The 72,089-nt window shown below is 38.4% G+C and overlaps 1 protein-coding gene across 1 annotated transcript; it reads left to right on the top strand.

The window, feature by feature from the left end:
* The first annotated feature begins 18,309 nt into the window (after nt 1-18,309).
* Nucleotides 18,310-60,050, top strand: LOC100759779 (histamine N-methyltransferase). The gene is made up of 8 exons (XM_027422777.2): nt 18,310-18,424; nt 19,719-19,828; nt 27,939-28,085; nt 31,870-31,922; nt 46,412-46,519; nt 47,542-47,669; nt 54,709-54,802; nt 59,007-60,050. Exons 2-8 carry the CDS (start codon nt 19,743-19,745, stop codon nt 59,360-59,362), a joined length of 972 nt encoding a protein of 323 aa, XP_027278578.1. The 5' UTR covers nt 18,310-18,424; nt 19,719-19,742; the 3' UTR covers nt 59,363-60,050.
* Nucleotides 60,051-72,089: the final 12,039 nt, after the last annotated feature.

The raw sequence follows: 72,089 nt of genomic DNA, 5'->3' as shown, positions 1-72,089 counted from the left end.
GTGTGAGTAAAAGCTAAATCTGCCATGCATCATGCTGTGCAGCTTGGCGATGTGGTCACTGCTGCCACCAGTTGGTCACACACACCATTTAGTTGTTTGTAGCAGGGCTTCTTAAAACAGCAACACAGTTTTTGCCACTAATGATGAGTCAGAAAGCCTCCCTTAAAGGAGAAGCAAGCCTCTGCTTATCTCTAGCAAACAAAGTCCACCTGAGGAAATGCTGCTACTAAGAAGCTGTGCTTGTCTCTGGTCTTTTGTTTAGAATCCCTTTTAAAGCTTTTGTCAGGTTTTCTGTGGAAAATCTTGCCCAGTATGTGGGTTCCATTTTTGTTGCTGGAATTTTCTCCCCCCACCCAGGTCCCACCTATCTACAGCCCCAAATAAGTACAAGGATGCTATATTAGTAATAAAACTGTTGGCCGATGGCTAGGGCCTCTTATTGTCTAGCTCTCAATTATTAGCCCATTTCTATAAATCTATGTATTCCCACATGCTCTTGGCTTACCGGAAAATACACAGACCTGTTACTCCTTTGGCAGCTACATGGTGTCTCTTCATGATCTCTCTCTACCTATCTTTCCCAGAATTCTCCTCATCTCCTATTCCTGCCTCTATTGGGTAAGCAGTGTTTTATTCATCAACCAACCAGAGAAACACATAGACAGAAGGAATCCCCCATCAGACATCTGTTCAACTATGTTCATACCAGCATTATTTGCAATAGTCAGAAGCTGGAAGCAAGCTAGATGCCCCTCAACATTGGCACAATAGAGTACTACTCAGCAGGAAAAAAAATGACATTTTGAAATTCTCAGACAAATGGATAGAACTAGAAGAAACCATTCTGAGTGAGGTAACCCAGTCAAGGAAAGACAAACATGGTAGGTACTCTCTCATATATGGATATTAGACATAGAGCAATGGATTCCCCCCCCTACAATCCACACCTCCAGAGAAGCTAAGAAACAAGATGGACTCTAAGACAGCTATACATGGTCCCCCAGAGAAGGGGAAAGGGACAGGAACTCCTGAGCAATTGGGAACACAGAGGAGGGGGATGAGGGAGGGAAGCAGGAGAAAGAGGAGGGGAGAAGAGGAGGGGGAGGAGGACATGAGGGAGCAGGAAGATTGAGTGGGGGATGAATAGAAGAGAGCAAGAAAGTAGATACCTTAATAGAGGGAGCCATTATAGGATTAAAGAGAAATCTGGCACTAGGGAATTGTAAAGACATCCACAAGGATGACCACAACTAAGAATCTAAGCAATAGTGGAGAGGGTACCTTAAATGCCCTTCCCCTATAATGAGACTGATGACTACCTTAATTGCCATCCTAGAGCCTTCATCCAGTAGCTGATGGAAGCAGAAGCAGAGATCCACAGCTAAGCACTGAGCCAAACTCCTGGAATCCAGTTGTAGAGAGGGAGAATTGATGAACAAAGGAGTCAAGACCTTGCTGGGGAAACCCACAGAAACAACTGACCTGAGCAAGTGGGAGCTCATGGACCCCAGTCAGACAGCTGGGGAACCAGCATAGGACCGAGCCAGGCCCCCTGAATGTGGGTGACAGTTAGGAGGCCTGGGCAGTCTATGGCTTAGGAGGCCTGGGCAGTCTATGGCGCCTCTGGCAGTGGAACCAGTATTTACCCCTAATGCATGAATGGAATTTGGGAGCCCACTCCTCCATGGAGGAAAACTATCTCAGCCTAGATACACAGGGGAGGGCCTGGGCCCTGCGGCAAATGATGTGACAGACTTGTATGATCTCCCTTGGAAGGCCTCACCCTCCCAGGAGAGTGCATAGGGGGTGGGATGGGGGATTGATGGGGAGTATGTGAGGATGGGAGGGAACTGGGATTGGCATGTAAAATAAGATTGTTTTTTTATTTAAATAAAAATTTATATTAAAAAAGGATACCACCCTAACAAAATATCCAGGAAATATGGGACACCGTGAAACGACCAAACCTAAGAATAATAGGTATAGAAGAAGGTGAAGAAACACTGCTCAAAGGTACAGAAAACATATTCAACAAAATCATAGAAGAAAACTTCCCCAACCTACAGAAGGATATGCCTATGAAAGTACAAGCAGCTTACAGGACACCAAACAGACTGGACCACAAAAAGAAGTCCCCCCCGACACATAATAACCAAACACCAAATCTACAGAATAAAGAGAAAATATTAAATGCAGCAAAGGAAAAAGGCCAAGTAACACATAAAGGCAAACTAATAAGAATCACACCTGACTTCTCAGTGGAAACTCTGAAAGCCAAAGGTCTTGGATAGATACCCTACAAGCACTAAGGGAGCATGGATGTCAACCCAGACAACTGTACCCAGCAAAACTTTCAATCACTATAGATGGAGAAAACAAGATATTCCATGACAAAAACAGATTTAAACAATACATATCCATAAATCCAGCACTATAGAAGGTTCTGGAAGGAAAACTCCAACCCAACGAACATAACTACACTCACAAAAAAACAGGCAATAGATAATCTAATTTTACCAAACACAAAAAGAAACAGGAGGGTGAAATCCACACCACCAACAATAAATCCAAAACAAACAAGAACCAACGAACAATGGACATTAATATCCCTAAATATCAATGGTCTTAACTTACCCATAAAAAGATATAGGCTAACAGAATGGATATGAAGACACAATCCATCCTTCTGCTGTTTACAAGAAACACACCTCAACTTCAAAGACAGAGTAAAAGGATGGAAAAAATTTTCCAATCAAATGGGCTCAAGAAACAAGCTGGTGTAACAATCCTAATATCTAACAAATTAGACTTTAAACTAAAATCAATCAAAAGAGACGAAGAAGGGCATTTCATACTCATCACAGGAAAAGTCCATCAAGATGAAGTCTCAATCCTGAACATCTATGCCCCAAATACGAAGGCACCCACATTTGTAAAAGAAACATTACTAAAGCTCAAACCACACATAAAACCACACACACTTATAGTAGGAGACTTCAACACCCCCCTTACGCCACTAGACAGGACCACCAGACAGAAACTTAACAAAGAAACAAAGGATCTGAAAGAAGTTATGACCCAACTGGGGTTAACGGATATCTATAGAGCATTCCATCCAAACTCAAAAGAATATACCTTTTTCTCAGTGCCACATGGCACCTTCTCTAAAACTGACCACATAGTAGGCAGCAAAGCAAACCTCCATAGTTACAAAAGAATTGAAATAACCCCCTGTATCTTATCAGATCACCATGCATTAAAGCTAGAATTCAACAGCAATACCAATGGCAGAAAACCTACATACTCTTGGAAAATGAATAACACCCAATTGCACCATTCCTGGGTTGAGGAAGAAATAAAAAAAGAAATTAAAGACTTCCTAGAATTTAATGAGAATGTAGACACAACATACCCAAACTTATGGGACACTCTGAAAGCAGTGCTAAGAGGGAAGTTCATAGCACTAAGTGCCCACATGAAGAAACTGGAGGAAAGTCACATTAGAGAATTGACAGAACAACTGAAAGTTTTAGAGCAAAAAGAAGCAAACTCATCAAGGAGGAATAGATGCCAGGAAATAATCAACCTGAGAGCCGAAATCAATAAAGTAGAAACTAGGAAAACATTACATAGAATCAATGAAACAAAGAGTTAGTTCTTTGAGAAGATCAACAAGATAGACAAACCTCTAGCCAAACTAACCAAAAGGCAGAGAGAGAGCATGCTAATTAACAGAATCAGAAATGAAAAGTGGGATATAACAACGGACACTGAGGAAATCCAGAGAATCTTCAGGTCATACTTTGAAAACCTGTACTCCACAAAATTCAAAAATCTAAAGGAAATGGACAGTTTTCTAGATACATATCACTTACCAAAATTAAAACAAGATCAGATAAACAGATTAAATCCACCCATAACCCCTAACGAAATAGAAGCAGTCATCAAAAGCCTCCCAACCAAAAAAAGGCCAGGGCCAGATGGCTTCACTGCAGAATTCTACCAGAAATTCAAACAAGAGCTGATACCAGTACTCCTCAACTCTTCCGCACAATAGAAACAGATGGGATATTGCCAAACACTTTCTACGAGGCTACAATCACTTTGATATCCAAGCCACACAAAGATATGACTAAGAAAGAGAATTACAGACCGATATCCCTCATGAACATCAATAATAAAAACTCAATAAAATATTGTGAACTGAATCCAAGAACATATCAGAAAAATCATCCACCATGATCAAGTAGGCTTCATCCCAGGGATGCAAGGATGTTCAACATATGAAAATCCATCAATGTAATCCACCATATAAACAAACTGAAAAAGAAAAACCACATGATCATCTCACTAGATGCTGAAAAAGCCTTTGACAAAATCCAACATCCCTTCATGATAAAGATCTTGGAGAGAACAGGAATAACAGGAACATATCTAAACATGATAAACGCAATATACACCAAACCAATAGCCAACATCAAACTAAATGGAGAGAAACTCAAAGTTTTCCTCTAAAATCAGGAACAAGACAAGGCTGTCCACTCTCTCCATACCTCTTCAATATTGTACTTGAAGTTCTAGCTAGAGCAATAAGACAAGAAAAGGGGATCAAAGGGATACAAATTGGAAAGGACGAAGTCAAACTTTCACTATTTGCAGATGACATGATAGTCTACATTAGTGACCCGAAAAACTCTACCAGGAAACTCCTACAGCTGATAAACACCTTCAGCAAGGTAGCAGGATACAAAATTAACTAAAAAAAATCTGTAGCCCTACTGTATATAGATGATAAACCCAATGAGAAAGAAATCATGGAAACATCACCTTTCACAATATCCACAAGCAACATAAAATATCTGGGGATAACACTAACCAAAAAAGTGAAAGACCTGTACAATAAGAACTTTGAGACTTTAAAGAAAGAAATTAAAGAAGATACCAGAAAATGGAATGATCTCCCATGCTCTTGGATAGGTTGAATTAACATAGTAAAAATGGCAATCCTACCAAAAGCAATCTACAGATTCAACGCAATCCCATCAAAATCCCAACACAGTTTTTCACAGACATTGAAAGAACAATACTCAACTTTATATGGAAAAATAAAAAACCCAGGATAGCCAAAACAACTCTTTACAATAAAGGATCTTCTGGAGGCATCACCATCCCTGACTTCAAGCTCTACTATAGAGCCATAGTTCTGAAAACAGCTTCTTATTGGCACAAGAACAGACAGATAGACCAATGGAATCGAATTGAAGACCCAGATATTAACCCACACACCTACGAATACCTTATTTTTGACAAAGGTGCTAAATCCATACAATGGAAAAAATAGCATCTTCAACAAATGGTGCTGGTACAATTGGATTCGGACATGCAGAAGATTGTAGATAGATCCATACCTGTCACCATGCAGGAAACTTAAGTGCAAATGCATCAAAGATCTCAGCATAAATCCAGCCACACTAAATCTTCTAGAAGAGAAAGTGGGAATTACCCTTGAACAAATTGGCACATGAGACCGATTTCTGAACATCATGCCAGTAGCACAGACACTGAGGTCTGCAATTAATAAATGGGACCTCCTGAAACTGAGAAGCTTCTGCAAGGCAAAGGACACAGTCAGTAAGACAAAACAACTGTCCACAGAATGGGAAAAGCTCTTCACCGACCCCACATCTGACAGAGGGCTGATTTCCAAAATATACAAGGAGCTCAAGAAGCTACTCACCAAAACACCAAACAATGAAATTAAAAAGTGGGGTGCAGAACTAAACAGAGAATTTTCAACAGAAGAATCTGAAATGGCTGAAAGACACTTAAGAAAGTGCTCAAAATCCTTGGCCATCAAAGAAATGCAACTCAAAACAACTCTGAGATACTACCTCACACCTGTCAGAATGGCTAAAATCAAAAATACCAATGACAATCTATGCTGGAGAGGATGTGGAGAAGAAGGAAAACTCCTCCATTGCTGGTGGGAGTGTGAACTTGTAAGACCACTCTGGAAATCAATATGGCAGTTGCTCAGAAAAATGGGAATCAGTCTACCTCAAGATCCAGCCATTCCTCTCTTGGGTATATACCCAAATAGTTCATGTTCATACAACAAGGACATATGTTCAACCATGTTCATAGTAGCATTGTTTGTAATAGCCGGAACCTGGAAGCAACCTAGATGCCCCTCACCTGAAGAATGATTAGAAAAAAATGTGGTACATTTATACAATGGAGTACTACTCAGCAGAAAAAAGCAATGGAATCTTGAAATTCGCAGGCAAATGGATGGAACTAGAAGAAACCATCCTGAGTGAGATAACCCAGTCACAAAAAGACAAACATGGTATGTACTCACTCATATATGAATTTTAGACATAGAGCAAAGGATTACAAGCCTATAATCCTCTTCACCAAAGAAACTAGGAAACATGAAGGACTCTAAGGGATAAATAGACTCCAGGAATGGGAAGTGGCATGAACTCCTGAGCTAATTGAGAGCATGAGGGTAGGGGAAAGGGTGCTGCCACAATAAGAGCATGAGAAGAGGAGTAGAGGAGAGGAAATGGAGGAGCAGAGATATTGAGTTGGGGGAAGAATAGAGGAGAGAGAGCAGGATGAGAGATACCATATCAGAGGGAGCCAATATAGGTCCGAGAAGAGATCTGGAACTAGGGAGATCTTCAGAGACCTACAAGGATGACAGGATCTGACAATCCAGGCAATGGAGGAGAGGATTACCTAAAAGCTCTGCCCCTAAAATGAGATTCATGGCTACTCTTTATGCCATCCTAGAGCCCTCATCCAGTGGCTGATGGAAGCAGAGACAGATATCCACACTGAGCTGAAATCTGGAATTTATTTGAAGAGAGGGAGGAATGAAGATCGAAGGGGTCTGTACCAGGTTGGAGAAACCCACAGAAACAGTTGGCCTGAACAAGGGAGAGCACATCGACCCCAGATGCTGTCTGGGAGGCCAGTACAAGACTGATCCAGCCCCCTGAACATGGATGTCAATAAGGAGGCCTCTGCACTCCAGGGAGCCTCTGGAAGTAGATTAGCATTTTTCCCTTTTGTAAGAAGGGACTTTGAGAGCCCATCCCACGTGAAGGGACACACTCTGGCCCTGGACACATGGGGAAGGTCCCAGGCCCAGCACAGGAAGATTTGGTGGACTTTGCAGAGCCCCTGTTGAGGGCCCTACCCTGCTGGGGGGGTGTGGTGGTGGATGGGTGGGGGGGGGGTAAGTTGGGGATGGGGAGGAGGGATGGGGGTGAGGGGAGGGAGAGGGAGAAGTGACTTACATGTGAACCAAGCTTGTTCCCTAACTTGAATTAATAATAATAAAAAAAAGGATACCAAACATTCAAATATTCTTAGTTGGTGGATTGATATATCTTGTTAATTCCAATAACAAAGGAAATTCTGGCATGATAAGTAGTTATCTGATCATTGAGCTGCTGACATCACACAGACAGAATTGACAGATCGATAGCTCTTTCTCAATTTCATGGGTGGTGTTTTTAAGTCCATTCTTAGTTGGTATGAGAGAGTGGCATATTGCTTTGACAGGAATTACCATGCTGCTTTAGAGATTCGGGGGATTTTGTTTTAGGAAATCAGTCAAATGATGTATGTAGGGCTTAATAGGAATTTAGAAGACTGTAGTACTAAAAGCAACATGGATTCTATGGAGGTATAACTCAAGAGGTTTCAGAGGGGAAGAATATTTGTAAGTGACCTACTGTCCGTTCTTGTGAAATTTAGGCAAAGAATCTGGCTGTTTTATTTTCCTTGTCCTAAGAATCTGCCTGAGACTAAATTGAAGAGTTTTGGACTAATTCATTGGCAGAGGAGATTTCAAGACAGCCTAGTATTGACTGTGTCATATGTTTATTGGTAATCAGTCTCATGAAAATCTACAATCAAAAAGAAGAAGCAGGGCTGGAAGAAATATGATATGTAATGATTTATGCTGAAAGATATAAGAAGCCTAGAGCAAAATGGAGTAATGGGAGTGGTGCACTCAGTATGAGACTCAACCTAGTTAGTCCTTCAGCTTGTGATAAATAAAGACCCAAGGAATCATCTCTTCCTAAAGAGTAACAACAAAGGAAAACTTATAGAAATTTAACTCATCAGAGAAACAAAAAGTTCTGATCAATAGAGTTTACAATTTTCATCATGTAAATATCCTTAAAATAATTCAGCTACATTTTATCATTAGTTCAATATATAATAAGCTATTAATTTGTTTTTTTTCATTTTTGAGATTACAATGTAATTATATCATTTATCTCTTCTATTAATTTTCTAGTAACTAAAATATAAATTCTATTTTGTATCCATAGAAAGGGATGCACAAAAGTGATGGGCAGTACAACTTGTGAGGACATGGAACAAATGCCACTCTTAAACCTTGGTGCTTGTAGAAATTGGAAGTTGTTTCTATTTCTCAAAGGTAAACACTTGCTTTTTCTTTTATGAGAGCAGAATGTTTGAATACACATCAAGACAAGAGCAATACTGTTTATATGAGCTTAATTTATGAGTCAAAACAGCTCAAATGACAACTGAGAAATGTTTTTTTTTAAATTATGCCACGGTAGAATAATGTAAATTTATAAGATGAACTAAATTGCTAATATACCAATGGGAATCATTTAAAAAATATCAGGTTTAGCAAAGGAAGGTAGACAATGAAATGTAGATCCCATACATCTTTTCCTATGAAATTCAAAATTAGAGGGGATAAATTGATGCTAATTAACTGAGGAAGTGGAGGAAGTGTTTGGTCTGTGAACATGAATTAATCTTTTGGGAGACTGGATATATTTAGAATTTATCTTTGTAGCATGGATAATGCATATACAAAACTCTCTATACCTGTATGTTTGATATTTATGTCTATTGAAGGTACACAGTACTTTGACTTAAAAAAAAGTGATCATGGTGCTTTACAGGAATGTATCTATAACATGGTCTTAGTTCATGTACAGACAAGGCTTCCTGATTGGGAAAATGTTCTAGCTCAACATGTACTTGAGATATGTTTTTCTTTCAAATTCCATAGAAGTTTGTTTACATTTCCCATGTATTTCAAAAATTCATTGTACATTTACTTTCAGATACTCAATTCACTATAAAATCTGGCACTATTTATATTGTATTTTAAAATTTTTCATAAAATATATTTTGATTGTATTCTTTCCCCTACCCTGACTCTTCCCAGATACTCCCCAATCCCACCTAACTTCATGTTTATTTTTTCAAAATGGACAGACAAACAAACAATCCAATCAGCCAAATAACCAAAGAAGCAAACAAAAAAACATACAAAAACATGGAGTACATTTTGTGTTGGCCATCTGCTACTGAGCATGAGAACTGTGCAGAGCGTGGTTGACAACCTCCTTGTCAGTCCACTGGAAAAAGCACTTCCATTTTCCAAGCAGCTATCAATTACAAATAGGTTAGTTAGTGCTGGGACTTTGGGTCCAATTCTGCTCCTTCATGCTGGAATTTCATCTGGTTTGAACTTGGTGCAGGTCTTGTTCATGCTTTCAAAGTCTCTGTGTACACTGGCCCTATTGATTATGGCTGGAAAATGCTATTTCCTTGAAGTTGTGCACTCATTCCAGCTTAAAATCTTTCTGCTTTCTCTTTAGTGTAGATCTCGAGCCTTGAGCAGAGGAGTTTGATAAAGTCATATCATTTAGGGCTGAGTGCACAAATTCACTCTCTACATAGTAACCAGTTGTGGGTCTCCGTGTTAATTACTGTCCCTGGCAAGAAGAAACTTCCTGGATAAGGGTTGTGCTGATCTATGGTTAAAGCAGTGTCATTAGGAGTCATTTAATTGCTAGGTTCATTTAACATCATAATAGTAGGATTTCCCTTAGGGCCCACGAACTATCTAATATCAGGTTCTTGGCCTCATTAACAGTATCCATTTTGTGTTCTATCTTATGAAGTGGGCTTTATATCTAACCAAAAAGCACTTGGTTAGTGTCATAGCATTTGTGCCTCTGTTGCTTCAGAATATTTTATAGGCCGCTCTCTATTGTAGGTCACAAAATTTGTAGCACTGTGAGATTTAAAACCTTTTTATATATGTATATATTTCAGGAAGCTTTTGCAGTAGTAGGTTTTCATAGTTTTTTTTCAAAATGCCTTGGTTTTACTTATTCCTCCCCACATTCCCTGTATTATCTTGCTTTCCCAAACATCTCTCCATTTAACACTCCTAATTTATTTTAACCTTAAAACAAGATCATAGCCAAATCTATTAAACTATATACTCACTGCCTCAGATGAAAGTAGAATATTGAAGATTCAGATTGGGCTTCATTGCTCTCCCCATTTTATCCATGTATCTCAACTCTGGGAGGTGTCACCAAACACCTTATATTCTGAGTCCCTGGGGACACCAGAGCAATTAGTGTAAATATTATACAAACATAGATCTGCCTTTCCTTTCAGGTATCAGTCCTTGACAAGGATGACTAATTAACTGGCTATACCTTCTCGTGGAAAATTTATAATCATGTCAATTTCTGCAGGCCTCTGAGATCCTGTTCCAAGAAGCTGAAAAGGTCAATACAATTCTGCATCCAGTTGTGTGGTGTATTGAATAAAAATGATCCCCCAAAGGCTCATATATTTCAATACTTAGTCACCAGGGAGTGGCCCTACTTGAGAAGGAATAGAAGTGTTTAAAGTTGTGGCCTTGTTGGAGGAAGTATGTCACTGGGGATGGGCTTTGAGGTGTCTTAATACCCACACCAGGCTTAGCATCTTTCTACAGTGCCATTCTTACTGCCATGCTCCCTGACGTGATGATAATGTAAGCAAGACCCCAACTAAATTTTTTATTCTGCACATTTGGTATTTATTTAGTATGTGGCGTGGGGACTTTCTTTTGTGGTCCACTGTATTTGGTGTTCTGTAGGCTTCTTGTATTTTTATTGGCATGTCTTTCTTTAGGTTGGGAAAGTTTTCTTCTGTGATTTTGTTGAATATGTTTTCTGCACCTTTGAGTTGAGTTTCTTCACCTTCTTCTATACCTCTTATCCTTAGGTTTGGTCTTTTCACAGTGTCCCATATTTTCTGGATATTTTGTGTTAAGGATTTGTTGGACTTAAGATTTTCTTTGCTTGATGAATTTATTTCCTCTAGTTTATCTTCAGAGTCTGAGACTCTGTCTTCCATCTCTTGTATTCTGTTGGTTATGCTTGCATCTGTGGTTCCTGATTATTTACTAAGCTTTTCCTCTTCCAGCATTCCCTCGGTTTGTGTTTTCTTTAATGTCTCTATTTCAGTTTTCAGGTCGTGACCTGTTTCCTCCAGCTGTTTAATTATATTTCCTTGGCTTTCCTCGATTTCTTGCATCATTTGGTTTGTCTTTTCTTCCATTTCTCTGAATTATTTTCTCATTTCCTTTCTTAGGGTCTCTATCATCTGCATGAAGTTGTTTTAAGGTTGCTCTCTTCTGTTTCATCTGTGTTGGGTTGTTCAGGTCTTGCTGGTGTAGAGTCCCTAGCCTGTGGTGGTATGATACTGGTTTTCCTGTTGTTGGGTGTGTTATTATATTATTGTCTTCCCATCTTTTCTTCCAGTGGGTGCAATTGGTGTCTCTTCCTTTCCTGGTTTGTATGGGTCCAAGGTTCTCTTCAGGGGGGGTGCAATTGGCTCTGATACTCTGATGGGTCTCAAAGTGGGTGCAGGGGGGTCTGAGGCACTTGCTCTCCAGGTGGGTGAGAACAGGATTAGAGCAGAAATGTCAGCAGTCTCTGGGTTGCTTGGACCTCAGGGTCCAATTCAATCTGCCTGCAGACCCTGGGGCGGGAGTTCCCAGAGTGGACAGGCGGAAGATGGGCCCAAGGCAGGACAGAGCAGCTCACCTCTGCACTCAGCACTTCCTGGGGGCAGGAGTAGCCCAGTGATCTCAGCAGAGTCAAGGTTTCTTGGTCCTCAGTGGCCAATTTAATCTGCATGCAGACCCCAGGGCAGGAGTTCCCAGAGTGGGCAGGCAGAAGATGGGCCCAAGGCAGGGGCCGGAGCCTCTCACCTCTGCACTCTGCACTCCAGAACTGGCATCTTATGACATTTTAGATAAAAATTATAGTCTCTTAACTTAGACCACAAGCTTCCATCAACCCTAAAGCTAAGAATGGAATATCATCAGATAAAATGTTGGACCTACAGAAAGGGTTCTCCCATCTCACTATACCCTCTTTTCATATGAACCCACCAATGCATTTTAAACTTGCTGTGATTTATGAATTTCTTTATTCTATAAAACTCTAAAAACTTCATAAAACTGCTTCCACATTGGTACATGGAATTTGAGGTAATTTCAATCTGTATTCCTGGGAAACACAAAATGGCTCACTCAAAATAGCTCCAGAACTAAATATCTCTTATTCCCTTTAATTTGAGATCTGTAGTCCTTGTGTGGACAAGTGAGATGCAAGTGATATTAAATATCAGTGGCTTCTGGTGAGCTGTGGCTGAAGTATCACGTTTGATAAACTAGAGACAAGTACTACTGAAGCGAAATGTTTGCTTTACTGGGATAATTGATGCTTGTTAGCTGGAACTCAGACATCAGTTGTGATGAAGATAAGATAAGCATCCTTGAGGTGTAGTTTTCTGGAGATGTTTCCTCTGGTTTACCACACAGAGTTGTGTTTCAGAGGAAACCAAGGCTGCATCTCAAGCTGGCAACTAACTAGGTAACGTGTTAGAATCTCCTGAGTGCCACAGAAACTACAAGATTTAAAGGGTCATGGAGAGCAACTGAACTGTAGCAGTGTGAGGCCTGGAGCCATCGCTCTGGGTGCAGCTTCAGCTGCAGTGGAAACTCCAGGAATAAAGGAGTCATTGAGAGAATCGAAGCCTCAGTACCATGCGACTAGCTTGGAGTACCAGAAGAGATGCCAGGAGAGGTTATCAGTGAAGGTTCAGTTTCTGTCATAGTGGAGAACCTAGACTACTGGAGATGCCAGTATGGTGGGATGACTGCCAAGGAAAACAGGTGCTGCGGTGTGGCTGATGGAGCCACATTCTGTATGTGTCAGATGGCAGAATCAGAGAAGTACAGCTGCCCAGACAGTTTTCTGTCTAGAGGATCGTGAGCTTCAGATGTTGGTGCTGAGCTAAAGCATTCAATTGATATGTCTGGATGTTGCTTTTGCTTTGTATTTGATTATCATGTGTCCTTTCTTTTTTCCCCTTGGAAGAAGTGTTTAACTTGTTTTTAAACTTAACAGTTGTGAGTTTGTAGACTTTTAAAGAGATGTTGGATATTTTAAAGATATTTAACTTTCAAAATGTTTGAAATTTTAAAGGACTGGGACTTTATTTTTTTCCTTTTTAGTTTTTTATTTTTTATATATTTGAATTACAAACAAGATGGAATTACATGACAATCCCAGTTCCCTTCTCCCTCCCTTCCTCCCCTACCACCCCCCCAACTAAAATCCTACCTATTATATATCCTTTCTTCTAATCTCCACTTGACTCAACCTTTCTGCTTCCTCATGACCTCTGCATCCTTCCTTTTCTTCCCTTCTCACTCTCGTAGCTTCCTCCTCCCTCTTCCCATGCTCTCAATTTGCTCAGGGGATGGTGACCCTTTCCCCTTCTCCAGAGGACAAGGTTTGTCTCTTTTAGGGTCCTCCTTGTTTACTAGTTTCTCTGGCAATGTGGATTGTGGACTGGGACTTTTAAAGTCATACTGTGGCACATCTTCTTGATATTAATGAGTGATGAGAGGTCACAGTCCACATGGGCAGTGTCATTCTTTGGGTAGGTGTTCTTGGGATATATATCTCTATCTCTATCTCTAGATCTATATCTACGTATCTCAGTAAGCCAGTGGGAGTAACCAGCATACTTCCAGTAAGCAGCATACTTCCATGGCTCTGCTACTCCTGTCTCCAGGTTCCTGACTTGAGATCCTGTCCTTATTCCCTTCAGTGATGTGTTATGATCAGGATGTGTAAGTCAAATAAATCCTTTTATCCTCAAGTTGCTTTTGGGTCAAATTTTGCTATAAAGTATCCCATTCCTTCCCATGCGATACTTTGTGTGCTGTTCATTAAAAAGGAGCACAGAGCTCTGCCTTATGGAGGTATTTATCACTCACAGATAAACACACAGATAGCTACACACAGACAAAGGGACAGATCCACAAAACAGCCTTCATCAGGCAGTCACAGATTGAGACTCATACAACAGACAGAGCAAGGAAGATACAGGCAGCATGAGAGAGAGAACTTGGATCTGGATTTGTGGTGTTGAAATGACTCTAAAGGGATGTTCTTTTGTTTCTTTCCTTAATACAACACTGATACAATATTGGTGACTTAGAGTTAATCAGGAATGCATTTAATCCATGAAAAAGAGGAAGATTTTACCTATTGATCTAATTCTTGGTTCCAGTTACAAAACATTGAATTATTTTTAGGAAAAGTTTACTTAAAGTCAGTGAGTTAGCATTGATTAATTGATGTGGTCAGTTCCAATTGCTTCTCGGTACATAGATCCAATCTTTGGCTCCAAGTACCAGAGCTGTGAAGAAAGCTGCCTATGATACTTTATCTAGACTTTTGTAATAAAGCTAGTGTTAACAACTGGCCAACAAGTTAGGGCTATGCCTGAGTATTTGCCTTTACAATTTGGAGTAAAGTATAGGAAAGAAAGTTGCTATCTGTTCTACTCTGACCCCTCCCTGCTCACATGTAGATATCCATAAAATGTCTTCTCAGGGGCAGAAAATATCATAGGAAAATCCAGTCCTACAGAACGTTCTAGAAAGAAATTTTAACACAATGAGGTTAACTACACCCATGAAAGCACAGGAAATAAATAATCTCACACTAGCAAATACAAAAGAAGGGAAACACATGCACACACACACACACACACACACACACACACACACACACACAGACACACAGATACAGACACAGACACAGACACAGACACAGACACAGACACACACACACACACACACACACACACACACACACACACACACAAACTCCTCCACCACAACCACCATCACCACCACCACCAACAACAATGGCAACAACTCAATAAAATTCTTGCAAACCAAATCCAAGAACACATCAAAAAGATCAGTCACCATGATGAAGTAAGCTCCATCCAAGAGATGCACAGATGGTTTAATATACATATTAATGCAATCCACCACATAAACAAGCTGAAAGAAAATAAAACACGTGATCATCCTTTTAGAAGCAGAAAAAGGCTTTTGCAAAATCCATCACCCCTTCATGATAAAAGTCCTAGAAAGACTAGGGATACAAGGGACATACCTATACATAATAAAGGCAATATACAGCATGCCCAAATTTCACATCAAATTAAATGGAGAGAAACTCAAAGCAATTCCACTAAAATCAGGACTAAGATAAGGTTGTTCACTCTCTTCAAATCTATTCAATATAGTACTTGCAATTTTGGCTAGAACAATAAGATAATTCAAGGAGATAAATGTGATAAACATTAGAAAAGAAGAAATCAAAATAGCATTATTAACAGATTATATATAGTATATATAAGTGACCCCCAAAATTCTACTAGGGAACTCATACTGCTGAAAAACACCTTCAGCAAAGTAGCTGGATACAAGTTTAACTCAAGAAAATCAGTAACCATTCTATATACAAATGACAAACAGACTGAGAAAGAAATCTGAAACCAGGGAAGCAACAAATTTCCAAATAGCCTCAAATAATATAAAATATATTTGGGTAGCTCTAACCAAGCAAGTAAAGACTTGTATAATGAATCTTCAAGTCTCTGCAGAAAGACATTAGAGAAGATATCAGAAGATGGAAAGATCTCCTATGTTCATAGGTTGGGAGGTTTAACAGTAAAAACGGCCATCCTATGAAAAGTAATCTACAGATTCAAAGCAATCCCATCAAATTCCAACACAGGTCTTTACAGTAATTGAAAGGACAATTCCAAATTCATATGGAAAAACAAAAAGCCCAGGATAGCTAAAACAATCCTGTACAATAAAAGATCTTCTGGGCATAATCACCACCCCTGATTCCAAGCTGTACTACAAAACTATAGTTACAGAAAACCTTATGAGGTGTTGGCATAAAAACTGAGTTGTTGATCAATGGAATAAAATCAAAGACCCAGACACAAATCCACACATCTATAGACACCTGAATTTGATAAAGAAGTCAGAAATACACACTGGAAAAAAAAGAGCATCTTCAACAAATGGTGCTAATCAAACTGGATGTCTGCATGTAGAAGAATGCAAATAGATCCATACTTATCATCCTGCATAGAACTCAAGTCCAAATGTAATACAGTAATACAGGCACACTGAAACTGATGGGTGAGTAAGTGGGAAATAGCCTTGAATGCATTGGCATAGAAGATGACATTCTGAACAGAACACCAACAGCACAGGCCCTAAGATAGATAATAAATATACTGGACTTCAAGAAACTCAAATGCTTTTATAAGTCAAAGGACATCATCAATAGGACAAAAGCAGCAGCCACAGAAATGGGAAAAGATTTTTACCAACTCCACATTCAATAGAGGACTAATATCCAAAATATATAAGGAATTCAAGAAACTAGTTATTAAAATAATTAAACTTTAAAAATTGATACATATCTAAACAGAGAATTCTCAGTGGTGGACTCTGAAATGGCCAAAAACACTTAAAGGAATGTTTAACATCCTTAGCCATCAGGGATGTGCAATTCAAAACCTCTTTGATGTTCCATCTTACTCCTGTCAGAATGGCTAAGATTAAAAACCACAAGTGATAAATTATATTGGAGAGGATGTGGAGCAAGGCTACACTCCTCCATTACTGTTGGGAATGAAATCTTGTATAGACACTATTGAAATCAATATGGCAGTTACTCAGAAAGTTGGAAATCAATTTACCTCAAGATCCACCCATGCCAATCTTGGGCATATACCCAAAGGACTCTTCATCCTACCACAAGGACACATGCTCAACTATGTTCATAGCAGCTTTGTTCATATTAGCTAGAAACTAGAAATAACCTAGATGTCTCTCAACAGAAGAAGGATAAACAAAATGTGGTACATTTACATTATGGAGTATTACTCAGATGTTAAAAACAATGACATCATGAAATTTTGCAGGCAAATGAGTGGAACTTGGAAAAAATCACCCTGAGTGAGATAACCCAGACCCAGAAAAACAGATATGGTATGTATTCACTTATATACAGATATTAATTGTTAAGTAAATAATAGCAAAGCTACAGTCCTCGGACCCAGAGAGGTTAAGTAAAGAGCAGGTGTCTAGGGGTGATGTACGGATCTTCCTGGGAAGAGGAAATGGTATAGATTTTACAGATGGACTGGGACGGAGTTTGAGAGGAGCTGGAGAGATTAGGTGTGTGTGTGGGGAGATTGGATGGAGGGAGAGAATGGCTGGAATTGGGAGGCATTTAAGGGGTGGCATGGAAATCTAGTGCAGTGGAAACTTCCTGGAATCTATGAGAGTGATCTTAGTGAAGATTTTTAGTAATTGGGGATATGGAATCTCAACTGGCCATCTCTTATAGCCAGGCATGGCTTCCTATTGCGTTCAGTTGAGTTGTAGACTGAGGGGGTCCCATGGAGAACCCCAAACAACCCAGGCTGGTGTAAAGATAGAAGGTTGCTCTCTGCAAACTGGTAGTAGAGCCCCATTGCTGAGGACAACATCTACATAGCTCACTGAATGTGGAGAGGTGGAGCTTGTGCTTGCATTGGAGTACCCAACCCCACGTTCTAGTCTCTTTGCTTAGGGAAAGTACTTTGTCAGCTACAAAAGAGAAAAGTGGACATCCACATTGTCACAAAACCTTTGACCAACAATCTATCCTGCCTGCAAGATGAACTAGGGCAATGGTGGTGCAGAACTTGTAGGAGTGGTCAGCCAATGGCTGGTTTAACTTGAGACTCATGCCACAAGAGGGAGCCCATGCTCTACACTGCCTAGATCTCCAAGAACTGGAGACTAGCTCTGAGACCTAGGGTAGACCTAAACACAACTGGCAGGGGGAAAGAAATCCAATGATTCCTAATGATATTCTGCTTTACTCGTAGACTCATAGATCAGTGCCTTATCCAGTAGTTGTCAGAGAGACTTACTCTGGCAGCAGATGGGAGCAGATACAGAGACCCACAGCCAGACATTATGAGGAGAGAAAGTATAAATTGGAGGTCTCCTCCCCTCAGAACTTGGGATAACCCTTGGAAGAGGGCGAAGAAAGATTGTAGGAGTCAGGGGAGATGGAAGACACCAGGAAAATAGGACCCACGGATTCAGCTAAGCTGGGTGCATACAGAGCTCACAGAGGCTAAAGTGGCAACAGGAGGGGCGGCATGAGTATGCACCAGGTTTTCTGTGTGTATGTTGTGATGGTTAGCTTGGTGTTTTTGTGTGACTCCTAACTGTAGGAGAGGGGGTGTCTCCGACTCTTTTGCCAACTCTTGGGACCCTTTTCCACCTGTTGGGTTGCCTTATCCCAGCTTCTTTGAGAGGGCTTTTGCCTTGTCATATTGTATTTTGTTTGTTGTGTTTGTTGTTGGAGGCCTGCTCTTTTCTAATGGGAGGCAGAGGAGGCGTGGATTAGGGGAGATGAGGGGTGGGTGTGAGCTGCGAGGAGTGGGAGGGAAGGGAAATCATGTTCAGGATGTATTGTATGAGAGAAGAATCTATTTTCAATTAAGAATAAAAATAAAAAATGAGATTCTTTAAACTATTTCATTAAAAATAATTTCATAGTGTTGGAATTATTTAGAAATTGGGTATATAGTTAAGGATAAGAAGCCATAGGATTAAGAACATTGCTCTCATATTGAAAGTCAGACTTAATATTGCTAAAATGAAGAACATTGTTTACAACAAACAGATGTTTTAGATTTTCCTATTGTTTTTTTCTGTTTTTCACTTGCTTGCTTTTTAGGTACAGCATACATTGGAAGAAGGGATTTGTGTGTGTTTGTGTGTGTGTGTGTGTGTGTGTGTGTGTGTGTGTGTGTGTGTTTTAATTTTTTTATGTGTAACACAGATGGTGTCCTAGCAATATACATAGGAGGAATACAGGACTACTCTGTTAATTAATGCTCTAATTGTCTTTAGGAAAGTAATAATATAAAATAATCTTTATATTGAAATGGTGCAGAATAGTAAGTGTAAGGATTCAGGTATTATGCTGGTCTGCCCCTGTCACCTTGCAAAATGCACTCAGGCAGTACCCTGGTCAGCTCAGGGTTCCATGACTATTAGTTTGCACGTAGGTGCAAAGGACCCCTTTAAAAGAGAGACCCCTCTCTCTACTCTCTGTTTCTTCTTGGCTGTCTCTCAGCCTCTCTCTATGGCGACCGGCCATGGTGGTCAGCCATTACCCCTGTTCCTCTTCTCTCTCAGTCTCCCTACTCTGCTGGCCTGGATAATAAACTAATCAACATGTCTCATCTTAAAGCTTTCTCTTTTCCCTTTTTTAAAAATAAAAACATAACATTGGCACCTGACTTGGTTTAGGCTCTCTCTGTAAACTCTTGAAGCTTGCTGGCGGGATAGGCTTTCTCTGTAACTTCTCCTGCCAGGGACATGGGAAATTTCAGGGATCCTAAAATCTGAACTCATAACCCACTTCCATCTCGGCTTTTTCTGACAGTTCCTCCTGCCTTCAGAGCCTGAGATGCCAGAACTCTGTACACTTCAACTCGCTGCTTTTCCAATTAAGGATCTCTGGAACGCACTCATCTGCCTGTTTGCTGCAATCCAGTAAGATACCCATAACTTATCCCATGGGGCAGACCCAGCACTACATTTTGGAGTTAGCTCTGGGTACATTTTTTCGGTTTCGGACTGCTGAGCCTCTTTCGGGCTTTCTGCTGGGTGCTCTCAGACAGAGCAATCTGTGCCATTTTTGGCCTTGCCCACGGGAAATACATTTTACAGGATCTTAGCGAGTAGGTAAATGAGCGGACTTCTGCCTCCCAGTGGGAAATTTCTTTCACCTGGGAATGTCCCTCATCTTTTTGTCTATCTCTGCCTGTGTTTCTTCTTGGCAGTGTCTGCTTGAGACGCTCTGAGAGTTTTGTTTGTTTGTTTCTTACTGCCTCACTCATGGAGAAAAACTTCTCGCAATTGAGAATGTACTTACGAGGGCCCCCGCCATCTCGGCCATGTGGGCTAACCTGGGGGCCACCATCTTGGTCATGTGCCATCCTAAGGCCTGCCCACTCAGTTCATTGACTTGCACGGACAAGCACTGCCACTAGACATCTTGCCTTTTATTTCTTCTTTCACTTGTTGGGTTCATTTCCTGAGGGTCAGGCATGGGATCCCGCTCCAGGAGCGGTGCTTTTTGCTTTTTCAGTTCGGACCGCTGGGTCCTTTTTTGGTTTCGGGACAGCTGTGTCCCCTTTGGGGCCAGGCCCCTAGCAACTCCCACGGGCAGATGTGCATCCAGAGAGGAGTTTTTGCCGGTTTTCCACTTGCCTCACTGATGGGAAATGCATAGAGGAACCTTTCTGGTTTCATCCAACAAGCAGGTAAACAGACAAAAACAGCTTATGGTCGACGCCATCTTGGCCATATGGACTGACCTGGGGGCCGCCATCTTGGTCATATGACCTACCTGTAGGCACGCCCAGCTCCAGCAGCCTGTGCCAGCAAACCTGTCTACCGGATTTTTTGATTTCTGCCAGATCTTTTTGCTTTTTATTTTATTTTTTTGTGTGTGATTTCTTCTTTAACTGGCTCTGTTGTTCATGGCTTGTTTACTAAATACTATGCCTTTCCAGGGCCCTCTGTTTAAGTTTACTCTGTCCCTTTAAATCTCCTGTCTGTTTGCTACAATGTACGGATCAGAAATTATATTCTGGTTCCCCCTTTTACTGTTATCCAGTCCTGCTTGTCTCTGTACCTGTAATTTAACTTTATACTTATCTAGCTCTATATGCAACTTAAATTAAACTGTGCTAAGTCTCATATTTCTAAATTGCTATGAATGTTTAAATGATGGTAAACATTTAAAGTCATAAAGGTCTAATTTAACTATACTTAAAATATAAGCTAAGTCTATACAACTTAAATTTAACTCATGTATCTTTAAATGATGATCAAAATTTAAAATCACAAAGGTCTATTTCAAACTAACAAAATATTTATACCACTCGGTCCATCCTGTAAACCGTTTACAAAGGTACAGCTTTTATCACAAAAGGGGAGTTTTCTCTAACTAAAGGCAAACTTAACTGCTGAGATACTAAACAGACAGCCCTCAAATGCTCAGAGATCTAGAGAATATGGCATTTAAAATGTTTTGTTAAAAAGCTTTTTATAACAGAGAGATAGGCCAGCTTCTGGCTCCACCCTATTTCCTCCAAGAAGACTGATGGGCACTAAAGAAACTTCATCTCGAGTCAGTGACAACGCTAGTCACTGAGCAAACCTGCCCTTCACCTCAACTGCTACAAGGTACTCCAGACTGTGGATAAGATGACAATGGAATCAACTTTCCCGGAGTTGCTTGGGTCAACAGTAGGCGACTCTTCCTATAGTCTGTAATCCACAAGTCACATGCTATCAGCAAGAAAGCAGGTGTCCTGCAGTCCACTACTATGGATGGAGGACCTTGGGGGTGGCTGTCTATGCAGCCTGCTGGCAAGTCTCTGTTATTCTTTAATCATTGATTCAGGTAAAATCTTATCCTTCTCAAGAACTCTGATGCTTTTGATGACTGGTAGTCTTGACAGCTTAAAGCAAAACAGATTCCAGGAACAGGTATTTTAGGGTTTATCTATGTGAAGATAGGAAAGTGTAAGATGTATGAAGGTCTGAGAATGTAGTTACGAAGGTCTGAGGATGGAAAGGTCTAACATGGTGGATAAATGCAAGTTGTGAAGGTCTGAGAATGGAAGGTCTAAGATGGTAATATAAAGTGTATGAATTAAAGTTATAAAGGTCTGAGGATAAAAAGGCTTAAGTGATGATAAAGTGAGTTGTGACATTAAAAAGCATGAAATATGTTCCCGATTTCTCTATTTTTCATGCTACTGTTCATAGTCAGTTCTACAATACTATTGTACGATCATAACTACCAGGTCAAGATTAAGATGATTTTCATTATCCTAAAAAAAAACTGTCAATTTTAAAATGATAATGCTTTCAGCCAAGTTGCTTCTAACATAAATATGCTGCTAATGTGTCTAATACTTACGTTTCCACAAACTCTAAGGATTCTTGTAAGTTCCAGGGAGCTGAATTGGATCCAAACAAACAGGTCTAAGGGGCGTCAGGGAGTTCTTTACAGCCTGGACTGCAATGAAACAACCAGCTACCCCAAGACGTGACAGCACCCCAACCTTCTCGGGTCCTCTAAAGATGGTCAACGCCCCCCACGTCAGCAGGAAGCAGTCTTGAGAATTCGACGCCCTTATTCCTTAACCTGCCATGTCTAACACCCCACCTTTTTAAAAATAATACGTAGAGGTGGGAATGAAAGGTTCAGGCCCTGCCTCCTGACAATGGTCAGGGCATGCATAAGAAAACGTGCTACCTGAGGTCTGCAATTAATAAATGGGACCTCCTGAAATTGAGAAGCTTCTGTAAGGCAAAGGACACAAAACAACTGCCAACAGAATGGGAAAAGCTCTTCACCGACCCCACATCTGACAGAGGGCTGATTTCCAAAATATACAAGGAGCTCAAGAAGCTACTCACCAAAACACCAAACAATGAAATTAAAAAGTGGGGTGCAGAACTAAACAGAGATTTTTCAACAGAGGAATCTGAAATGGCTGAAAGACACTTAAGAAAGTGCTCAAAATCCTTGGCCATCAAAGAAATGCAACTCAAAACAACTCTGAGATACCACCTCACACCTGTCAGAATGGCTAAAATCAAAAATACCAATGACAATCTATGCTGGAGAGGATGTGGAGAAGAAGGACACTCCTCCATTGCTGGTGAAAGTGTGAACTTGTAAGACCACTCTGGAAATCAGTATGGTGGTTGCTCAGAAAAATGGGAATCAGTCTACCTCAAGATACAGCCATTCCTCTCTTGGGTATAGACCCAAATAGTGCATGTTCATACAACAAGGACATATGTTCAACCATGTTCATAGCAGTATTGTTTGTAATAGCCAGAACCTAGAAGCAACCTAGATGCCCCTCAACTGAAGAATGGATAGAGAAAATGTGGTGCATTTATACAATGGAGTACTACTCAGCAGAAAAAAGCAATGGAATCTTGAAATTCGCAGGCAAATGGATGGAACTAGAAGAAACCATCCTGAGTGAGGTAACCCAGTCACAAAAAGACAAACATGGTATGTACTCACTCATATATGAATTTTAGACATAGAGCAAAGGATTACCAGCCTATAATCCTCTTCACCAAAGAAACTAGGAAACATGAAGGTCTCTAAGGGATAAATAGACTCCAGGAATGGGAAGTGGCATGAACTCCTGAGCTAATTGGGAGCATGAGGGTAGGGGAAAGGGTGCTGCCACAATAAGAGCACAAGAAGAGGAGTAGAGGAGAAGAAATGGAGGGGCAGAGATATTGAGTTGGGGGAAGAATAGAGGAGAGAGAGCAGGATGAGAGATACCATATCAGAGGGAGCCACTATAGGTCCGAGAAGAGATCTGGAACCAGGGAGATCTCCAGAGACCTACAAGGATGACAGGATCTGACAATCCAGGCAGTGGTGGAGAGGATAACCTAAAAGCCCTTCCCCTAAAATGAGATTGATGGCTACTCTTTATGCCATCCTAGAGCCCTCATCCAGTGGCTGATGGAAGCAGAGAAAGACATCCACAGATATACACTGAGCTGAAATCTGGAATTTATTTGAAGAGAGGGAGGAATGAAGAACGAAGGGGTCTGTATCAGGTTGGAGAAACTCACAGAAACAGTTGGCCTGAACAAGGGAGAGCACATCGACCCCAGATGCTGTCCAGGAGGCCAGTACAAGACTGATCCAGCCCCCTGAACATGGATGTCAATAAGGAGGCCTCTGCACTCCAGGGAGCCTCTGGAAGTGGATTAGTATTTTTCCCTGGTGCAAGAAGGGACTTTGAGAGCCCATCCCACGTGAAGGGTCACACTCTGGCCCTGGACACATGGGAAGGTCCCAGGCCCAGCACAGGAAGTTTTGGTGGACTTTGCAGAGCCCCTGTTGAGGGCCCTACCCTGCCTGGGGAGTGGTGGGTGGATGGGGTGGGGGGTATGTTGGGGTGTGGGAGAGGAGGGATGGGGGTGAGGGGAGGGAGAGGGAGAGGGAGAAGTGACTTACATGTGAACCAAGCTTGTTCCCTAACTTGAACTAATAAAAAAAAAAAAAAGAAAGAAAAGAAAAGAAAGCGTGCTACATCATCGCCACATCACCAGTCACCCATTATGACTCTGGACATGTGTGGAACCTCAGTGCGCATGCGCAGTCTTCCCTTTGAGAGCTCCAACTTTCCTATGTCACTCTCTCTCTACTCTGTTTCTTCTTGGCTCTCTCTCAGCCTCTCTCTATGGCGACCGGCCATGGCAGTCAGCCATTACCCCTGTTCCTCTTTTCTCTCAGTCTCCCTACTCTCCTGGGCCCGTATAATAAACTAGTCAACATGTCTCATCTTAAAAAAGAGAGAGAGAGAGAGAGAGAGAGAGAGAGAGAGAGAGAGAGACCCTGCCCACTTCTCTCTCTTCCCTCTCTCTTTCCTGTTGTTCACCTGGGGCAGACTGGAATTTTCTTCTCTCCCTCTTCTCTTCTGTCCTCTCTCTGTCTCTGTGTCTTTTTACCTCTTTTCTCTTTCCTTCTCTTTCTAATAAAACTCCCCTCTTAAGCTCTGCTGCCTGGCATGTTTATCCTCAGCTTCCTTCTACCTCGCCCTCCATGGAATCCACCAAGGTTCCCCACATGATAAGAAAAATAATAACCCTTGTATGAAACATTACTTTATTCTTTTAGATGTCCTGTGATCTTTTGTAATTTAGGGATCTGAATCCTACCTGCTAATATCAATAACTCCCTACCTAGGAGGTGAGGGTATTAAATGAGATAATGCATATAAGGTACTTTGATAAAATCTTAATAAATGGAAGTTCGTGGGCTGGGAACTCCAGTTTGGTTAGACAATAAATAAGAATCCTAAGTTCATTTTAAAAGTGTCTTAGAATTGCATCCTCATGTGCTAAAAAGACTTCTAAAGGCAATAATGATTTTATTAACACTGAGAAGTTACTGTAGTAATAGATGTTGTAGTGTGTGGTCTAATATTCCAAAGGAAGGGAAAGGAGTCTCGAGATTTGGCCATTGCAACCAGACAGCTTGATGTTTCAATCCCACAGAAAATTCCAGGTGATTTATGGACTGGGAAAAAATGTTTTATATAAATGTTAAGAGGAAGCTGTGGTTGCTGAAACCAGAACTTAATAAAATGCAAGTCATGCTGAAAGCAAAAACATTCCTTTTTTAAAAAAAGAATTTGGTATGAAAAACTAATCAGAAAATGCCAGAGATAAGTAAATATTTCAAGAGAGCATGTGAAAATGGTTAAATAGCACTTTGATAGGCTAATATATATTTTGAATAGCCAAATAAGCATTCTTTATAAATTATCTGATTATATAGTTTATATTCTGTAGAGTGTTTAATGAAATCTTGAAGATCTTGGAGTAAGCAAAGTATTGTGAAACAATACTCTAGTCCCAGTAGTAGTGTCCACAAATAGATAGCCTTTGACATACTGTGATTATTTACAAGTGCCTTTTTTGTTTTGTTTTGTTCTTTGGTTTCTCTATGTAACAGCTGTTTCTGTCCTGGCACTCTCTCTGTAGACCAGCCTGGCCTCAAACTCACAGAGATTCACCTGCCTCTGCCTCAAAGTGCTGGGATTAAGGCATTCACAACTTCACCACCGACTGGCACAAGTGTTATTTTTTAAAAGGAACACAGTCTTTCCAACCAAAGAGAATCAAGGAGCAAATTATATAAAAATACCTTATAGAATGAGTACTGTTGTCCTAAGTCTTGATTTCAGGTTTTTCAATGACTAGGTTTTATTTTTATTTTTTAAGGTAAATGTTATATCAAGAAAAATTCTTGTTAAAATATTATAAAGATTAACATATCTAATTTATAAAGAGCACATACACATAAAGAAAAGCATCAGGAGGATCCCATTGAAATGAGAGTGAAGGGAATGAACGGAAGCTCTACAGAGCTAACAGAATGAACATTATCCTCACTTATTGTCAATGAAATGGAATGAAAATTAATATTCACAATTATCATGTAACAAATTAGCACAGTCATAGACAAGCATGGTATTTTCTGTGTGAGGGCATGAACAGAGGGCATGAACAACCAGGGTCCTGAATTGTTGCTGGGAGTGGACAAAGAGCTTGCTAATCAAATTAATACTTTGGATTAAGAGTCTTGACAATGTTCAAAACCAGCAATTCAATTTCCAAGGAAACAACACCCTTCCAGGGTGATGGTTAGAAGTTCTCCATGAATATTAGTTGTAAAGGTATTTCTCCTGATGTGTGTGTGTGTGTGTGTGTGTGTGTGTGTGTGTGTGTGTGTGTGTGTGTAAGAGAGAGAGACAGAGAGACGACAGAGAGACAGACAGACAGACACACACTCACACACACACATACACATACACACACACACACACAGAGAGAGAGAGAGAGAGAGAGAGAGAGAGAGAGAGAGAGAGACTTTAGCATTTTTCCTTTCTTTTTGAGATTATTTGTATGCCGTTTGCTTAGTTTAAGCAAACTGTAATGGGAATTCTATCTAGGAGGTCCAAGGCAATAGGTTTGGATTGGACGTAAAGATTTTTATGGAAGCAAGGGTGGGTGCTGTGGCTTTACTGAATTCCACTCAGTGGAATTATGTCTGCTATTAGTAACACTTAGATCCATGTGATACTGAAAGAGATGGAGAACATGGAACAGAGCAGAACACCTCACTAGTGGAAGGAATCAACATTTGTCAGTGCAAGTGTAAATGCATAAACATGTTTTTAACTATTTAAGGAAACAAAAGTCTGTGTGCAACTTATTTTATGAGAGCATTATGCCTCTGTTTCTATCTATTAGCTAACAATCATGTAGAGATGAAAGTGGGACTTAAGACAAGCCCTAAAAAACCATGGGTGAATTCTTCATTTTCAAGAGGCTCAAAATTAGGAGTACGTGTGCCAATCCTTTTATGGGAACATGGACAGCTTCAGGCTACTTTAAATTTAGCTTAAAGCTCTCATGCTCCTCCTCGACTTGAAAAATTTTCCAGATTTGATTCCAACAAATCAGCAGATGAGCTTAAGAGTCAAAAATTAAGACACATGAAGGCAGGGAACTCCAGACAACAATCACGCAGAGCCAGCTGTTCTTGGCCCTAAATTTTAGCAACTCTGGGTTTCTGAAGGTGGCATGTGGTCTTGCAGTAATCCTGGTCAATCTAGTGTTTTGCTTTAAAAACAAAACAAAACAGCTCTCTTGCCCACTTGGAACTCACTTGTGACAGCTGCTGAAAAAACAGGAAGTGATTGGAATGCTTTTACAGCTTTTGTGGACCGCGGGCTGCTTTACAGCCTGTCTCCAGAAAGCAGCTGTACAGGGGGTGAAGCACCAACAGGAGTCTCCTACCTCACTGAGCTCCGCTTGCCAGTTTTGGGCGCATGTCAAATGCAAAGCACGTTTAAGTACTGTGGTTTATTTCTTATTCATGTATTATTATTATTATTATTTTTTTCTTATTTGGCGGGGTTTGTGGGACGGTTGGGTTACAGAAACTAGTGGGGGAGGGGAGGGAAAGAGGGAAAAGAAGGAACTAGGAAGAGAGGAAGTTAAACTCAGCTCCCCTCCCTGTCTTTATTAGGGAACCCAATATGGCATCTTGCATGAGGAGCTTGTTTTCTGACCACAGCAGATACGTTGAATCTTTCCGGAGGTTTCTAAACAATTCCACGGAACACCAGTGCATGCAGGAATTCATGGACAAGAAGCTGCCAGGCATAATAGCAAGGTAACAAAAAGGCGTTTCTGTCAATGGGCTAACCAGTGGGCCAAAGATGGATAGTTGGACACAGCCCAATCGGTAGGCAGAGGTGGAGGAAACATTGGGATTAGAGTTAGAGCGGATCTCAGCTACCTGCTGCGGCCGGACCTTGCCTAAACCGGCTGGGCTAGCTTCTGCTGCTCTGTGTTTGCTTTAAATACCCTTTAAATACCGAGACACTGATTTGTGCTGCATAGCTGGCAGTGCAGTGTTAACCATTTGAAGGCTTTAAAGGCACAAGCCCGACCTTATTTGGAAAAAGATAAGGTACAAATCATTAACCTCAGATTTTTTTTCTAGCTTCTTTTCAAATTCATTTTTTTTTAAAGTTCCAAATGGATACTAGTGTTCTTTTCTTTAGAATCAAATATAAGTAATTGCAGAATACTGTTTGCTTCAGGGCAGAGAATTAGTGCTTCTCAATTCTAATGAATTCAATTCATTTCCTTTATCTGTTATTGTAATCATTCTGCCAAAAGCTGTCTTTTCCTTTCAACTTAATATTACTAAAATGATCCTGAAAAGGGATTGTCTTAACCATTCTCAGTGAAACTGGTTTCTTGCCTCTCCAGACTCCTTTATTTATCACTTATTTTTGATTAATGTGTTCAATTTGTACGAAAGCTGATAAGCATTATCCAGGTAATGGATTCCGCAGGCTAAAGATAATCAAGTCAACTATCTGGGGATAAATTGTTTCCACTTGTTCTGTTTCAAGAAGTAACTATGGAAAACTAGTAAGAAATGACTGACTGTGGACCTAATTTACAAACAACAAAGAAATCTGGTATTTTATCTTTTGCAGTCTGACTTTCTCTGTGGAGTTAGTTTCCTGTGGTAATTCTTCTGTCTAACTAGAGCAGACTTGTTGGACAAATACAGAATTCTCCTCCTTCTCTTCCTCCTTTTATCTGCTGTTTCCCCAGCCTTGTATTTTCTGTCTTAACAAGGTTAAAGAATTGATGTGTAATAGGATAAAGGGTAAAATATCTAAACCATGGGCTAAACACCCCACCCTATGCACTCATAGATAGATTCCACTAAGTATAAGTGGATTTGGGATTTACAGTCCACAGCACAAGAAGTTGGGAGGGACACCTGGTGGTTGGGAGATAGAGGAAAAATTTCAGAAGAAAGTGAAGGCTCCCTCTGAGGCCCTGAATTAGACACAAACCACACCCAAACTCCCGTTTTCACAGAGAGATCCTTTATTAATGGAGGAAGAAAAGTTAAAGTGGCTACTTTCTGACCCAGGCAAAAAAACAAAACAAAACAAGAAAACAAAACAAAACCAAAACAAACAAAACAACAACAACAACAAAACAGCAACAAATGGCCTTGCTGGTATAATTTTAGGGGGAGATAAAGGGAAGGCCTGTGTTAAAATGAGCTAAGATGCATGGGTGTTTGGATTGGCAATGTTAATTAGGTGAACTAAAGGGAGCTTTTGATTGCTGGACTTTAATACTTTTATGGCTAGACCTTGGTAGTCAGCAGGAGGAGGAAATGGCCAAACAAGGAAATAGACCTTCTTGGCTAGCTTTAGGAGTGTAATCCAACAGTTTTTAGCAAGGCAGAGGGAACTTGGGAGAAGGGCATAGCCTGCCAGAGCCACATGCTGGAGTGGGCTAGTCCCTTCAGAAGGAATACTGGGTGAATTTGATCAAAACTTTTTATGTATATGTCTGACATTTTCAAAGTAAAAACCATTAAAGCAGTTACCAAATAGACACCTTTTATCTGAAATTATAATTTACATGTTGGGACCTTTCTACTCATTTCTAAAAGTACAGGTTATAGGTTACTTTCTCAATACATTTTCAGATTGGATAATACACATTCACCTCTTAGCTTAACCAGATCCTTGGTTTTCTTCACCCTCTCAGGTTAGTCTTAAGATGGATGGGTTTAACACAACAATGGCCCTACCCTGTCTTCTGAATGCATCTAGTCTAGATGGAATTTTGAGGGTAGAATTTGTGAAAGACATGAGATTTGATACAGTGGTAATACATAAAGTTATGAATTTCTGACTCCAAATGTCATTATTAAGGAAGCAATTTTGCTAGACATGGGGGCCCATGCTGTAACCCAGCACTTAGGAGGCAAAGGCAATATCTGTAGCAGTAATAATATAAAACCAGAGGTAGATATTGGGGTTCAAACTGAAGATTAAAAATGCTAAACACCAGAGAGATCTTACCTCTCCCAAGGTTGGGGCTGTCCTGTCCTCAGCATGGCTAGAGCCTAATTGCCTGGTCAGAGATCCTGCTCCTGTCTTATATACCTCTCTAGTGCTGGGATTAAAAATGTGCAACACCACTGCCTGGTCTCTGTGGCTATGACTAGCTTTGCATTCTGATCTCCAGGCAAGCTTTATTAGAACATAAACAATATATTACCACAAAGATCATGAGTTCCAGACCAGGATAGGCTACAATGTGAGACTCTGTTTCAAAGAAAACAAAAAAGAAAAAGAAAGAATGAAAGAGAAAAGAAAAGAGAACATATTTTCCCTTTAAAATTAGATTCTGCGAAAAGGAACTCCATTTTTTGCTTGAAGTAGTTTAAAAGTTACATGGTGCTACAAAATGCTTCCAAACCTCCCTGTTTCTTTAAGGGAGTAGTTTTCGAAAGTGGGAGGTTGGGTATGGCAATTGCATAATTAGTGTAATACTTTTTTTTTAATAAAATGCTTTTGTGTTTTAAAAATCCAAATGATTTTAGAAAGCAGATAACAACAGCAAATAGTAATTCCTTTTCCCAAATACTTTGTCAATGAATTCCACTCTCCAAAAGCAACTATTTTTAACTAAACCTTTTTGTCCATATCAAAATCTTCAGTTTCTTGTAAATTTTTTTCAGTAGTTTTGAATAACATGCTTTCTTCTATTTCTTCAGTTTCATTACATTCTTGAGATGCTGTTTTCTTGTTTGTTTTTCTGTTTGGCTTTGTTGCTTTGTTTACTGAATTTTGAAAATTTCCGAATATTGAACTTACTGTGATAACTCTCAGGAATTCATCCTTGATCCAGGTGCTTCTTCTTAAATTCTTCACTTACGAATATCTGCTAAACTAAAATTTCTTAGAAAAAAACTTGGTAAGTTAGATGAAAACTTCTGTCAGTCTATCTTGCAGCCTCTTTTTAGAACACTCTCTTTTCCCCTTTGTTCAGGCAGCAATTGTGTGCTCAGACCTTTTTCTGACCCTTAAATCTGCATCTGAAAGAAGCCTGGAGAATTTCCTACCCATGCCATGGGTGGAATGCATTCTGATTTTACCTTGAAAGTACTTACTCATTTTTTTAAAAAGTTGATTCCTAGGATAGGCATACAATAAACACATAACACATATTTGTTTATTGAAAAGAAAACAGGGGGAAGAAAGAGGAAAAGACATATAGAGGTGGCATGGATCACCATGTCCTTTCCCAGGCCCAGGCCCAGGCCCAGGCTTTATGTCATCCATGTAAAAGGTCCACAGAACCATGTGTTCTAGTCTCCAAAGAAATGACACTTTTTCCATGTGAGATGTTTATAGTGGTGCTTCTGTGTCTCCTAAGTACAGGAAAGAGATGGAGCCTATGTTTTCAGGGACTCTAAAAAGAGCAATAGAAATAAAGAACCACAGACATGACTGTCCATTCATCCATTAGTCTTTGCTTTTCAGTGGACTTGATAGAAAGAATTGCAAATCACCTTTGGTGTTTTTCCTAAATTCTATAATTTTGTTTGTTTGCTTGCTTTTCAGGATTGGAGAAACAAAATCAGAAATTAAGATTCTGAGCATAGGCGGAGGTGCAGGTATGAATAATACATACAAAATTTATATTCTGCTAAAGGCATCATGGTATTTGTTAGCTACATAGCTCATGAACCTTATAAATACTTATACTGTTATCATTCAACTCAAATTAATTGCCCTCAATAGATTCATTGGCTTGAGATATTAGCCTTCATTATAATGTAGGATAGGTAAGAGATGAAATTTTCTTATTATTTTTGTAAGTAGAAAGCCAGGATAACTTTGAATATTATTTCTTATCCAAAATTATTTACATATATATAGAAAAGGGAAGTTCCAGAATTTCTTTAAGCTTGAGCCCTTTAAGGAGTGTGGTGATATTTTGTTTGTTTTTTAACAAATAAAGCTTGCCTGAAGATCAGAGTGCAGAGCTAGCCACACTAGTTAGCCATAGGGACCAGGCAGTGGTGGCATACACCTTTAATCCCAGCCCTTGGGAGACAGAAGCAGATGGAACTCTGTGAGTTGAAGGCCACCCTGGGCTACATGAAATTGATCCAGTCTAAAAGAGAAACAGCAGTGGTGGCTCACACGTTTAATACCAGCTCAAAGGAGGGAGAGACAGAAGTGAGATGGCTGAACAGAGAGAGGAATATAAGGTGGGAGGAGACAGGAGCTCATTGCATTCAGTCTGAGGATTTGTAGAGACAGGATTGTTCTTTCCGTCTGAGATAGAGGTAAGAACTAGGGGCTGGCTGCTCTGCTTTTCTGATCCTTCAGCTTTCACCTCCTAATATCTGACTCATTGTTTTATTATTAAGACCAATTAAAATTCTCCCTAAAAAGAGTAGTCCATGGATTGGTTATTTGTTTACTATTACTGGTCCATGTGAAGGCCTGGAAACTTTCACCAGACTGTAAGTAGATGTACAACTCCTTTCATTGAAAATATCTCAATATGGGCAAAAATTACTTAATTATAGTTAATTTACAGTATTGTATCCTCATCTCTAAAATGAATTGACCTTACTAGTTCCTTCTTCTGAATGAATTCTAAAAGTATTTTTTAATCACTCAAAGCACATTCTTATCTGTGTTTTATTAGCATAACTTGGTCTTATTATTCTTAAGAGGTTTTATTCTATAAGAAAAATCCTAACTCTGGCAAAGCAGATAGATGTACATATTATTTGTAACTACCCCCAATGAACTGTGTATCTTTGACTGATACATAAACTGAGTTTTTCTCATCAGTAAATTGGAAACACTGAGTCTCATCCACAGGATTATAATAAGAAAGCATTTATAAAGTGCTAATCATATGCTATTCATCTTGTAAGGCAAGAAACACTAAAATGACAAGTTTCTTCTTGAGGGTTAGTATTCGTTTAATTTTCAAGGTGTTAGACATCTTTAACTTAATATATTAATATAAAACATGCTGACATTGTTATGATTACAGCCTACTAAGTGGAAACTATGCTGCCACCTGTTACTTAGTGTCCTTAAGCCTGTTAAATACAAACACAGCGCCATATGAATGAGATGGATTGTAGCTCATATGAACACAAAGGAAATCAAGAGCCCTTCAGTGAAAAAGAATAGCTAGTTTATAGTGGCATTATTTGTTCAGTTTTCATAAAATTCAGTGTGCTATAATGTAATTAGGGCTAATCCTAAAAATCCATTTGCTCTGTTATCTTTAACCACATAGATAGAGAAAGCAGCAAAGATAAATCAAGAAGGTTACTGTTGTTAATCATGCTATGGAGAATGTTTAAGCTATGATACTGGGTTATTGCTTACTGATACTATAAGCACAAGAATTGAAATAGTGATGAATTACCCAAGGGGTGTCCTTTTAATTCACTTAATGAAGAGAGTATTTCCATTATGTTTGCATATGAGTTTCAGATAGCGTCCAAGCAGCAGGACTATAAATTCATAGTGCCTGTCACATATGCTCAGAGAGTATGAAAAGCCCTACAAGCAACAATAATTAATTATAATCTCTATCACTGTTTATTTAATTGTCTTTTAATATAAAGCTAATTGAATTTCTAATACAAATGTATCTACATAATTTATTTTTTGTTTTGTTTTTGTTTTTGAGATAGGATTTTTCTGTGAAGCCCTGGCTGTCCTGGAATTTGCTCTGTAGAGCAAAGGCAGGCTGGCTTGAAACTCAGAGATCTGTCTGCCTCTGCCTCCCAAGTGAATGCTGGGGTTAAAGGCATGCACTAATTTGCTCAGCTATGTATCCGCATGCTTACGAGCTATCTTATAAAGAATATCCAGCCTGCACACTGATTCTTTACATCAATAAGCACCTAGGTGCCAATAGGATTCATCAAAATATAAAGGGAAGAATACTTTGAGTACTTTTGTTGGAGGCTAAACCTTCTATTGATACCAGGCTCTATCTTTGACAGAATATGGAATAGGGTCATTCTTCCTAAGAAACTAATCAGAAACATAAGAAGAACTTAAAGAGAAATTCAAATTATATACTTAGTTTCATTAACCAAATGAAATAAATAAGTAGTACATTGAATAGTTGCGTAGACAAGGTGTCCTTGCTATGAATGAATGGAATTTCATGTATTTTGAAATTTCATATTGCAGATAGGGAATATTCATCCGACAGCCTAAAGGCAGGCACAGTCCATTGAGGAATCACACATCCTTGCCCCAGAGAGTCAGGATCTGTCATATTTTACCATCTTCAATTAAGAGGTTTATATCATCCTTGAACTTGATTGTACTTGTGGCTCAGTCTCTCAACTCTAATCTCTTGCATATTCAGCCATTGGTCTTATTCTGTTCTTCGTGCTGAGGTCCTACAACACACTTCACAGGATCTCACCACAGTCTTAGCTCCCTGGACTCTGGTTTCACTGTCTGCACGTTCTATCCTCACACACAAAGGGAAAGTCAGCAGATCTGCTACATTACCTCGTGAAAATGTCCTTTCCATTCATACAGTGATGCCATTTCTCCCAGCACAATTGAGCTAACACATACCCAAGCAAACATCGAAGAACTCTGAACGTGAAGTTGCCACTTATCATGGGTGATTGTCCTCAGAGCCCAGTAACTGCCATCTTGAGGCAAACTCTGCCCCCTTGCAAAAGGTCATCTTAGCTGGCTTATTGATAGTTTACACCTTCCCCTAAGTATCCAGCTGTTCCTTATAGACTGCCAACTCTGTACATGCCCTGGAGGAGGGGTTAGAACATATATATACATATATTTATTATACATAAATATATGTATATATATGTTCTAAATTTGTATATATGCCAAGGGGGAAGACTAGAAAGGGGGAATCCATCTAGATGGCTATGGGGAAGCCCTCATTTCCACTGGCTGAGGATTTCCAGGTAGTGGCCAGTGGGGAAGGAGTGCCCATATTCCCTAAGTATTTCCTCACCTGTGCTCCGTCAGGAAGCCTAATATCTTCACTAGAAGAGGGGATAGACCTTAGTTTCATCTCCCCCTGGGAAGAAATTTTAGCAACACTGCTTTATACCACTTAGTTCTCATGTTCTTTGGTTACTTTTTATTTTCAGAAATAGGAGCAGGAGAGTATGCGTATGCAATTTTTTCTTTATAGAAACTGGTGTTTATGTCAGTAGACTTTCTATACCTTATGAAAAATAGTAAGGTTTTTATTAATAATCCAAGCAATTATTAGGGCTCTATATAGTTCAAAAGAAAGGAAATTGATGGAAAACTCCTTTGGGTAGTCTTTAAGTAATTTTCCATATCCATAGCACTATTATCTACAAATTGTATGTTCTAGTGAGGGAGAAATGCCTGAAACAAATATTGTATGAATAAACAGAAAGGAAATCACAAAGAAGACAGATTTATGGACAAAACTCAGACCATATAACCTTTACAAATTCCAGACTGAGCAGCTGTTTATGTGTACATGCTGGTGTTTGTATGCTTTAATCAGAAGTAATGAGCAGCAGGAATTTTTGTTGTTGCTGTTTGTTTTTCTTTTTCAGGGTTTCTATAATCATATCACATTGACTTCAGCAATTGCTTTGCTTTTTAGAGAATTGACATTATTTTTATCCTAAATCTGATAGAATTTGCTTTTTTTGTTCATTTTCAATATTGATGTTACCTTAAAATTAAATCTGTTAGGGCTTTACTATCATTTAATTTCTAGGAGTATTGTTTTAAGTTAGGTGGCACATGTTAAACAAGAAATCGATAGTATTTTTGGTAAGGGGATGCTACTTATTTAACATTTATTCCTGAAAAATGTTCCAGAAAGGAGTTAATGGTAATATGTTCTCCTTGCTATGGACTTGGCATATATGAAATTTATTTTTTCCAGTTATATTCAAGTATCAGAAAGCATTACAAGAGTTAGACAGAACTGAACTCAATAATCTATCCAGCAGCTTTTTATTTGAATTCTCATTAATCTATTATATTATGTATAGGTGTTATGAACCCTCTCATAATTGTTTTGGTAATAATTTTACTGTTATCAGTTGAGAGCACTTGGGTTAGGTGAATTTTTTGTTATGTAACACATAGACACCAGAATTTCTATACAGGATAAAAAATAGAAAAAAATTTATGAGGTTGTGACCTCATAACCTTCCTGGCAGAGGCACGCTTTGTATTTTTTTAAAGATAAAATTTACTTTTGTGTAACTTAATTCAGTTTACAAGGTAACCTGAACATTATTAGGTAGACTAAAGTCCTGGGTCCAACAAATTGTACAAAATAGATATAAAAATTATTAACTTGATGAAAGAGAGAATGAATGATTTAGAAATGCTGAAATATTTGAAAATATGATCCTTACGGCTGGAGAGATGGCTCAGTGGTTAAGAGCACTGTCTGCTCTTCCAAAGGACCCGGTTCAATTCCCAGTACCCACATAGCAGATCATCGCTATCTTTAACTCCAGTTCTAGGGGATCTGACACCTTCATACAGACATACATACAGGTAAAACATTAATGCATGTGAAATAAAAAAAAACAACATTTTTACAGGTTGAAAAAGAGAAAATATGATCCTAGCAGATTCTTAATTTTAGCTTCCTTCGCAAATAAAATTTAAGGGAGCACAGAAGTTTATTGGTTCCAGCTGTTAGGTAAGCAAGTGGGCCGGTGTATCTGGTAAGATAGGATAGCAGCAGAACAAAGATAATTAGAGTGGGGTCTAAATGGACTGATGTGTCTGCTGGGCTTAGAAAGCAGTGTAATGGTGGTACTATGCCATTCCAGGAAAAATAGTTGTGGTGATACTCTGTTTGTGTTCTAGCAAATAAAGCTTAACCGAAGATCAGAGTGCAGAGCTACCCACACTAGTTATCCATGGAGGCCAGGCAGTGGTGGAATATACCTTTAATCCCAGCCTTTGGGAGACAGAGGCAGACAGATCTCTGTGAGTTGAAGGCTACCCTGGGTAACACGAAATTAATCCAGTCTAAAAGAGAAACAGAGCCAGGGGTGGTGGCTCACACCTTTAATCCCAGAACTAGGGAGGTGGAGACAGGAAGGGATATGTCTGGGAATATAAGGTGGGAGGAGACAAGAGCATGGCATTCAGTCTGAGAATTCAGTCTGAGGATTTGTAGGGAAAGGATCACCTCTTTGGTCTGAGGATTCAGTAGAGGTAAGAACTAGTGGCTGGCTGCCCTGTTTCTCTGATCTTTCAGCATTTACCCCTATATCTGACTCCGGGTTTTTATTACTAAGACAAATTATAACTTGCACCACATCAATGTGTGACTTGTTCTGACTAATGCAACAAAGGGTGACTGGCCTTGAACAGAAAATCCCCTTAGGTTGTACAGGTTCATGGTGCTAAGCTACCCTTTGGCCAATTGTTCTACAGAGACAACTGCAGAGTTTCATTGTTTGAGTAAATGGGTAGATTTACAACTTAATAATACTGGTATAGTTATCTTTACACAGACCTAGGCTGCTTTTCCTGAGTGAGTGTTAACTAGGGTCATCATACCCGTCTGGTGAATTATCCTTTTTTCTGTTAAGAGGCACAGGACCTAATTAGTGGCTATAGGCCAAGGTTGTGACCTCTTCACCTTCCTGGCAGAGGCACGCTTTGTATTTTTTTAAAGATAAAGTTTACTTTTGTGTAACTTAATTTTTAAGCAAGTTTATTGTTAAATCCTTTGTAACACCAGCTTATTACTTCCATTTCTTCCTGTACTAGGAGATGGCTGGAAACAAAGGTTAATGTTTAATCATCAAGTTCAATAAATTGAGAATGATGAAAAACAGCATTTGGGGATGAGAGAGCAAGAAAAATGAAGTTGAGTGTACTGATTGCTGTCTTCAGATAGCTCCTGTTGAAAAACCTGCAAAATATTTGTTCTCAGAAATTCATAGCCCAGGAAGGTGGTTTCTCAGTTCACTATAAGGATTTGCCAATAACTAAAACTGCTAGGAAGCAGAAGTAACAGTCTAGACAAGCTGAATCACCTGTTCCTTCATGAATGTCAGCATATCCTGGGAAACAAAACCCTGTTCAGATGTTTTACAAAAGGGCATAAGCAGTAATATTTTGAATGTTTGGGCTAGTAGAGTCACTTGTAGTCTACAATTCTGTGGTTTTATGAGTAGCCTTTTAGGAAAAAGGTTCTCCATTCGAATGGCTGTCACCATGTTTGGTTCTGTTGAAGATGTGAAATTTTTAAACTTTTTTTTAAATTTAATATATTTAGATCATATTTTTTTCTTTTTCCCTGGGCTTCTGTACATGCACTCAATCTTTAGACAAGGTTTTAATTACTTGTAACTTAAAATGGTTAAAATTTGAATTACTAATATATAGCAAAATGACAGTTATTACATGCTGATGTAGACCTTGCTAATATAGTCTTTAAGACTTAGGACTCTCTATAAGTATATTAACCAAGAATGGATCACAAGAGTACATGCCATTGAGCTACTGTTTTAAAGCAGAGCAAACAAGATTCTTTGAGCCAATTTAGTAAGACTTGAAACAGTAAAACAATGATAATTAACAAAGTGTGGACAAAACAACTATTGTTTGTAAATTAGAAGGCCATATATGGGATGCAGAGATGGTTTACTGGTCAGGAGCCACTGCTGCTCTTCCAGAGGACTAGGGCTGGATCCCTAGTATCCACATGGAAGCTCATGACCAGCGGTAACTCCAGTCCCAGGGAAATCTAGTGTCCTCTTTTGGCTTTTGAGGATGTGACACGCTTATGTTTCACAGATATACAGAAAGGCGTGTGTGGCCTCTGTGGGCATTTGCATACCTGGAGTATTCACAAAAGGCAAACAAATAAATCTTAAAAATGTTAAATTATTGAATTAATCTACAAGAACTCCAATTTATTCAATACTTATTACATATCATTAACTATGAAAGTTTATCTTCATATATTGTAATATTTATAGTAACTCTGTAGCATAGACTATATTAGGTCTAATTTATAGATATGAAACATAAGGACAGAAGGTTAACAAATAAGCTTGTGAACTTGTTATGCTCAGGTAGCTTTCCGAATTTGTCAATACTTTTGCTGTCTTGAGTTTTTCGTTTGTTTTTATTTTATATGAAGTGTCATTGTGTACTTCAGTCTGGATCATGATCCGGCTGCCTCAGCATCCTTAGTGCTCGAGTTACAAGTGTGCACCACTACACCTAACTAGTCGCCAAGACCTTTTTACATACTGACATTTTATGTACATCCTTCTTTAAATACTGTAGTAGTTATCTATGCACGTTATTTTTAGAAGAGGAATAAGAGAGGGGTCCAGCTATCGTAAGTTTATTATTTTGTGAGAATGTTACTTGACATTTTGCAGGTGTTACTATTTTTTTCTAGCATCTCTTTAGGGCTTTATTTAAAATCATAGTAGCTCATGTTGAGATGCCTGCAGTCTTAAGATGTTTATCATCTGGAAGAAAGTGGCAGAGTTTGAGCTGAAATACAATCTCAGGTCTAATTTTCCTTAAAGCCTTAATTGCCTTTAGTAATTCTATTTTATTAAAGGCACTCTCAACAATAAACATCATGTAGAAACCGGCTAGTTATTCAAAATAATGTCAAAGTTCTAGTGTAATGGCTTAAAACCCAGCAGAGAGCTAATGTTAAGCATATAGATGGTGCCAAGGGTTGTCTCTTCAATGTGTTCCCTGCACACCCCTCTGTGTGTTCTCTTGCTTCCTTATTAGTTATAACTTAGCCTTTGTACTTTTATCATTTGCCCTGCAGAACTCCATAAGGTGTCCTATTGGCAGTCTGTATATTTTTCAAAACCCTGCTGTGTATTTTATGTGATACTGCAACTGTAGAGAGTTTTAATATTGCCTTCCTTTACCTCCCTGAGTTCTTGGTTGTATGGATCCTTTACAGAAAGGCAGATTAGTAAGAGAAATGCATGTTAATGTGTATTGATTGTACAGTGTTCATCAGGTAAGAGAAACCTCCAAGAGAAATACTTCAAGGGAGTGGCTTGATTCTCCTGTGTATAAAGAAACTTCAGCAAAAAACAATTGCTTGATAAAGAAATGAGAGAAGACAGGAAGAAAGTAGTTTTGGGTTTCTGAGGCTAGGAAAAAATAAAGAGAAGGCAAGTATATGGGCAGAAACTAATTGCAAGTTTTTTTTTTTTCCGTAAATTCCTAGAACTGTTTCTAACAAAGTATAATTTATAACTTAACATTTGGAAAGCAACAACAACAAAAAAGTAGGTTGGGGAAATTTTTCTTTTCTTTGAGCTCAGTTACATTTAGGAATTCTAATGTTAAAAAGGTCATTAATATGGCTATGTAAATAATGTCATTGAAGTGAATACTAACTTGTTAGTGTTAGTTGTTCATACTTGGTTGTACCTGCCTTAGGGTACTATTGAAAAAGAACCATAATCAATTTGAACCCATTCTATTAAAGTTTCATTTTTTGTAGGATAGTTATATAAAAGGTTTAATAGTGGAAATGTTCTAGAAACAGAATTACAAGGGTACACATGTATAGTGATAACAGGCCCATTCACATGATGATGACAATGACTGAGAAATGCAGAGTCTGCAGTCTGTAGGCTAGAGATACAGGGGAGTTTGTGATTCCAGCTCCTGGTACAAATGCTGGCTGTTGGGAGGCTCAATTAGAATCACACATTTGGATTTGCCTAATGGCTTAAAATCTATACATCGATCATCACAGAATATCAGACTAAGTTTTAGAATCCGAAGAAAGCCAATGTCTCAGTTCAGAGTCTTCTATTGTGGTTTTCAATATGCTTTACCTAATTTATTGATTCAAGTATTACTCTAATCTAGAAACATCCTTAAAGATATATTACAATACTATTTAACTAAATTTCTAGGTACCTCATGCCCTGGGAGAGTTGACATATAAGATCAGCAATCAAGGTTAATTTTTACAAATAATGAACATAAGTAAAAAATAATTTAAACATCTGTAGAAATGTTTTAATATATAGTCAAGGGGGAAAAACTATAATGATATCAGCCTGAAGTTACCACTGGTTATAATTAAATCTTTCTAAGCATAGTGATTTGAAAAGATGTTCTTTATAATACATTAGTTTATGCTGATCCATACTTAGATTTTACTAACTGCTTGAACTCAACAAAATGATTAACAGAAAGTCAATTTAAAATAATTGTAACATGCCCAGACTCCAAAATCATTAATTTGCTCTGCTATTCATAAAGGAGGAAGACAAGAAGTTTGATATATTTAAATACAGCTATTTATTCACAGGAAAATTTCTAGACTTTCTTTGTAATGAAGATATTTAATACCATTTCTTGTTAAGACTTTTAGTCAATACAAACAACTTTAGGTGTTTATATGTGCTAAGTCTCAGGATGTCAAAAATAAGTTGACTAAAATGCCCCTTCCTGAGTAAGGACTAATAGTGTTTGCTGGCAAGTGGAGCAGCAAAAGGAGCCTGCATTGCCTTTCTCCCCAGAACAGGTCCATGACTCCCACGTGTCTTTTATTTACCCCTGAACATGCTGTGAATTTCATAATTGTTTGATAAGTCAAGTCTGTTTTATCTTCTGCCATCTATGAGATGTCTCTGTAGCCCAAGAACATAGGTTTCGAAATTATTCTCTTGTGATAGACCGATTGTCTTTGGTGTTGCGGTGTTCATTTGTTCTGCTCAGATTCCCAATCCATTTCTGTCTTCTGATTGGTTTGGAAGGGTCTGCCACACTCCTCTGTCTTCTCCAAGGAGCCACTCTTAGATTCATCACTTTATATTGCTGTTTTGTTTGTTTCTAGTTCATTAATTTTTTGCCTTAGTTTTTATTATTTCTTCCCGTCTACTGGGTTTGGATTTGGTTCTTGTTTTTCTAAACACTTGATTTGCATCATTAAGCCATATATCTTTCTGATCCTTTGGTAGAGGTGCTTAGAGCTACATGTTTTCCTCTGAAGACTGCATTTGATGTGTCCCATAAATTCCTTTGTGTTGTGCTTTCACTTCACTTATTACCAGGAATTTTTTATTTCCTTCTTGATTTTTACTTGACCCATTCATTACTCAGTTGTCATGCAATAATCCTTCTGTGTACTGTGTGAATATATGTTGCTGTGATTGGTTTAATAAACAAGCTGCCTGGCCAGTAGCTGTACAGGATAAAGTTAGGTGGGAAAGCCAAACTGAGAATGATGGGATGAGAAAGGGCAGAGTCAGAGGAGACACCAGCCAGCCACCGAGGAAGCAGGGCATGTAGAAAATGAGGTAACAAGCCATAAGCCACATGGCAAAGCATAGATAAGATATGTGGGCTAATTTAAAGTTTAAGACTTAGCTATTAACAAGCCTGAGGTATATAAAGTTTAAGACTTAGCTAGTAACAAGCCTGAGCTACTGGTCAAGCATTTATAATTTATATGCAGTCTCTGAGTCAGTTATTTGGGAAGCGGCTGTTGGTTATTTGGGAGCAGTCGGTTAGAGCAGGAAAACTCTGCCTACATCCAGTAGTATATTATTTAATCTCCATGAATTTGGTAATTTCTAGAGATTCTTTTGCTGTTGATTTTGAGCCTTACTGTACTGAGGTCAGATAGGAGACACAGAATTACTTCAGTTTCACTGTGTTTATTGAGGCTTGTTTTGTGCTGTAGAGTGTGGTCTATTTTAGTCCCAGAGCTGCTTTATGAAAATATTCTTTGATGTTTGGGTATAATAGTCAGCCTACTCATATCTGTTAGATTGATTTGACATATGGTTATTATTTAATTCTGATATTTCATTCTTTATTTTTTGTCAGATGACCTGTCTATTATGGCAAGTTATTTGTGTCTTCAGTGTTAGCATTTTATGAAATGGGATGAGATAGAAGTTGATGTATATATGATTAGGATTGTAATGGCTCCTTATTTAATTGTTCCCTTGGTCAAAATACTTACTTTTTTTATCTCTTCTGATTAATTTTGTTTGAAGTCTATTTTCGTCAGCTATTAGCATAGGGATACCCACTTGTTTCCTTGTTCAATTTCCTTGAAATACATTTTTTTCTATTCTATCACCCTAAGGTGGTGCCTGTCCTTGAGTTTATGAATTTCTTGTAGACACTAAATAGTTGGATTTTTCTTAATCCATCCAACTAACTTGTATCTCATGGTTGGGGAGTTGAAGCCATTAATATTTAAAGTTCTTATTGAAAGGTATGATTGAATGTTGTTATTTTATTACATTATTTTACTGTTTCTGTTAATCTCATTTTGTGTTTCAGTAAGTATAGCTTTTCTTTCTACAGTCTCTTGGCTTTGCTTGTTCCTCTCTTCAGTCTGAAGCATTGCTTACAGTAGTCTCTGTTGGGCTGGTTCGGTGAACATGAATTCCTTTAGTCTGTTTATAACACAACATGGAAAGTTTTTCTTTTTCCTTCATATCAGATAGTTTCAATTGATAAAATTGTCTGGTTGGCAGCTGTGGCAGTTTAGAACTTGAAGCATATTGCTCCAGGCTCATCTGGCTTATAGAGTTCCCATTGAAGAGTCAACTGTTATTCTCATGGGTTTTCCTTTACATGTGACTTCTGACTTTTCTCCAGAAGCTTTCAGTATCTTTTTTTTTTATGTTTAGTGTTTTACATCAAGAGACTCTTCCCTGTATGTGCTGTCTACTTAGTGTCTTATGTGCTTCTTGCATCTCTATGGCTCTGTCTTTTATTAATTTAAGGAAGCTTATTTTATGCTGTTCAAACTCTGGTCTAGCTCATGGACCTGGCACTCTTTTCATATTACTTTACCTATAATGAAAAAATTTTGTCTTTGCCAGGAGTCCTGAATATTCTTTTCCTGTACTTTAAGAATTTGTCATTTTTTATTATTAATTGATTCAATCCTTCTATTTTATCATGAAATTCTGATATTTTGTGTTCTACTTGATCCATTCTACAGTGAAAGCTCACCCTTCAGCTCTCTGATTGGATCTTTGAATTTTTTCAATTCTGTTTTCATTAAGCTTGGGTTTTCTTCAGTATTTCTACCTTTTTATTGCATTCCACTTTCAAGTCCTATATTGTCTTTATAATTTCATTCAGCAATTTGTTTGTATTTTCTTGAACTTCAATTACAGTTTATTTCTGTCCTCTTTATGTTCATCCATGTGGTTGTCACTTGTCCTTAAATTCTTTAGTGGTGTTTATGATTGTTCTTTTGAATTTTGTATTCTAAAGTTCATCTTGGTAATACCTGTTGGAGAATATTTTTACATAACTGTTAGTCTTTAGGGGGGCTGTATTTTATTTATGTTTCATATTGTTTGTGTTTTTTGTAGGGGACTATGGTATATGGATTTATTTTATTGGTTGCAGGTCTGATATGAGATTCTGACCTGCTTGTTTTGGCTGGATATTTGGTTCTATTTGTGCTTGTGCTGTTGCTAGAACTTGGTTGATATCAGTTCAGATGGGAGGAGTTATTAGGTCAGTCTTTCAGTTACTTGGTATTGGTTGTTGATTGGAGATCCTGGGGTGATTCCAATTAGCTGGCAATTAGTGTGACACATGAGTCTTAAGGTTACTCTAAGAATGCTTGGTTGAAGTCCAACAAAGTTCCCTAGAGCAGTTCCTAGCTCAGGGAAAGGGGCCAGGGCTCCCTGGAAAATGTGGCTTCTGGCTGGACCTGGGCTTGCAAGGCAGCACTCAGGGTTTAAATGGCAGCTGGACCCTGGTCAGAATCAACACGATATCATTTGGATATGGATTCTGTGTGGGCCTGGCCAGGAGACCTTACAGAAATAGATTCTACATTGCCTTGAGAGGCAGAATAGAGGGGGCAGCCATGGTATAAAATAAGGGTCCTGGATTAGACTCAGCAAGAATACTCACAGACTCAGTTCCTGCATGAGCTTGGGCATTGGGGGAGGGGAAGAAAGTGAGTCATACCAACAGAGCTCACAGATTGGATCCCACTGGGCCTAAAATGGTGGCATGGAGTGGTCCTTTCTTTTAGATATTATTGTACTCTTCTTGGAATTGGATTGTTTCAACTAGAACAAAGGTATTGCTAGTAGAACCAAAAAGAGAAAGCAAAGATCTGTTTACTAAGAAAACATTTGATAAGCCAGGGAAGGTGAATAAGGAAGTTATAAAGCATAGTGACTATAGATGATAAAACGCAAAGGTGAAGATTCCAAGATAATGCATAGGTGAAGATAATGCTGATAATCCAACACTTCTTTGAGTGTGTGTGTGTGTGTGTGTGTGTGTGTGTGTGTGTGTGTGTGTGTGTGAGTGTGTCTGTGTGTGTGTTTGTGTGTGTGTGTTTTGTATGAATGTGTGTGTACCACATGCATGATGCATGCCTGGTGCCTGTGAAGATCAGAAGAGAGAAAGGGTACATCTAGAACTAGAGTTACAGATGGTCATGAGCCATCATGTGGATATTGGCAACCAAATTCTGGTCCTGTGCAACTGCTGCAAAGGATCTTAATGCTGCACCATCTCTCCAGCCCCACGAAACACTTCAGACTAAGTTATAGTACAAGGGGAGACTTGAACGGTCTCTTCATTTTGCTGAGAAAGAAGCACATGAAAAGAAATATCTGATGTATTTTTGTACTCTGTGTGTACATCACTAATCTTCATACTTTAAATCTTTTCCTAAGTGTTCTTTTGAACTAGATTAGTTATCAGTTCTAAGCTGTGTTTTCCTCATATTTTAATATCTTTGGCTTAAATGTATCTTTCAACTGACAAATACTTAAAATTATACTTAATTACAACAAAACGTACTGATTGCCTCCTATAGTCCATGGCAACTTTGTAACTCAAAATACAGTAATAGATATAAGAATGAAGATTTAATGTGAATGAAAGAATTAATAAAGTTTATTCATACTCCTCCTCATAGCAAATTATTTTTTCTACATTCAATATAGTGTTTGCACATCATGGATATTTAGGCAATGCAACAGTTTTTTTTGCAAATCTTTTTAAATGTAAGTCAGAAACCAAATCAGTCCAAGTTGTTTTTAATTACTACATTCAATGTAACCTGCTCTGTTTATTTACCTTCTAGGTGAAATTGACCTTCAGATTCTCTCCAAAGTCCAGGCTCAATACCCAGGCATCTGTATCAGCAATGAAGTTGTTGAGCCAAGTGCTGAGCAAATTGTCAAGTACAAAGGTATGTACTAAATTCTTTCTCCAGAGGCTTATCTTCTCATTTTGTTTGTTCATTTGTGAGTTTCTTTTGTGTGTATCAAGTGGTTAATCACATACTGCTTACTATGTATTTAGTAAATTTATTTGGAGAAAAACCTAACTAATTCTTGGTAGGCAGGAATGAACACCTGAAACTACTAATTCCTTTATTGACCTCATGCATCAATCTATTTTATATTAAACTTCTATTCATAAAATTCTGCAGTTGATTTAATCTTTACACCAAGATCATATAATCTATATTTAACCATTTTCTCAAATTTACTTCCTGTTTTTTCCTTTCTCCTCCAATTTTCTCAAGTACTAGAAAAAAAAGAAACAGTCTAGACAAATCTTCTGATTTCCTGAGCTACATAATAAAGAAAAATATGTGCCTTTTTATGTCGTTGTATAAGGTTGTCTAGTAGAACAGAACTGGTAGAATTAATCTATATCTATTAAAATGGGATATAGTAGAGTGGCTTACAGACTGTGCTCTGGGTATTTCAACAATAGCTTCCTCTACATACAAAAGCCAAGAATCCAGTAGTTGTTCAGCCCACAAGGCTGAATGACTCAGATGGTCTTCAGTCTGTGTTGGAATACTAAAGAAATATGTTATAATACTTATAAACTCATAAAAGTAAAGAATGCCTGCACAGTAGGATAGATGAACTTGCCAGTAGGAGTGAAGGCAAGCAGGCCCAAAGCAAAACACTTCATCTTTCACATCCACTTATGTGGGCCATCACCAGAATGTATGGCCCAGACTTAGGGCATGTCTTCTGACCTCACATGCTTCAGAGTTGGGGACAGTCTTCTAAACCCTCCATGAGTGTGCCCAGCTTCTTGGTGTTAGTTGATTTCCAGAAGTAGTCAAGTTGACAACCAAGATTAGCCATCCAAGTCCAATAACATTTACTGCATTAAAATTCTAAATGAAAATGGGTTCCATATGTAATTAAATTAAAATTGATTATAGGCCACCTTTTCTGGGTATTTTAGAGCGTGTAGCGAAGACATCAAACATGGAGAACGTAAAATTTGCTTGGCACAAGGAGACATCATCTGAATATCAAGAACGAATACTGCAAGAAGAACCTCAAAAGTGGGACTTTATTCATATGATTCAGGTAAGAAGTAGTATTGTAATAGGCTGCCAAAAAGATGTTTTTCATGAATTTGTATGAAGAATGCATATCATTTTAATATTTTAAAATGAAATCTTTTGGTTTTTAGTTTTATTATTTGTGAATATTTTCTACATTAAAAAAGGTGTTGATATATGAAAATCCATCAATGTAATCCACCATATAAACAGACTGAGAAAAAAAATCACATGATCATCTCACTAGATGCTGAAAAAGCCTTTGACAAAATCCAGCATCCCTTCATGACAAAGGTCCTGGAGAAATCAGGGATAACAGGAAGATACCTCAACATAATAAAAGCTATATACAGCAAGTCAACAGCCAACATCAAATTAAATGGAGAGAAACTCAATGCATTTCCTCTAAAATCAGGTATAAAACAAGGCTGTTCACTCTCTCCATACCTCTTCAATACTGTCCTTGAAGTTCTAGCTAGAGCAATAAGACAACAAAAGGAGATCAAGGGAATACAAAGAAGTCAAACTCTCCCTATTTGCAGATGATATGATAGTCTACATAAGTGACCCGAAAAACTCAACCAGGGAACTCCTACAGCTGATAAACACCTTCAGCAAAGTGGCAGGATACAAGAGTAACTCAAAAAAATCTGTAGCCCTACTATATACGGATGAAACATTGGTGGAGAAAGGAATCAGAGAAGCATCACCCTTTACAATTGCCACAAACAACATAAAATACCTTGGAGTAACACTAACCAAAAAAGTGAAAGACCTGTACCATAAGAATTTTGAGTCTCTAAAGAAAGAAATTAAAGAAGACACCCGAAAATGGAAAGATCTCCCATGCTCTTGGATAGGCAGGATCAACATAGTAAAAATGACAATCTTGCCAAAAGCAATCTACAGATTCAATGCAATCCCCATCAAAATCCCAACATATTTCTTCACAGACCTTGAAAGAACAATTCTCAACTTTATATGGAGAAACAAAAGACCCAGGATAGCCAAAACAACCCTGTACAATAGAGGAACTTCTGGAGGTATCACCATCCCTAACTTTAAGCTCTATTACAGAGCTATAGTCCTGAAAACAGCTTGGTATTGGCACAAAAATAGACAGGTAGACCAGTGGAATAGATTTGAAAACCCTGAAATTAACCCACACACCTACGAACACCTGATTTTTGACAAACAATCCAAATATATACGCTGGAAGAAAGAGAACATCTTCAACAAATGGTGCTGGCATAACTGGATGCAAACATGTAGAAGACTACAGATAGACCCAAGCCTTTTGCCCTGCACAAAACTTAAGTCAAAATGGATCAAAGACCTCAACATAAACCCAGCCACACTGAACCTACTAGAAGATAAAGTGGGAAATACCCTTGAATTAATTGGTACAGAAGACCTCTTCCTGAACATAACACCAGTAGCACAGACACTGAGATCAACAATTAATAAATCGGACCTCCTGAAACTAAGAAGCTTCTGTAAGGCAAAGGACATAGTCAGCAAGACAAAACGGCAGCTCACAGAGTGGGAAAAGATATTCACCAACCCCACATTTGACAGAGGGCTGATCTCCAAAATATACAAAGAACTCAGGAAGCTAAAACACCAAACAATCCAATTAAAAAATGGGGTACAGAACTAAATAGACAATTCTCAATAGAGGAATCTAAAATGGCTGAAAGACACATAAGAAAGTGTTTAACATCCTTAGCCATCAGGGAAATGCAAATCAAAACAACTCTGAGATTGTTAGCCTATTAGAATGGCTAAAATTAAAAATACCAATGACAGATTATGCTGGAGAGGATGCAGAGAAAGAGGAACACTCCTCCACTGCTGGTGGGAGTGCCAACTTGTACAGCCACTTTGGAAATCAGTATGGTGACTCCTCAAGAAAATGGGAATGAGTCTACCACAAGATCCAGCAATTCCACTCCTAGGCATATACCCCAAAGAAGCACATTCATATAACAAGGACATATGTTCAACCATGTTCATAGCATCATTATTTGTAATAGCCAGAAACTGGAAGCAGCCTAGATGCCCCTCAACTGAAGAATGGATAGAGAAAATGTGGCACATATACACAATGGAGTACTACTCAGCAGAAAAAAACAAGGGAATCTTGAAATTTGCAGGAAAATGGATGGAATTCGAAGAAATCATTCTGAGCGAGGTAACCCAATCACAAAAAGACAAACATGATATGTACTCACTCATATGTGGACCTGCTTTATGATACATAGTAGTGACCGTGCTTTATCAGAGCTGTTTTTAATGATGTTGCTCAGAATGGTTTCCTTCCTGATGATGATTGAGAAGCTAATTAAAAAAAAAAAATGGTGCCAGGTACCACAGGCGTTACAGAACTGTGCTGTTTTTCTGGGATTTTGTTTTTTACTTTTTTTTTTTTAATGGAGAGTGCTGGATGTCTCTACAATTTTGTTCTAAATGACTTCAGAACCTGCAAAAGCTGTTGCTGCTATTGATGCATAACATACTGCCATTATTGGTCTTTTTATATAAATATATATTAATGCATATATATATATATACATAAAAAATAAGTTAGTCATTGTTGGCTTTTTTAATTTGTACTGGAACATTCTTTTACTTTGTTTTAAGTGTATGTTTCTCAAGTAAACAATTTAGGTATTTTTCTATACATTTTTCTTTCTGATGTAGCCTTCAGTTTAATTAATATTTTACTGCATCTGGTAATGTATTCTGTGTTTGAAGCCTAGTGACTTTTCATTTTGATGTTCTTGTGATTTCATATGCTGTATTCTCCAAGCAATAAAATTCTGATGTGTTTTATAAAAAATAAATAAATAAATTTCAATACAAAAATAAGAAAAAGGAACCCATTCATTCTACATATGTTTCTTGAGTGGAAAATTGGGTTCTACAAAAAGAAAATGAAAAAAAATATAGACATTTCCATGCCAGTACTCAATGTATGTTATTGCTGAAAATTTTATAGTACTTTTGATAGTAAAAAGAAGAAATTCTGTAGCAGTGCATCAGCAGTGTAGTAGGATGGAGTTGTACTTCACTTATATTTTGTTCTCAAGGTTTTTTGTTTTTATCAGATTTTCGTCAAAATATAAAATGACTTGGTTATAAAAAAGAAGGTGTTGATAAATACAAAGACTCTCTTTGACACTTGAAAGGACACTTGTTTAGAACTGCAGAGTGATAATATATTCTAGCAAGTTTTCAATGGCTTTGTTGGTTTAGATGAACAGTATATATGTAAATGTTCTAGACTTTTTCTGAATTTTCTTGGTGTTTCCAATAGTAGGAATCTTCAATTATATGTATGTAATAGAAGGGACATGCTTTATAGTAATCAATGTGATATTACTTACAGTAGCCAGTCATTTAGGAGGACTTTATTTCCATGATTCACCAGCAATGGACTGACTAACAAGCAATGGTTATTGAGTACATGGCATGTCAATTCTAGGCATCACTGATATTTCTGGATAGTAAAGAGTATATTGGTATTAGAAGTTGGTTAGTACTTGGCAATGGTTTTATTTTGTGTAGAGCACTTAATTAAAGACAAAACTTATTCTTCTTGAGTCTATAATCACAGTGACTTCAGAGGAGTACAAAGAAAATTTTGAGTCTAAAGTAAACATATTTAAGCAGTCCAAGTCTCTATTCTTAGAAAACAAACATTTTGTCTGTCAGGAGACATTTAACATGTTCAGAAATCATATTCTATTTCTCTCTAGATGTATTTTCCAGCCTCCTGAAACTGTTTGCTAGTTTCCCTCTCCTAATTCTTCCTGCAACCTGCCTCTGATGAGTCATTCCCAATTGACCACTTTATATTCTTGAAGGAAAAAGCCCACTGAAAATTAATCTTTTACCCTCTGCCTTAGTCAGTGTTCTATTACTTTGAAAAGATGCTGTGACCATTGCAACTCTTATAAAGAAAAGCATTCAATTATATGAGCCTGTGGGGACCATTTTTATTCAAACCAACACATTCCACTCCCTGGCCCTCATAAGCTTGTAGCCATATCATAATGCAAAATGTATTCATTTCAACTTCAATAATCCCCATAGTCTGTAGTGGTCCCAACACTATTTAAATATTCAAAGTTAAAAAATCTCTTCTGAGACTCAAGGAAATCTCTTAACTGTAACACCCTGTGAAATCAAAATATAAAAGCAGATCACATACTTCTAACATACAATGGCATATAATACACATTATGATTCCAAAAGGAGGAAAGGGGGACATAGTGAGGAGATAATGGACCAAAGCAAGACAAAAAAATCATAAGGGAAAATTCCAAACACTGCCTCTCCATGTCTGATGTCAAAATACTCTTCAGATCTCCAACTGCTTTCAGCTTTGTTGACAAAATACTTTCCTTTCTTGGACTGGTTTCATACCCTTTTAGCAGCTCTCCTCAGCAGAAATCACATAACTCTGGCACCTCCAGCATCTTGGGGTCTTCAGACAATCTGGGCTTCACCTTAACAGCTTCATACAATGACCTTTCTGGACTTCCATGCAGAGATACCCCTGACATGCCTGCCCTCAAGGGCTTTCCTTAGTCATGGAGAGATATTCTGTAACCCCTTTCTTGTATCCTTGACTCTAAAGCCAGAATCATGTGCCAATGCTGAGGTTTTTTTTCTTTTTCTTTTTTTTTTTAACCAAATTTCTGTTTTCATCGTTTCCTTAACTGCCTAAGCTATTCTCTAATTCCTTTTCAAAACTTGGAAGCTTAGCTGGGTTAGGTCATGCCCCTAGATCACCACTCCCTTTATTTATTAGAAACAGGCTTTTCTTTAAACTTTTTAATCTCCTTGAGCACTGGCCTTACCTTCGTTATACTTTGTGGTACTCCTTTTCTCCTCAAACTCTACATTTTATATTTTTTCCTTTTTCAACTTGCTCCTTTTCATTATATATCTGCCTAGTGGTGGCCATTAGTAACCAAGCAAAACAGTCAATACCAGGTTGTCTTGAAATCTCCTCTTCCAATTAATCAAAAACTCTTCAATTTAGCCTCGGATAGATTTTTTGGACATGTGCAGAAAACAGCCACATTCTTCACCAAATACCACAAGAACAGTCTCTTGTCCACTCATTAATGTTCTTTTCCTCTGAAGCCTCTTGAGCCAAGTGTTCACAATCTACATTGTTCTCAGTACCACTGTCCTCCATGCTTCTACTAGTTTGGTTCATTAAGCCATGCTAAAGCATTTAACTGTTTTCTTAATCCAAAGTCCCCAAGTCCACATTGTTCCAACAAGCATCATGATCAGGCCTTTCACGATACCCCACTCCCTGGTACCAACTTCTGTCTTTGAGTTCTATTGCTGTAAAGAGACACCATGAGCATCACAACTTCTATAAAGGGAAGCATTTAACTGAGGGCTAGCTCACAATTTGAGAGATTTAATCCATTGTCATTATTATGGGAAGCATGGTGGCATGCAGGTAGACATGGTGGTGGAGAAATAGCTTCACAGTTCTACATCTGGATCCTCAGGCAGCAGAAAGAGAAAAACACTAGGCCTGACATGGGCTTTTCAAACAAATAGCGCTACTCCCTAAGCATTCAAACATATCAGTCTGTGGGAGCCATTCTTATCCTAGCACCTGTGTACCTTGTACCTGTGTTTCCTTCTTGCTGCTTGTCAAAAACCATTTCCTCTACATCTGCTTTGTAGCTGCTTTTCCCTCTAATATGCAATGCAGTAGCCTTAGAGATTTATATAGCTCTCTTAGAACTTCTACATTTTACTTTCTTTCTTTCTTAGAGCAAAAGTCTATTTATTCTCTTTCACTTCTTATGTACCCTGCACGTGTTTATGTCTCTTCCTTGCTGTTTATAGTCCAAACATTCTTATGACATGGTTTCAGTCTGGCATTTTTCTATCAACCTAGAAACCCCTATGTGTTTTAGGTAAAAGTTCAGGGTGTCTGTTGTGACCAACAATCTTTTTTTATCCTGGTCATGTCATAGATTATTTGTCATCATATGGATTTGTTGTATTTGGGTAACATGTTGTAAATGTGGTAAACTGCATGGAGAAACTTGATGGTAATCATGGCTCCTGAAGCTATATGGGCCATATGCAGGGTCATTTTATTTCATTCATTCATATGGGAAAAGTCATAGCTAAATTATTTGACCTTTTTGCAGTGGATTCTATTATGGTCATATTACATGGAAAATTGAATTCTTGTCTATGAATGATAAGTGTGAGATATAAAAACTATCTGTTGGGTAGATTCTGTAGTGCCTAAAGGATACACATCATTAAGCTTTATATTGACTAGAAAAGCCTGCATTTGACTAGGAATTGGTCTAGAAGTATTAAAATTAGGTTGGCTATAAAAACAACCCAAAACATAACTTTATGTTTTGTATTTTCTACTGTCCTAGAGAATCCGAGCATGTCATAGCCTGTCCATTTGTGTGTGTGTGTGTGTGTGTGTGTGTGTGTGTGTGTGTGTGATTTTAAAAAGAAAAAATGTGTATATGAGGCTATGGAGAAACTTGTCAAAAGTTTGGATTTTAAAATAATATTCTAGGACATGGGGTTTGCTTTTATTTTGCTAACACCATTTTCTCTTATAAGTGCTAAAACTCACAAAATGAGAATAGGCACAGTATTTTCTTCCGGTTGTAGAAGAAAGTTTAAGCACCTGTAGTTACGATGTATATGCTCTGTGTTACAGAAAGAAGAAAGAACTTTAAAGGTATTTTGCCCTAGGACAAGGGCATATGCAAGGCCCTGGGTTCCATCCCCAGGACTGGCAGGGAAAAAGGCAACAAAAGATGTTTACCTATAGGTGGGCAGATGGTATATTTGCCCTTTTCCCAAATGTCTTATGTTTCTAACTCTCTAGCATCTTTAACCTTTAAACATTTAAAGATTTTTCCTGTTAAATATTCACTCAATGTGAAAAACCAAAACAACCACTGAGTATCTAGTCCAAACATGCAAACTGTGTCATCCAAAACAACATAGAGAAACATGTCATTTCTTTTTCCCCTCCCACCTAGATGCTGTATTATGTAGAGGATATCCCAGCTACCCTGAGATTCTTCCATGGTCTCTTAGCTGCCAATGCTAAGATTCTCATTATTCTTGTGTCAGGTAAGCTATTTCAACCAGCTGGATCTTAAAATAGTAACTGTGAATATATACATGGATTCATGTGTTTATATAAAGTTAATATATTTTGTTATTGTTATGAAATTCATTTTAAATTAATTTTTTAAACTAGAACAATGCTCAATTTAGGGAACCTAGTGGAATCAAAATCTCTTCGCTTCCCTCTATTCAGAAAAATGCCCTTACAAGGTTTAGAGAATGGCTCAATGGTTAAGAGCACATTGCTTTTGTAAAGGATTGCAATTTGGTTTCTAGCACCTACTTTGGGCATGTGCACATACATACACTCACTCACACAATTCTCTCTCTCTTTCTCTCTCTCTCTCTCTCTCTCTCTCTCTCTCTCTCTCTCTCTCTCTCTAATAGAACCTTACAAAAAAGAAAAAAGAAAAATTCTTTGTCTTGTACATACGCATCTGCTCTGGTTACTTTTCTGCTGCTGTGGTAAAACCCTGACCCAAACAAAGTTGGGGAGGAAAAGGAGTTATTTGGCTCACAGTTTACAGTCCATCATTGAGGGAAGTCAAATCAAGAACTCAAAGCAGGAACCTGGAGGTAGGAACTGAAGCAGAGATGATGGTGGAGCACTGCTTACTGCCTTCTTCCAGACAAACCTGCCTACTGATGGCACTATCCAAACTGGGCTCTCCTACAAAACTCACAATTTAACAAAATGTGCCCTTCAGACATGCCCACAGGCTCATCTGATGGAAGAAATTCCTCAATTGGGAATCCCCCTTCCAACGTGTGTCTCTATTTGTGTCAAGTTATCAAAAACCAAGCAGCACCACATCTGTTTTATAGAACAGAAAGTTCAAGAGATAGTATTTTTAACATGAGAACCAACAGGTACATTTATTATGTTTACCTATTTTATGTCACTTGAATGTCTTTCCTCCATTTTTGATACTTACTAATAAGTAAATAAAATTTTAAATATTCTGGATGCCATTAATTTGCATTTCTAAAACCATTAGAAGCATGGTTCATTATAGCTTTTTTTTTTTTTTACATATACTTATAAAATGATTCAATTGTTTTACTTTGTGCTATAGTTTTATTTTTCAGAGAGGACAATTAATTAGTTTGTTGCTTCCAGGGTCATGTCACATAGGTAAAAGTCAGAAAATCAAACATTGGTGCTAAGATCATTGATAAGATTTTACTGTGTAGTATAAGTTGGATTCAAAAATACCAGAGTGTTATGGGCACCTGCCACTATGCCCTGTCTCTGTAGTAGTTCTTCCATGGATGTCTTGGATTGTCTAGTTGTTGCTAGATGACTCATTTCTGAAAACACCACAGTCCTATCACCATCACCAGACAACAGCTCCAAACACTGAAACTGTATGCCGTAACGTTTGTCTTCACATATAAGGAAGACTTTTTAAACTAGCAGGTGCAATTGTTGCTTATACTCCCAGGCTTTACTTCATGTGAGGGTTTAGAACCAAGAACTCTTGCATACAACTGACTGCCCAAGCGAACATTCTGATGTACTATTTTTTACCTCTAGTTAGTTAAAATTACTCATTTATTAGGGAAAGATCTGGTTTTCCATTTTGAAGGGATTATGTAAATTGAATGGTTTCTGCTAACCTATGTCTAAATTAGGACACTTGGTAAAAAGTAGTTTGTATTACAAACGTAAGCTTGGTTTCCAATGTTGTGGGGAATCTACTTTTGTGATCTGCATTGATAAAACAGAAACACTGTTCTGAACAGAAATCTATCCTCAATTGACAAACTTCATATTAGTAACAGTTCTACTAGTGGATCTGACATTTTGAGCAGTTAAATATTTGAATGCTAGGTATTTGCCAATAAGAAAAAAAGCATTATATGCTTTTAAATATTGTAAAAGTGTATTCTTTGTGCATTTTAAAATTTACCAAGCACCTTTGTAGAGACTGTAGTTTGCTGGCTGCAGCATAGAGTTACTGTAACCCAAGAAATCTGAAGACAAAACAGGCCCAGGGAAAGGTATCAAGACACTTGGGGTATGAATACTAGTGTACTTCCTACATGTATGGACTTTGCTTCTAAACCTTAGTTAACTTTAGGCTATTTGTGGACAGCTGGACCCATGTTATTTGTATGTACCCATACATGGGATCCAGATGAGCTCTGTATGCTTTTATATGGAACCAAAAAGACAATAAGAGACAGGTAACTTTCTAAGAAGAATTTTGAGCCAGAAATTATTCAGTAAGTGCCCTTCATATGGTAGAAATAGCTTACACTGTGGTTTTTTAGATAGTGTTTCTCTGTGTAGTTTTGTAGACCAGGCAGGCATCAAACTCACAGAGATCCACCTGGCTCTGCCTCCCAAGTGCTGGGATTAAAGGCGTGTGTCACCACTGCCTGGCTAGTTTTCAGTTTTTTAACGTAGTTCAAACCTCTATCTACTGAAGAATAAGAAGAGGTTGCTGTCTGGAAGAGGTAAGCATTTTTAATCAATATATTTCCTAGGAATGAGAATGAACATCTAAGAGCATTCAGTTCATTAAACCGGAACTCATATGAGATCTTCCTGTTATCATAGTCATTAGTTCTTGGAAGATGGTTTTACTACAGAGAAGAAATGTTATATTAATTTTTTTTTAAAGGAACCACCGAGTAAAACAAGAAAAATGTTTCAGATATTTGATTATATTTGTAAGGAATATTAAATAGATTAAATATAAAATAAAATATATATTTTTAAAAAGTCACCTTTTCTAATAGTTTGCTTTGCAGTTCAAGAAGATATTCAACCTGAGGAAAGAAATGGTACTGCCAAATATGTTGGTCGTTTTTCATCAGTTTAGTTAACTAGACTTTTCCTGGAATCCCCAGCCATACTCTCACACATAACAATTAAAAACACAGAGTCAATGGCCATAGTTTTTATTCCAAGCATCTTGAGTGCCCCCCTCCCCATCCTGCCCTGGGGCTTTCCTGCTGTTTCACTTTAGAGGCTCTTATGAACTCAGGAGAGTGGAGATGGGTGCTTTTGCCTATCAATCTATTATTAAACCTTTGTGAAATCTGAGGTGCACAGAAAATGCTCAATGAGTCTTTGGATTCAACTAAATAGTTGTTAATTTCTGTTTCATGATACCAGAACTACAAGGTTCTAAAAGTCCACCCAAAAGAGGAGAATATGATTCATCTAAGAATGACTGACTACATATAGAACACAGCAACTGTGTGTATTTGCACATATGTTTACATGGAAATAAAAGGCTCAGTGAAATATAAACATACATTCTCATGGGCATCTATGCTGGATATGGGACAGTCAGACAAAACCATGTAGGATAAACAAATAAAACTAATTAGGACAAGAACGAGGATGGAATCAGAATAAAATCAGGTCATTTAGTGGTCAGTGTACTGTAAGTGATCTTATGTTTTCTTCTGTGTTGCTATGCTTCTGTTATGGAGTAAGTCCAACTCAGTAAATATTCACTTAGTGGTAACTAGCAGAATTCTTTGATTATTGATATGAAAAATGAAATGAAAAGGAACAGAAGTAAGCACAAAATACTTGAATTTTGTTTTAAAGGAGAGTGTTGTGTACTGAAATATTTCACTGATGTATTTGCTCTTCTCCCCCCGATCATTCAACTCCAGTTTTTTTGGCTTCTGGGTTAGTTCTTAACTGTACCAGCCTTGCATTGGCTTCAAATCCTTTGTAGTTGTTCTCTCCATCTGGAATAACCTTCTGTGTGCTGCTTACATGGCTGCTGTCAGACTGTGCTCACCTGTCACCATATTAAACAGACTCTGTGATCACCATAGGTAATAAAACAACAGTGCTTAAATGTCTCTGGCCATCCTTATCCCTTATTCTGATTGTTTGCTATTACACATTACGTCATGTGATACACGTATAATTACACATTACATCATATAATTCACATACAATTACACATTACATCATATAATACACATACAATTAGATATTACACCATATAATACACATACAATTACACATCCCATCATATATATATATATATATATATATATATATATATATATGATTTTCTCCCTGCTTTTGTTATGTTACTTGGATTAAGCTCTACAAAGGATATGACTATTATTTTGTTAATTGTTCTATTGTAAATGTCTGGTATAGTGACTAGGAGAAGCTAAATGAAAGACAAAATAAAGAAAACATGAACTTTCTTCTTTTGCATAGGAACTAGTGGCTGGGACAAGCTATGGAAAAAGTATGGATCCCGCCTACCCAGGGATGACCTCTGCCAGTATGTCACTTCCTCTGATCTCACTCAGATACTGGATGACCTGGGGATTAAGTATGAGTGTTATGACCTTTTGTCCACCATGGACATAACAGACTGCTTTATTGATGGCAATGAAAATGGAGACCTGCTTTGGGATTTTTTGACAGAAACCTGCAACTTTAACAAAACAGCACCGCCAGATCTTAGGGCAGAAATTATGAAAGACCTTCAAGAGCCTGAATTTAGTGTTAAGAAAGAGGGGAAGGTACTTTTTAACAATAATCTGAGTTTTATAGTGGTTGAAGCATAACTATAAGTCACAAGTGTTCAGTCAGAATTTATATTTTGAACGATTGTTTATTACATATTGATTTACATATCAAACACATATTTACATACTAAAGTTAAAAATTAATCTTATAATAAGGATATATTCTCATTTCTTATAAATGAAATCTACAAATTTCCAAGACATTCTTGGGCTACCACCAGAATCATGTGGGCTACTTCCAGTTATATCTTGTCCAGTTAGACTAAACATTACCTAACTGGAAACATATGGCTTGAGTTTCATTGACTTATTGATAATAAAATCCTTTCCATTTTTCTCATTGTACTGGAAATTCTTGGACTAGTAAGAAAATATGTGCCATCTGTATTTTGAATAACAGTAAAGTGACTTTTGTTGATCCTATCATCACAAAAAGTAGATATAGTTCTACTTGTAAAGAAGTGTTTATCTCTCTCTACTTTTCCTGTAATAGTTTCTATCATACTTTTTTATTAATATCATCATAAAATTAGAGGCTGGTGGGATGGTTGTTCCAGAGGACCTGGGTTCAGTTTTCAGCATGCATGTCCTATACCTCACAACCAACTGTGATGCCCGCTCTAGAGAATCTGATGCCATATTCTGGTCTCTGTAGGCATCAATACTTATGTGAGAATATGCCTCCCACACACATAAACGTAAAATAAATCTTTAAAAAATGATTACAAAACTGGCTCTATCATCTGATATTTCTACTTTATCTAAGATATAATTATCTTTTCGGTTTTTGATATACTGAAACTTATATTTTGTACAAATCAATTTAGTTCAGTTTTTCCTTTTTTAAATTTTAGTTTCTGAAACATTTTTAAGGATCTTCTAAGTTTAAAATACTAATATTTTTATAATAGGTTCATAACTTCTTTCCAAAGTTACCTTTGGATAGTAGGGTTTCAGAGAGTTTGGGGAGACTTATTTGATATTCTTGCTTTATTTTAAATGACCCTCTGTAATTCTTACAAGAATATATATTTTAAGTTAATAAGTAATAATTCATAAATAATTTCTATATTAAGGAAATGATACTTCCAATCAAAATGGGATAAAAAAAGAATTTTAATAGCTCATGGAACTGTGCCTTACAGTGCAGAAGCCTTAATTCACGGATGGTGTTTTGTTATTCTCATGATAGCATTATCACTTTATGTTGTAGGATAGTCAAATTTGAAGAGTTTGTGCCCCTTCTTAACCACAGCTCATCTCTGTAGCTTAGAATCTGTTTACATTAACAATCAAGCTTTGTTTATAATCAGTAAAACTGACATACATTGACGTATTTTCTTCGACAGCTTCATCAATTTTCTCATTATAAAATACAATAAATAAATGATGTCAGATTCCTGAATAAGACCACTGAATGGTCAGAATAAATTGGTGATTCGTGAATATTGATGGGGATAGGGCAACCTCAACAGGAAGGATCCAAGACTCTAGAGCAGTTGCAGCCTTTTGTGGAAGAAGAATGGACATGTTATTTAATGATGAAAATAGAAAAGCTTACTGATGGTTATTTACAAATGTGGCCCTTTTCTCATCCCTGTAGGCCTTTTCTAGAAAATGCAAGGACAAATAAATTCTCATCTACTTTAGTTTAATGTAGTGGAAATACACAATGAAATAGCAAAGAAAGGTCATATTGCCCTGACTATACCTCTCCCTTTGGGAGTCACATTTGCCAGTAAATAAATGGCTTTTCACTCATCTTTGCAAGTGTTTTGCAACATTGAAAGGGCCCTCCTTCCCTGCTGAGAACAGGTCCTGATATAAAATGTTTGATTCCTCTGGAGGACTGGCCTTTTGATGTGTTTTACAAATCAAAGGTTGTACTGGTGAAGACACCATGGCCTGCACTGGATGTAATGTTTCTTCACAGGCACAAACCTGCTTTTGGTCAGCTGGCTAGAGGACTCAAGGGACTCAATATACTCTTAATTTGCTTAATGAAGCATGGTGAGGGGCTGGAGAGATTGCTCAGTGGTTAAGAGCACTGGGTGCTCTTCCAGAGGACCAGGTTCAGTTCCTAGCACCCACATGGCAGCTCACAACTGTTTGTATTTCCGGTTCCAGGGGATCTGACTCCCTTACATGGACACACACAGGCCAAACACCAATGCACATAGAATAAAAAATTAAAAGCATGGTGATTTGTAATTTTCATACAGTCTTCTTTGTTTCCTTTTTTCTTTCTTTTTTTTTTTTGGTCTTTATGTTTATAAGACAGACTCTCATTTTATAGACCTGACTGTCTTTAACTGTGTAAACTAGGCTGAACTCCACCTCACATCAAGCCTATTGTATTAGCCTGCTGAGTGCTGAGATTACAAGGGTAAACCACCATGCCTGGCTTACTTCTGTTTGTTTTAAACAGGAAACTATCTCCACACATGCCTAAAATTTAGAGATAGTGTTACAGGTAGCCTACGAGAGATGACCACTTAGACAAAGTTTATAACCAGTTGAAAGTCTTTATTCCAGCAGGCTGAGACCACACACTGGTATTTGGGTGACCCAGGTGTGGCTCCAAGTGTCCTGAGTATAGGATTTCTAAAGGCAAAAGGTAGTGGATCAGTATTTTTCTCTGGTGTAGGAAGGGACTTTGAGAGCCCATCCCACATGAAGGGATGATCTCTCGGCCAGGAACACAAGGGAGGGCCCAGGCCTGGCCCAGGTTGATGTGGTGGACTTTGGAGAGCCCCCATGGAGGGCCCTATCCTCCCTGGGGAGCAGAAGGGGGCCAGTGGGGGGTTGGAGGAGGAGCGGAGGGAGAGGGAGAAGGGATTGACATGTGAAGCAAGCTTGTTCCTAATTTGAACTAATAAAAAATGAATATAAAAAGCATAAAAAAATAAAGCATAAAAAAACACATCCTAACACCTCAATCAGCAGCTACCCAGAGTTGGAAGGTTGGGCTTTGCAGAAGCAAGAAGTGTAATGCAGCATCTAAATTAAGTCTTTAGCTGTTGGGGGTATCTGCACAAACAGGCTTAAGACAAAGGAGCTAGGACATCCTGACCTTGGGTTCCTAGAATAGAGTTGGGAAATTTTCTATAGGGTTCTCCTCAAGGAGATAAAATTCTAGTTAAATCTGAAGTGGCCTCAGCAAGAATACAAGATGGAGCAACCTTTGCATTGTCTTGCCTAGTCATAATAGTTTCAGTGCATGCAGCTATCGACTTCTTCCTATAATACCTGATACTACAAAGGATATGGGGTAGTCATATATTGACCTTTTAAGTTTGCTTTTATGATTAAGATTAAAAAACAACACAAGATAAAATTGGAGTGCAATTTTGTGTATCATGATTCAGTGTAGCATGGTGCCTTGCATATGGTAGATGATAGGCAGACAGAATCTAAAACTATGCAGAACCTGTGAAACCCAAAGCTGTATTTTAAGTTTTAACTACTCTGCCTAAGAAATCCATGAAACAAAAATGTCTCTAACCTGTAAGCTCCTTGCCCAAGGACCAATAATTCCTGAAATTCTGGAGGTTATTGTTTGTGGGAGATAACAAGCCACATATTTCACTCCCCTAAACAAATTTATTGGCTAACTACACCAGATGTGCTTAATCACATCTGGGGGTGGGGGTGGGGTCACAGGCAGGAAATACATCAGGATGTGTACACTTGTCCCTAATTGGACATGATAGGAAATTTAGTGAATTGTAAGGTTAGCCTTTTTAAGTCCCTGAAAACTGAAATGACTAGGAACCATTTCCCTGGGAACCCATTTATGATCTGGCCAAAACCCATCCACCTGGCCAGTATTTAATTAAAGCTTGATTCAAATTTGGCTTTAAATTGTGGTAGTGGCCTTCTTCTTGACCAGTGGGATTAACCATTCAAATGTACAATGTTTTTCAATTATTTATTTAATGAAAGAACTTATTGCATCATATTTTGTCATTTAAACAATTTCTATATATATAGTTCTGTTAGAAGAGCACATGCCTTGTATAAGTATGGATTAATCACCAGTATCACAAATAAACAAAATATAATAAAACAAAAGCAATATAAAATATAATAAAAAACAAAAAATAAAAGTGTATTTATATATGTTTACCTCATCAGAATGGTTTCTAAGAAAAATAAAGACTACTTTTTAAAACACAACTTTTACATCATTTTTACTGATTCCTTGGGAATTTCACATCATGCACCCTAATCCCACTTATTTTTCAGTCCCTCTGTATTTGCCCTCTACCCTTGTAGTGTCCTCCTCAAAGGAAAACTTAAAAAGAAATAATAAAGATATTGAAGAGCTATGGAGAGAGTGGACAAGCTTGTCTTGTTCCTGACTTTAGAGGAATCACATTGAGTTTCTCTCCATTTAGTTTGATTTTGGCTGTTGGTTTGCTATATATTGCTTTTATTATGTTTAGGTATGTACCTGTTATCCCTGATCTCTCCAAGACCTTTATCATGAAGGGGTGTTGGATTTTGTCAAAGGCTTTGTCAGCATCCAGTAAGATGATCATGTGGTTTTTCTTTTTCAGTTTGTTTATGTGGTGGATTACATTGTTGGATTTTTATGTGTTGAACCATCCTTGCATCCCTGGAATGAAGCCTACTTGATCATGGTGGATGATTTTTCTGATGTGTTCTTGGATTCCATTTGCCAGTATTTTATTGAGTACTTTTGTACCTATATTCATGAGGGATATTGGTCTGTAGTTCTCTTTCTGAGTTGTGTCTTGGGTACCAATGTAATTGTAGCCTAATAAAAAGAGTTTGGCAATGATCCTCCTGCTTCTATTGTGTGGAACAATTTGAGGAGCATTGGTATTAGCTCTTCTTTTAATTTCTGGTAGAATTCTGCCTTGAAGCTATCTGGCCCCGGGGGGGTTTTTTTAGTTGGGAGACTTTTGATGACTGCTTGTTTTCATTGGAGGTTATGGGTCTATTTAAATTGCTTATCTGTTCTTGATTTAATTTTGGTAAGTAGTATCTATCCAGAAAATTGTCCATTTCCTTTAAGTTTTTCAATTTTGTGCAGTACAGATTTTCAAAGTGTGACCTGATGATTCTCTGGATTTCCTCAGTGTCCATTGTTATGTCCCCCTTTTCATTTCTGATTTTGTTAATTTGCATGTTCTCTCTCTGCCTTCTGGTTAAGTTGGATAAGGCGTGTCTCTCTTGTTGATTTTCTCAAAGAACCAACTCTGTTTCATTGATTCTTGTATTGTTTTGTTTGTTTGTTTGTTTCTACTTCATTGATTTCAGCCCTCAGTTTGGTTATTTCCTGGTGTCTACTCTTCCTGGGTGAGTTTGCTTCTTTTTTTTTCTAGAGCTTTCATGTATGCTGTTAATTTTCTAGTGTGGCTATTCTCTAGTTTTTTCATGTGGGCACTTAGTGCTATGAACTTTCGTCTTAGTACTGCTTTCAGAGTGTCCCATAGGTTTGGGTATGTGGTGCCTTCATTTTCATTTAACTGTAGGAAGTCTTTGATTTCTTTCTTTGTTTCTTCCTTCACTAAGGAGTGATGAAGTTGAGCATTGTTCAATTTTCATGAGTTTTTAGGGTTTCTGCAATTTGTGTTGTTGATGAATTCTAATTTTAAGCCATGCTGCTCTAATAAGAAACAGGCAGGTTATTCCTGGATCTGTTGATGTTTGCTTTGTTGCTGAGTATGTGGTCAATTTTAGAGAAGGTTTTATGTGGCGCCGAGAAGAAGTTGTATTCTTTTGTGTTTGGATGGTATGTTCTATACATGTCTGTTAAACCCAATTACGTCACAACTTCTGTTAGTTCCTTTGTTTCTTTGTTAAATTTCTGTCTGGTAGACCTGTCCGGTGGTGAGTGTGGGGTGTTGAAGTCTCCCACTATAAGTGTGTGGGGTTTAAAATGTGATTTGAGTTTTAGTAATGTTTCTTTTTTGAATGTGGGTACCTTTGAATTTGGTGCATAGATGTTCAGAAATGAGGCTTCACCTCTCCTCTCCTGGTGGGTGGGTGCAGGGCCAAGATAGGATTGGGTGCAGATGCTAGATACTTTGTTCTGCCTCCAGGTCCATCTGGGCAATTCAGTTGTGGGAAGGTTCTGGTGGCTGCAGGCCAGGGACTCGAAGAGGGAAAGTTGAGCAGGAATAGCCCCTGACACTCACCTCTCTCCCAGAGGGTGCAGGGGCAAGACAAGAATGGGGGCTGGTGCTGGATGCTTTGTTCTGCCTTCAGGTCCCTCTCTAAAATGTATAATTTTTGAATGTAATAAGAAAATTTTGGTTGTCTTTGTGTCTTTTTGACAGAATTTTACTATGTAGTCCACACTAATGTTGAATTTACAGTCCTTGTGCCTCAGCCTCCCATGTCTTGAAATTATAGCCATGTGCCAACATGCCTGGCAAGAGATATTTTAATAGTAAATAAGGTAATAAGGTGTGTGTATTAATATACCTGTCAACTGTTGTGAAGGACAAAGGTAGACACCACTGCAATCCCTTTTAGCCACTCTCTTATGGCAATGAGATATTTACTTATTTAAGTAGTGTATTATTTACTTTTTAATTGTTACAATGAAACACTGTCACTAAGACAACTTAAAGAATAGTTTATGTGAAAGTTAGATTTCAGAGGTATGAGTCCATGATGGCAGAGTGGAAACATTGTAACAAACATCAAGAAGCTGAGGGTTCACATCTTGAAGTACAAGTATGAAGCAGAGACAGCAAACTGGCTGTGTCATGTTGCCTTAAACTCTGCCTTCAGTAGCATATTTCATCCAACAAGGCCATACTTTCTAAGTCTCCCCAAAGAGTATCACCAACTGAGAATCAAGTATTCAAAACAATGAGCCGATGGGGAATATTCCATTCAAACCACCATATTCTACTCCCTGACCCCATAGGATCATGACCATATTACAATATAAAATGCATTTAGTTCAACTTTAAATGTCTTCATAGTCTTTTACAGCATCAGTTCTATTTAATAGTCCAAGTCCAAAGCCTCTTGACAATCTCTTAATTATAACTCCTTGTAAAATCAAAAGGCAAATTAAATACTTGCAACATATAATCCAAAAAGATGATATGGGAGCATAGTGAGGAAACACAAGAACAAAGCAAGACCAAACAAGGACAAATAGCAAATCCTGTAGCTCGGTGTCCAATGTCAAAGAGCTTAGATGGCTCTGTCCCTCTAGCTATGCTGCTTGAAGTCTCTCTCTCTCTCAGGCTCATTCCATTCCTGTGTACAGCTTTCCTTGAAAGATGTTTCATGACAGTGGAGTATGGCAGCAGCAAAAATGGATGCACACCTTCAAGAACAGCAAGAGCAAGTGACTGCTTTATCCTCAGACACCCATTTAAAAAGAAGTCCTGACTACTTTGAAGACTTGTCTTTAGCTGGAAATGCCCTCACAGAAACACACAAAACAATGTCTCCTATGTTGACTCTAAATTCTGTCAGGTTGAGAGTTAAGTAAGACCAAGCCATCGTGTTGACCTGTACAGGTTAGTATCTCTAAGTGTGGCAAATAAGAATGTTGAAAATGAATTATGTCTATTGTGTGTCAGACTGTGTAAAATTCTTTTATTTCATTTAATTTTCATAATGAAAAATCAGCCAGTATTATTTTCACTTTTCTGATAAAAACCCTGGAGTTTGATAGTTTAGACTGATTTGGTCAGAGTATAAGCTAAGAAGTAGGAGAACCTGGCATTTCTAAAATTATCTCCTTTCAAAGACCAAGTCAAAGGCTTCCCAGTGCTTTTATGATTCTTAAAGGCATTATCATTCAGAGAACATGGGTTCACTGACTATTCAAGAAAGAATAGCAGTGAGAACATAGATACTTATGTCTGCACCAAAATTTTCATTTTCAAGATATCATATGGTACCTATAGAAAAGAATCCAGGGACTAGAAAGGGACGAGACCAACAATGTGTTTTGTCAGTTTAAAGTTCAAACTTTGCATGTGTGAGTATGTATGTATGTATGTATGTATGTATGTATGTATGTGTGTATATATGTATTTGTTGCATGTATGTGTACTCATGTAGGTAAAGGCGCATGTGCAAATGCATGCATTTGGAGGGTGATATCAAGTGTCTTCCTCCTTTATTTTTGATACAAGGTCTTTCACTGAACATGGAACTAATCAATTTAGTTATACTGGTTGGCCAGTGAGCTCCAGAGTTCCACTGTCTCTGTTTTTCTGGCACTGATATTACAGATACCCACTGATGTACCAGTTTCCAGGTGTATGCTGGGGCTATAAACTCAGGGCCCTACGCTTGTACACAAAACACTTTAACAAATGAGCCATGTTTGCCACCTTAAAGACAAAATATTTATGTCATCCTGTAGATACCCTAGAGATGAACACTGTGCTATAAATGTGGGAATGCATACCTAAATGATTTGTGTGTATGTGTGTTATACAGCAGTTTAATCAAGGATTGAAACATTTTTATCCTTCAGTGAAGCTCATTAGGACAGAAAATATACTCAAAATAGCTTTAGGAAGTTCCTAAAACTGACCAGATTCACTAGACCCTCCCTCCCCAAGAATAAACAGTAAGACTGCTGAGAGTCACTCTCTAAAGCCAAGCTGAAAAAAGAGCCTCAGAGACACGCTGAGCCACCTAAAGTAAGTGAAATCCAGCCAACTGCCCGGGGGAGGTTTAGAGCAACTGAACCACCTTGAAAGAACCATTTTCAAGTTGTTGAGCTGACTGCAGTCTGTGCAGTATGCTCTAAGTTTTTAGCTTTTGTGAACTGTTACCATGTTGGTGTGGGCTTTGGTGATGCAGCTGTCTTTTAGTCATTTCTGCAGCTTGGAAGTGACCTCTCACCCATAAGCAACTCCAATAAAAGCCATTGGTTCACCAAGTAGGACTTTGGTGGTATCTTTACTTTGGTTTGTCATGGGCTCCTTATCTGGAGTGAGTAGGGGTGTGTGTGTGTGTGTGTGTGTGTGTGTGTGTGTGTGTGTGTGTGTGTGTGTGACTTCTCCCCAGGAAAAGTTTGTCAAACAACAATGTAACATACACTGAGATATATTGATACAGGCACAACATGCCATTGCTCAAAAAACTCAGTGTCAGTTACCTTTCTTCAAGATGCTGGTCAAGAGGATTCTAGAGGGCTCCCAAATAATATAGACTATTTGCATTGCTGTCTGTTTCCCACAGGACTGTGATGCTAAGACCCGAATCACTGAAGATACACATATTTGGGTCACAAAAATCAAGGTGATACTGAACTAGAAGTTTCTTCCAAATGATCTTGCTTTTACGAAGGCTATCAGGTGCTATGTAGGCTGTTGGGGAAAAGTCTTATATAGCTAACTGGACTGGCAAGATACACCCATTGGTGCAATGATAGTATAGTTATTATGTGAGTGACCAACCACATTTTAATGGATTTAAGTTCAGTACCACAAAAAGGAATTCATTTCTGTTATTCTATTTGTAGCTTGTGTATGGAAAGTTAATAATCCTAGGAGAAACCCTCCTGCTATTATTTTGCTAAATGTGCAAGACATCAAACTGCTTTACTGTTTATAATATTTGTGTCTATACTCATAGATTAGTGTAGCTCTTACCCCTCATCAGATAAACTTTTGCAGTGGACTACAAGTTCATATGAAGAATAAAAATTGGTATAAGTATGAGACTAAATAACTGTGGAGTGCTTAGCCCTAAATGGACATCTACATCATGCCCTGTTCCAAGATTTGAAGAATATCATGGAAGAGGGAGAAGAAAATGTATAAGAACCATAGATTGGAAACCATTGCTAAAAGTCTGTCTCCTGAAAATGAGATGGCCATTGTATTCATGAACACATAGCAGGTGTGGTTACCTGCATAATACTGCACTAGGTCAATCCAGTCAGCATTCCAACATTGATGAGGAAAAGGCCCCACTTGTAGCTAAGGAGCCACCAATGGTTGATGGCTACTTGTGGAGAAAGGGCTATTTTTACTTGAGGTTTGGCCACTGGTTTGTTACCCATGATCCATGAGATGGTGCCACAACCATACATAAGTGGGACATAAGTGGTAAACAAGAATTTGACTCAGCGGTTTAAACATGGGGCTATGAAATTAGAAAGGAACCATGTTGGGTATTGAGAACTAGAAGGAGCTGGAAATGCATTATGTATTTTTCCTCTAAGAGTAAAATATTATTAAAAGTACTAAAATAAACACTCAAAACTATTTCATGTGTACACGTGCACTTGCTTGCTTGTGTGCATGCATACAAGCGTGCATACATAGTAGTTGCCAAGTATATTCCATAGTTTTCCAAAGTTGTGACTGCTCTAGTTTTATAATTTTAATTCATAGGCTAGTCTGTTGGTCAGGTCAGTCCAATAATGGCTTCCTCCCAACAGAAAGGCCAAGAACCTGGTAGTTGTCCAGTCCATGAAGCGGATGTCACAGCAGTCCCAATCTGCTCCTGGGGATTCCTAGAGAGCTATAGTCTCCAGTTTGTATTGAAAACCCAAAGAAGTCGGTTATAATATCAGTGAAGGAGGGCCTCAGTAACCAGGTAGATGACTTGTCCATGAGAGTGAGGGCACACAGGCAAAAATCAAAACTTTCCTTCTTCCAAGTTCCTTTGAATTCACTACCACCACAAGTTTTGACCCAGATTTAGCATAGTTCTTGCCACTCAAATGATCCTATCAAGAAAATCCTTCACAGGTGTGCTCAGCTGCTTGGGTTTTCATTGATTCCAGATGTAGTCAAGTTGATAACTAAGATTATCCATCGGTGTTTTTAAATTTGGAATTCCTTAGTAAATTCTCTCTCTCTCTCTCTCTCTCTCTCTCTCTCTCTCTCTCTCTCTCTCTCTCTCTCTCTCTCTCTCTCTCTCTGTAAAACATGGTTTCTTTATGCAGCTCTAGATGTTCTGGAACTTGCTCTGTTGACCAGGCTGGAATCCAACTCAGAGATCCTCCTGCCTCTGCCTCCCAAGGGGAGTGCTGGGATTAAAGTCATGTGCAATCACTGCCTGGCAATTTTCTAAGCTAATGTTTACATTTTTAATTATGTTGTTTTTGTCAGAATGTATAGGGATATACATATAGGCTTTATGCATGTGAAAAAACCCAGAACATGCTTTTTATTACATTTATAGAACATTATGACAAAATTGACTTGGGGAAGAAAGAGTTTATTTTAGTTTACCCTTTCCTGTCAAAGTCCATCACTGAGGGAAGCCAAAGCAGGAATTTGAAAGCATATACTTCTAACAGGGCTCCAGATTTTAATAGGCCCTGAAACCTTAGCACAACTGACTTCATGATGGAAGTACCAATCAGGCTGTAAAGGTCAGCATGTAGACAGTACCACCTGACAAAACTAAAATGAAGGCCTAATCCATCGAAGTCCATGTAGTTCTGGAGAAAAAAATCTCAAAATGTAATAACCTTGCTTTTTAGCTTCTGTAGTTCTGCTTCTGGCTAACTGTTCTTGCCAACTATAGGATGCCAACCCAGAACATGTTTTTTTGTGCTTAAAAGCTCACATGAGAAAGGCTCAGTGCTACCCTGGGATCCTGGACACCCAGTATAGTCCCTGGCTGGCTAATAAAGACTTTCTTTTGGCTTTGACCCATGTCTGAGTATTCTTCTCTGGTGAATACTCTACAATATTTCTGAGGCCCCACTGAAATTCCAGAAACCATATCTTAAGACAATGGGAGTCACAGAGCCTCTTGAAGTGAGGAAGAGTGTGATAGCCAGAGACTCCTAGGGGGTATATAACCCAAGATGTTCCAAGTCCCCATTTGACCCATTGCTTCCTAACACTTCAGAGGAGTCTGCCACCTACACCAGAAAAGGAAATAAATTAGAATGTCTTCTGGTTTGTCACCTCCAGAGGTTAAGTCTGGTTAGGGTGCCTTCTGTTTGGACACACAGAAGAGGTGGGATCTGGGATCCATGTGAAATATCATTGGATCCTTCTGCCTGTTAAGGTGTATGGATGGGTGGTATCCACCCCGGTTGTCTTTACTGTGTCTCTGTGAGTATGCATGTCTCTGTGTATCTTTCTATGTGTTTCTGTCAGTTTTATTTGTCTGTATTGACAAGTGGCTTTTTCTGGTATGAGAACTCGCTCTACTTTAAGACCTGTGCACCCTCCTGTTGGTGACACAGATTCTTCTGGTTCTGGAAAGTCACCAGAACAAGCATTCCCCACCCTTCACCATCCCACTCTGGAAGCAGGAGCACTTGCTTGTTTTGTTGCTTGACTCCTGCTCTTCAGATTGGTTCTTGTGTGGGGATGGGGAGAAGCTGTGCCTCTCTCTCATCCAGGGACCCCTACCATCTAAGCTAAATGTATATAGGGAGAAGGAATAATAACCCAAGGTGAGCTTTCCCTCTGCTCCACTCTCTCTCTGTTCTAAGCAGTCCCAGAGGAGGGGCAATTTCACCTGGGCTGAGCTGGAAGGAAAAGAGAAAATTCTACTTCTTTTCTTTTCATGATTTATGTCTCATTTTGAACCAGTGATGGTAAAAGCCCACCTTTCTCTAAAAACAGTAAAACAAGACAAAACAAAAACAAAAAAGGAAAACTGCCCCTGGGCTGGACAGGGGAATTGCTGCTGAACAACAGTCTGGACAGAATGAATTTTCTCTTCTGTCCAAGACTGATCAAGGAGACTTCAAACAACTTTTGTGAAGTCCTTTTTAAAGGATTAAAGACAACTGTTACAAAAACATTTCCTTTGTCATCCAGTAAGC

This window comes from Cricetulus griseus, chromosome 6 (assembly GCF_003668045.3).
Source record: "Cricetulus griseus strain 17A/GY chromosome 6, alternate assembly CriGri-PICRH-1.0, whole genome shotgun sequence".
Lineage (NCBI taxonomy): Eukaryota > Metazoa > Chordata > Mammalia > Rodentia > Cricetidae > Cricetulus > Cricetulus griseus.
The sequence above is the reverse complement of the archived record's forward strand: the minus strand, read 5'-3'. Positions and strand labels throughout refer to the sequence as shown.

Coding starts and splice junctions, on each gene's coding strand:
- LOC100759779 (XM_027422777.2), top strand. CDS start 19,743: ATGCCAGAACTCTGTACACTTCAACTCGCTGCTTTTCCAATTAAGGAT. Junction 19,829..27,938: donor TGCCTGTTTGCTGCAATCCA/GTAAGATACCCA, acceptor TGTCTTTATTAG/GGAACCCAATATGGCATCTT. Junction 31,923..46,411: donor GAGCATAGGCGGAGGTGCAG/GTATGAATAATA, acceptor TTTACCTTCTAG/GTGAAATTGACCTTCAGATT.